General features: G+C 38.4%; 4 protein-coding genes across 4 annotated transcripts; 2 read left to right on the forward strand and 2 right to left on the reverse strand.

The window, feature by feature from the left end:
• Positions 1-1,420: 1,420 nt before the first annotated feature.
• On the reverse strand, positions 1,421-2,942 carry LOC107797818 (small ribosomal subunit protein cS23z). Its single transcript, XM_016620741.2, has 2 exons — positions 2,616-2,942; positions 1,421-1,870 (listed from the first exon to the last, which is right to left on the reverse strand). The coding sequence occupies exons 1-2, from the start codon at positions 2,859-2,861 to the stop codon at positions 1,589-1,591; spliced, it is 528 nt and encodes a 175-aa protein (XP_016476227.2). The 5' UTR covers positions 2,862-2,942; the 3' UTR covers positions 1,421-1,588.
• Positions 2,943-14,903: 11,961 nt separating this feature from the next.
• On the forward strand, positions 14,904-21,745 carry LOC107810831 (aluminum-activated malate transporter 9-like). Its single transcript, XM_016635661.2, has 8 exons — positions 14,904-15,007; positions 15,113-15,141; positions 17,519-17,887; positions 18,579-18,716; positions 19,067-19,336; positions 19,690-19,799; positions 20,028-20,174; positions 20,813-21,745. The coding sequence occupies exons 3-8, from the start codon at positions 17,554-17,556 to the stop codon at positions 21,437-21,439; spliced, it is 1,626 nt and encodes a 541-aa protein (XP_016491147.1). The 5' UTR covers positions 14,904-15,007; positions 15,113-15,141; positions 17,519-17,553; the 3' UTR covers positions 21,440-21,745.
• Positions 21,746-45,970: 24,225 nt separating this feature from the next.
• LOC142174203 (uncharacterized) lies at positions 45,971-47,244 on the reverse strand. The gene is made up of 2 exons (XM_075240000.1): positions 46,732-47,244; positions 45,971-45,982 (listed from the first exon to the last, which is right to left on the reverse strand). Exons 1-2 carry the CDS (start codon positions 47,242-47,244, stop codon positions 45,971-45,973), a joined length of 525 nt encoding a protein of 174 aa, XP_075096101.1.
• A 4,323-nt stretch (positions 47,245-51,567) lies between these two features.
• LOC107767339 (uncharacterized) lies at positions 51,568-58,971 on the forward strand. Its single transcript, XM_016586310.2, has 13 exons — positions 51,568-51,705; positions 51,889-52,302; positions 52,690-52,936; positions 53,193-53,305; positions 53,900-53,979; positions 54,839-54,980; positions 55,077-55,157; positions 55,709-55,813; positions 56,458-56,640; positions 56,986-57,078; positions 58,082-58,221; positions 58,299-58,365; positions 58,519-58,971. The coding sequence occupies exons 2-13, from the start codon at positions 51,910-51,912 to the stop codon at positions 58,636-58,638; spliced, it is 1,764 nt and encodes a 587-aa protein (XP_016441796.1). The 5' UTR covers positions 51,568-51,705; positions 51,889-51,909; the 3' UTR covers positions 58,639-58,971.
• Positions 58,972-72,089: the final 13,118 nt, after the last annotated feature.

A 72,089-nucleotide genomic window follows, 5' to 3' on the forward strand; every position in this document is an offset into this window, starting at 1 on the left:
CAAAAAAACTTCAGTTTATTTAGTGGTGAAGTTTTTATAAATGAACTAAATAACTTTAGCATCTTCTGCTGAAGTTTTTGAAAAAGCTTAATAACAGAACTAATGAATCCAGGACAAAAAAATTTCAGCTTATTTAGTGCAATTATAAACAAAAACTTCAGCAAATAGAGAACAAAACTTCAGCTACTATGCTTAAGTTCATCAATTATAAACAAAAAGTTCAGCAAATAGAGAACAAAACTTCAGCTACTATGCTTAAATTCAGCAATTACAAACAAAAATTTCAGCACACTTGGTTCAGGGGCATTTGCATCTATACCCGCTTTTTGTGTCACGTTTTAACTTATGCCCACTTTGCAAAAAAAAATTGCAAGCGTACCCGCTTTTTCGCATAACTTCAGCATACGGGGCTGAAGTAGCAAAGGCAATCACCCAAAACTTCAGCATTCTAGTAGACGGGCCTGAAGTAGCAAGTGTGATGAACCACCAAGTGTGCTGAAGTTTTTGTTTATGTACCTGGCGAACTTCAGCTCTAGAGCTGAAGTTTTTGTTTTGTAACTGTCGAACTTCAGCCCTAGAACTAGTGATGCTAAATCAACTAAGCCTATCAATCTAAAATCCAATGTGGTCAAAGCTGCTGACGAGAAAATCATGCTTAATTAACATTGCTTATCGATCTAAAATCCAATACAGTTCGAATCTGCTAATAAAAATCACTCCAGATTTTGCAGTAATATTTTGACTCAAATAGAAGAAAAAGAGAAGAAATCATGATATCACTGTCTAAAAGAAAATTAAAAGGCACTGGTAAGGAGATTAAGATTAAAAAGACTATGCGCACTATATGAGAATGTTAGTACTTTGCCCAAAAAAGAAAAAAATATTACCATATTTATGACAATCATCCCATGAACTGAAGTTCCAACAACAAAAGCAAGAAGAAGAAAAAGAAGAAGAAGAAGAAGAAAACGAAGGAGGAGGAGAAAGGGAGCTGAAGTTATTTAAAAAGTGGGTACAAGTTAAAAGTTTTTTAAAAAAAGGGTATAGGTTAAATGGGGGCGACCAAATAGGGCGCCCCGTGCAATTTTTACCTTGGTTCAGCACACTTGCTACTTGAGGCCCGTCTACTAGAATGCTGAAGTTTTGCGTGATTGTCTTTGCTACTTCAGCCCTGTATGCTGAAGTTACGCGAAAAAGTGGGTACGCTTGCAATTTTTTTTGCAAAGCGAGCACAAGTTAAAACGTGACCCAAAAAGCGGGTATAGATGCAAATGCCCCTATAATATATGTCTTCTATAACAGTATTTTACTACAATAACCAAAAAACGTCGGAACAAATAAAGTTATTATAAAGAAGTTTGACCGTAAATATTTCCTATATGAACCGTGCATAAAACTTATCCCGGCTGTCATATGCTCCTTTTTCTCCCAGTCTGTCTCAAATTAAAAAGTAATCTTGAAATAAAAATGACAGTTCCTTTTTCCAAATTTTCTCCTTCACTATAGTACACTTAAAAAGAAGAGGACTTGCCCCAAACAAAACTGAACAGAATGCAAAATTTTAGCCTAAGATAAAAACCAAATGCAATTAGGACAAATTGCCACCACTTTGCTGCCACAAATTGATGATATCAGTTGCTTGATTAAGCAAAATAATCATCTGTTTCTGTGATATCCATGGCTTGCTCTCTAGTGTTGTTTTCAGCTCCTCCCATGCATCTTTCCTTGGCCAAAAGAAATATGGACTCAAAGGAACAGAACCATGTCCTGGTAACACTTGATCAAGACCAAGTCCTATGTTCTTCTCCATCCATATGAACTTTAACACCAGCCTTGGCTTCTCAATTACCTTTTTCTTAGAATCATTCTTCTGCAAAAATCAAGAATTCAACCATAAAATCCTATCCTTTTGGCTCATTGTCATAGGCGAAACTACGATGGATTATGTGAGTTCAACTGAATCTATTATTTTTGTTTGAACTATATATGCATAGATGTAGAGCAAGTTCAAAAATATTGTAATGAAAGGAACATAGGTGTTTGTTGCTAGTATTTGACTAAATAGGATTGTCCAGTTCCTGTAGAACGTATCACTAAAATACCCCAAGAGGGGGATAAGGCTAAGCGGAGCAAAAAGAATTTTTCATGACATGGAAAATGAAAACTATTTTTTCCCACACGAAATTTGTGAATAGGTGATTAACTGATAATGAGCAAGGAATATCCGTCTTTCTGCTTATACTAAGTATTTGATGTGTTCAACACGTCAATTGAACCATAATTGTAGACACAAAGCAAAAATAATACACGTGAAAATATACTAAAACGTCAACATATATTAAATTCCGAACCCATAATATCAAAAATGCAATTGATTCAATCATAAGATATTAAAAATTAAATTTATCAACTTCAAATTCTGAATCCGCCTCTCTCTATATATATAGACGTAAAATATTTAAAATTTACTCTCATATATAATAAGATTGCATTCATGTTGAAATATCATTTTCGGCTCGAATTATAAAAACATGCTGGAAAAAACATTAAAATGGATTTGCCTGTAGTCATTCTAATAGATTTTAAATTGTGAAATTCAAAGGGTTGATATTTACCTCTATTTCTTGAACAACAGAGTCTGAAATCTCAGCTGTAACTGGTTCTGTTTCAGTGGCAGCTGAAGCAAAAAGCTTATGGATACTTCTTGTTGGTTTGGTTTTGTAACTAAGAATGGAAGATGAAACTGTGTTGTTTACAGAGAAGGAAGAACATCTGAAGGATTTAACAGAGGGATTGTGGGAAGGTAAAGAAGGGATAGTAACACTGGTTTTCAAGCTAGATTGAACTGACATTGTTAACATGCTTTCTTCTGTGAGAGAAATGGGAAATGGGAAAATGGTGGCCTTAGAACTGTGTAGACTTGAGATGATAACAGAATGGATAAGGTAGTAGAAGAACTGAAAGAATGAATAAAGGAAGAAGTTGAAATGGGCTAGAGGCCCAAAGGGAACCGGTTTGGGCTGTGAAATTTATGGGATTTCGGCCCAAAGGAAGTAATGTTACTATTTCGAGAAATTTTCATAAACCACTATCTTTTAGTAGTAATTAGTCATCTATAGATATCATTTGCCATATTACGAATTATAGATACTTTTTTGGGGGTTATAAGATGTATTTGATGTATTTAAGCTATTGTATTCATGAATACAATAGCAAAAATAAGCGTGAATCAGGGAAGTCCAGCTAATCAGTTGTTGTATTCGAGTGTATTCGACTGTATTCATGGAGTGAAATATGGGGTTACAGCTGGAAGATTATTGTATTCGACTATATTCGACTGTATTCACGGGGTGAAAAAGGGGATTACACTATTTTTAAAACGGAAAGTGAATCAATTAACATAATAGACTCCTAATACAACTCAACAAACTCAATTATAACACACAAATTTTGTATTTTCAGTTATAAAAAAGATTCTCAACCGAAAATACCCCAAAAATATAGCAATTTTCAGAGAAATTATATAATACATTTGAATACATAAATTATATTAATTTAAAAAAACATAAAAAATTCCTACTATTTTACATACTTTTAGTGGTCGTTTGGTAAGAGGGATTAGGTGGGATGAGAGGTGGGATAAAATTTATACCTTGTTTGGTTGGAGGTATAAATTAATTCCAGGATAAAATTATACCTCCAACCAAACAAGGTATAAATTTAATCCCACCAATTATCCTATCTATCCCATCTTATGCCATCAAATGTGGTATTATTTTATACCATATCTCAAGTGGTATAAATTAGTATCGGGATTATAATCCCAGGATTATAATTCCGGTACTATTTTGTCCGCGTACCAAACGCCCCGTTAGGGGCTGTTTTGGTTACGGGGATTAGGGGTTACCCCAGTATACAATTTAGGTTTTTTTTTTGGGTAGAAATGGCATCAGATAGCCACTCTAAAGGGCTGTTATTTAGGAATTAACTAGTGTATCCTGAATTTTGGTTTGGCATTTTAATTTTGTAGGACAAAAATGTCTTGAATTGTCCTGAAGTTAAGATTTTTAATTTAAAATTTCAGGACAAAATAAATATTGGCTAATATCTAAATAGCATACCTGAGAACGACTATCTGTACAATTGCCCCTAATTTTTTTAGTACTTGATAGAGAGTATCAGCTAAAGCCAGTATAAGATTTATACAAAATTATGGGATTATCTATGGCCTTGTTACTATCATGGATTATAATCCTAGGACTATAATCTTGGGATAACCTTGCTTTGAACCAAACGACCCCTTGATACTTGCCATATTTAGCAACATTATGGTGTCCAGGCCAGTTCCTGTGCGCATCGACTATTTTATTGGATATCTGCTACCTCCTATTAGCATAGGTATTAGGTTACTCTGCCACTATTCTTAGGTTCGTCGATGGGAAGAAATTACTTAACATTTTTTGTCAATACTGGAATTTAGTAACGTTAAGTTGACTGATCAAATTATCAAATTGATCAATATTTGATTACAAAAGATGTCGTGTGATTTTGATGCAATAAAATGAACGTTGAGTGGCTATCCATAAAATTAACTCCTAATTTTAACAAAATAATAGCAAAGAACAATTGAAAGAACAAATATTTGAGTGGCTTCTTTCGTATCGATGTTTGTAATAACAATTGAAAAAAGTAGCAAAGAGGCATGAATTTATCTATAAAAACCTGAAAATGAAGTTCATAATAAAGACTATTCTTCTAATGTCATTTTCTTCATTAGTAAGAGACGACTTCTAATGTATGTCCATGCGCACAACTCATTCCAATTCTTGAAAAACCATCAATTGAGTTTCTCACGATTTTGACAAAATCACATAATAATAAATAATATTAGTAAGATTATCAAAGAGAAAATGAGTACAAATATGGAGACAACCAATTCAATCCACCTCAATCCATACTCATCTTGCCCTTTGCTTACACAAAAGTATATATTTATCAGATGACGCTTGGTTTTAATTTCCCAAAATTAAGGGCTATCTAGGTCTTGTCAAATGAATTGATGTGCTATAGGTTTATTTTCTCAACCATTCCATGCTATGTTATGCTACTATTTATTTTAAGTTATATTTTGTAATTAAGGAGAATCGTGATAAACGTTTTCCTTTTAGGAAATCGATTTCTGGATTATTTTCCAGTGTTTGGTAGTATATATAAAATTAAAGCAACATACATATGTAATGGTACATGATGTGGAAAAATGTATGCGGACTGTTTGACTCAAAAGATATTAAAATCTTTTTGAGCAATCAATCAAAAATGAAGGGGTAAATCTTAGTCAAACTTAGTTAATTCCAGATCGAAAGATTTGATAATGAAAATCGCGCAAGTGATGAAAAAAATATCAACAATCTTATTAAGATTCAACATCACTCGATGAGAAAAAAGAATTACAATTGTTTTTTCTCTTAGGATAGAGGAATGGAGCTTTTCTTTTGATCTCCCTTCTGAGGGAATCCAGAAGCCTCCTTCTGAGGGAATCCAGAAGCCTCTTCTATCGAAAGCCTTCCTTGGCTATATATAGTCGAAATCCCTTTACCCTCAATGTGACTTGACGCGTTTTGGTCAATGGTGCATTCTGGTCGTAGCTTTAGGCGTTGCTCTTTTCGATTTGTCGGGTATTTCAGAGGAGAAATGGAGTGGACTCTGTTGACTTTCACTACCCGATTACTGAAAAGGGGGTCGTGGGAAACCTGGTCGTGGTGGTCAAATTTTGACCAATACAATTAGTCCCTCCGTCTGTCGGGGTCGTCCTTTGTCGGGCTCGACAGACAAATCGTGTTTGTAGCGAAGTCGATAAAAATCTAACCTCCAACTTTCCACTCCTTAGTCGCATTCTATGGACTTTTTTTGGCGGAGTGGAGGTGTTCTTTCGATACTCGTGGACCATTGTGATGGTTTCGGAATCGAAATGCCGGTTTGCACTGAGGTCATTGGTTCGTGGTTGCCACCATTATGACACACGTTTCTGGGAAACTGAAATATTTCGTGCCCTATCAGATTCAAATGGCGATTATTGGGTTTCGTGCTCGGGGAAGTTATGTCCCTTATAAATAGGGGAATTTGTTATTTGATTGATTCACTTCATCATTTTTGTGAGAGAATTCTTCAGATATTGCCTTTTCTGATACCTCGAATTTCTACTTACCTTCTTGCTCTCTGAAACCTTTCGTCTCTTCTTCTTATTACTTCTCTTGGCGAGTTTTATGCTAAAAATGGCCGGCGATTCTTCTCGCGATGATCTTCCTGCCGCTAATCTGTTACCAGAGAGCCCTGTTCAGATCACCGAAGAGGTAGATGCGGTGGAGGATGAGGAGGTTCCCTCGGTGGATGAGATTCTGCCTCGCCCCGGGAGGGATGCGACTGAAATTAGTTTCGGCGGTGGAGCGGAGCCGGAACCCGTCGCTTCCATTGTTAGAGAAAGTAGGATTGTAGATTTTAGGGAACGGTGGGGAATCCCCAACTACGTCGATATACGGCCGGCGGAGAGGGACGACAGAGTTCACTTTGATCGTCCCGGGTATCACGCGTTCTACGCCTACCCCTTCATTGTAGGGTACACACTTCCTCTTCCCATGTTGGTGGTAGATTTTTGCCGTTACTACGAAGTGTGCCCCGCTCAGCTTTCGCCTTATTTGTACAAGTTGTTTCTTATGCTGCTCAAGTATGCGGAACTTGCCAGTCGTGAGGTCACTTTGGGCCATATGCTCAGCATTTTTGCTCCTCAACGGATTCGTAGTACGATGATTCACGCGCGTCCTCAGGGGGTCGAGGGGTCTGGTGGTGAAGATGGACGATAGAACCAATCGTTGTTTCTATGAGAATTACTTTTATGTGCGGATCAAGCACATTGTGGCGGACCCGACGGGATTCCCCGTGAGATGGAACTTCGCACGTAAGTTTGTGTCTTTAATTAATGAAATGTTTGACCATTTTCTGCGGATGCTAAACCGTCTCATCTTTTGCAGTTGAGAGATTGCCCCCACCTATCAAAGGGATTCGTGAATGGGTAGAGGCCATTCTTCCCCATACAGTGGGAGTTCACACATGGTCGACCTTTCACGAGAGGTTCGGACGCAGGCCTCTTATGGGTGAGATGATGCCTTCATCTACAGTTCTCTCTTTTTTCTTTTGTTGTTTAGTCTCTTATGCATCGTTCGTCGTTACCAGGGAGGGTGCGGAGAGCAAGGGCCCCTCAGCTAGCTTTTCGTCAGCCGGCCGCATCCGCTCGCCTTGTCGCCGTATCCACCGTATGACCTTCGTCGAGGGCTGCTTCAGTTGAATCTGCGGCTTTGGTTACTCCAGTGAGGGCTACTTTTCAGGATGAGGTCCCGACCAGTGTTGTCCGTCTTACGAACGAGTCACCGTCGACTGGAGAGGAAGATGGTCCGTCGAAGAGACGGAGAGTAGAGTTTGAGATGGCGCCCCCGACAGTGATTCACCTGGACGACTCTCCCCCGACGGGCTCTGGAGAAGGTGTTGTTATGGCTCCTCCCGTAGAGGCGGAGCAAACTGTTGAAGTTGTTGGTTCCCGTGATCAACGATCAGAAACTCTAGTCGCTGTCTTGGCTTAACCAGAAGTCCCTGTTGTAACTGATGATCAGCACATTGTCGTGGTAGAGAACCAGACCTTTGGCGTTGTTGTTGTGACTTCAGACGTGCCCTCATCTTCCGCAGCGGATCGTGCTCCTCCTTCAGTAGTGAAAATGGGAAAAGGTGTGGTGGTTGACGAGTATGAATCTGAGTCAGACCTGGATCCTGATGATGTTGGGATGTTCGAGGAGGGCCTTACTCATTCGGTGGTTCATGCGGGGGGCTCGACCCGTATTCTTCAGATCCCTTCAGGCGTTAATCTCTTGGCGGAAGGGGAGGATATGTTGCCGCAGTTCAGCCTGTTATGTTCAGAAGCTGAGAATGACTCCCTTCGGGATACCCCTGATGCCGAGTTGAGGGATGAGGTGGTCGTCATGGGCTTGAGGGTACGTTGCATTTGGTTCTCGCTTTAAGCTTTCCCCTTGTTTGAAAGCCTTAGTTTAACCCCGTTTTTATGAGTTTTCAGACTTACATGGTGGAAGTGGAAAGCATTCGTAGGGCTAACGTCCGGGTAGGGATTTTCTTGAAGATGCTGGAGAAGTACCGTCGCTACCATGACAGATGTCGCGAGATGCACGAGCGGCTGAGAACGAATCCTCGCAACCGGGCTCTTGGCAAGGAGTTGGAAAAAAGGGATCAGGAATTAATGCAGACAATCCGTAGCAAGAGCGAACTCAAGGAGAAACTCCGCATCAAGGACGAGGAGCTTGAGTTGGGTAGGGGAATTGCGGCGGAGTGTGAGCATTTGTAGGGCAGGTTGAGGTTGATGCAGTCAAAGATGGATCAGAACTAGGTTAGGGTCGAGGCGATGAGCACGGAATGGATGAAGAAATTGACTGCGATGGAGAGCAAAGTCGCCGGTTTGGAGAACATTGAGAGAGCTTGGTCTGAGGCTTTGGCTAGGGCAGCGGCCTTGGAGGACACCATCTGCGTACTCCAATCTGAACAGGAGTCAGGGAGAGCGACAACTACCCTTAAGGAGGCGAAGCTCGAGGAGCGCATTGGAACGATTGATCAGGAGGCATCAATTCTGGGAGATCGGGTCGCGGCCTTGGATACGGAAAATGCACGACTACAGGCCCAGGTTGAGTCATCTTCTGCTGCCGTTCCTTGACAGATACATGATCTCTAGGTTTATGCTGAAGCCCAGCAGGACATATAAGAGTTTGTGGGAAGCGGGCACCGTGGACGAGGCTGCTTACGAAGAGGCACGAACGAAGGCTCGTGAGGCACACATCAACTGTGGATACGACGCGGCGATGCCCGAAGCCAATGGGGGTGTGGATGATGATAATAGTGAACCTCGTGGAGACGGTGATGGTAGTGGTGATGAAGACGGCGATGATGACGCCGAATGAAGAATGATGTCCTTTGTTTTTACTTTTATTTCATTTGTTGATTGTCGTCTGTTCGTTCCTTCTTCTTCTTTTTTATTGGTTGACTTGGGCCGTATATAAGCTGTGATAGCCTGCGTTGTGACATTGCAATAATAAAAGTTTTCTTCTTCGCTATTTGCCTCGTACTTCACTTTTTATTCCAACTGTTCATGGCTTTGGTGCAAGATAGAGGCTCGCCCGACGAGTCCCAGTTTTTCTTTTCTTCTAGTGGTTGTCGACCCTTAACGATGTCGTATCGAATTTATCGAAATGTCGGCCTATGGTTGTTCAATTGAGGCTAAGACCTCTTTTTTTTACGAAGGCCCTTGGGCTTAAAGGGTGTTATTTCGAACTTATCAAAATAACAGCTCGTCGTCGATCGAGCAAGGCCAAACCTTTCTTTTGTTTGATAGCGAAGGCCCTTGGCCTTAAAGGGTGTTATTTTGAACTTATCGAAATGACAACCCGTCGTCGTTCGAGCGAGGTCGAACTTTTCTTTTATTTGATGATGAAGCCCCTTGGCCTTAAAGGGTATTATTTCGAACTTATCGAAATAACAGCCAGTCGTTGTTCGAGCGAGGTCGAACCTTTCTTTATTTGATAGCGAAGGCCCTTGGCCTTAAAGGGTGTTATTTCGAACTTATCAAAATAACAGCCCGTTGTCGTTCGAGCGAGGTCGAACCTTTCTTTTATTTGATGGCGAAGGCCCTTCGCCTTAAAGGGTGTTATTTTGAACTTATCGAAATAACAACCCGTCGTTGTTCGAGCAAGGTCGAACCTTTCTTTTATTTGATGGTGAAGGCCCTTAGCCTTAAAAGGTGTTATTTCGAACTTATCGAAATAACAGCCCGTCGTTGTTCGAGCAAGGTCGAACCTTTCTTTCATTTGATGGCGAAGGCCCTTGGCCTTAAAGGGTGTTATTTCTAACTTATCAAAATAACAAGCCGTCGTTGTTCGAGCGAGGTCGAACCTTTCTTTTATTTGATGGCGAAGGCCCTTGGTCTTAAAGGCTGTTATTTCAAACTTATCAAAATAATAGCCCGTCGTTGTTCGAGCGAGGCCGAACCTTTCTTGTATTTGATGGCGAAGGCCCTTGGCCTTAAAGGGTATTATTTCGACTTATCAAAATAAGAGCCCCTCGTTGTTCGAGCGAGGTCGAACCTTTCTTCTGTTTGATGGCGAAGGCCCTTGGCCTTAGAGTGTTTTATTTCGAACTTATAGAAATAACAACCCGTCGTTGTTCGAGTGAGGTCGAACCTTTCTTTCATTTGATGGCGAAGGCCCTTGGCCTTAAAGGGTGTTATTTCAAACTTATCGAAATAACAGCCCGTTGTTGATCGAGCGAGGTCGAACCTTTCTTTTATTTGATGGCGAAGGCCCTTGGCTTTAAAGGGTGTTATTTCAAACTTATCGAAATAACAGCCCGTAATCGTTCGAGTAGGGCCAAACCTTTCTTTTATTTGATGGCGAAGGCCCTTGGCCTTAAAGGGTGTTATTTCGAACTTATCGAAATAACAGCCCGTCGTTGTTCGAGCGAGGTCGAACCTTTCTTCTGTTTTATGGCGAAGGCCATTGGCCTTAAAGGGTGTTATTTCGAACTTATCGAAATAACAGCCCATCGTTGTTCGAGCGAGGTCGAACCTTTCTTTTATTTGATGGCGAAGGCCCTTCGCCTTAAAGGGTGTTATTTCGAACTTATCGAAATAACACCCCGTCGTTTTTCGAGCGAGGTCGAACCTTTCGTTTATTTGATGGCAAAGGCCCTTGCCCTTAAAGAGTGTTATTTCAAACTTATCGAAATAACAACCCGTCGGTGTTCGAGCAAGGTTGAACCTTTCTTTTATTTGATGGCGAAGGTCCTTGGCCTTAAAGGGTGTTATTTCGAACTTATCAAAATAACAACTCGTCGTTGTTCGAGCAAGGTCGAACATTTCTTTTATTTGATGGCGAAGGCCCTTGGCCTTAAAGGGTGTTATTTTGAACTTATCGAAATAACAGCCCGTCGTTGTTCGAGCGAGGTCGAACCTTTCTTTCATGTGATGGCGAAGGCCCTTGGCCTTAAAGGGTGTTATTTCGAACTTATCGAAATAACAACCCGTCGTTGTTCGAGCGAGGTCGAACCTTTCTTTTATTTGATGGCGAAGGCCCCTGGCCATAAAGGGTGTTATTTCGAACTTATCGAAATAACAGCCCGTCGTTGTTCGAGCGAGGTCGAACTTTTCTTTTATTTGATAGCGAAGGCCCTTGGCCTTAAAGGGTGTTATTTCGAACTTATCGAAATAACAACCCGTCGTTGTTCGAGCGAGGTCGAACCTTTCTTTTATTTGATGGCGAAGGCCCTTGGCCATAAAGGGTGTTATTTCGAACTTATCGAAATAACAGCCCGTCGTTGTTCCTAGTTTTTGGAGAGTTGGGCATCTTCCGTGGGAGTCCCAGTTTGTTTGGTATTGCTTGCACCAGATGGTTCACCGCTGGTGGACATGAGCCGTGAATGTTTCGCACAAGCTCGTGCTGGGCGCACGTTGTACTTTTCTTGTGTGACTCCGGCCGCACAGCTCGGAGTTGCTGCCGGCAAGGAGGGTTTCGGCTGTATCGAAGTTGTTGTTATTCTTCAATCTAGATGTCCTTGCGTACGTTCGTCCACACGGATCTTATGTGCTTTCCCTGACAAAGTATGGGAGGTGAGGGCGAGATGTTCTTCGCTCTCGTTCGGTGGTTTGTTGGGGGAGAGCCGGATTGTAGCACCGTTTGCCATGTTTTAGGATATTTGTAACTGATGGGGTGAGGAATTCCAGGTTTCGCAAATCCACTTGGCTCTCCTTCCATTAACGCGTTGTTCTCATGTCTCGCGTGAGTTAGATTCTCCCTTCGTGTTTCTTTCAGTGAGTGATTGTGTTTCTCAACTTCGATCTGGGAAATACCAGGAGTTTTCACTAGGAAATCTCCACAGACGGCGCCAAATTGTTTGACTCAAAAGATATTAAAATCTTTTTGAGCAAATCTATCAAAGATGAAGGAGTAAATCTTAGCCAAACTTAGTTAATTCCAGATTGAAAGATTTGATAATGACGATCGCGTAAGTGATGAAAGAAATATCAACAATCTTATTAAGATTCAACATCACTCGATGAGAAAAAAAATTACAATTGTTTTTTCTTTTAGGATATAGGAATGGAGCTTTTCTTTTGATCTCCCTTCTGAGGGAATCTAGAAGCCCCCTTCTGAGGGAATCCATAAGCCTCCTTCTGAGGGAATCCAGAAGCCTCCTCTATCGAAAGCCTTCCTTGGCTATATATAGTCGAAATTCCTTTACCCTAAATGTGACTTGACGCGTTTTGGTCAATGGTGCATTCTGCTCGTAGCTTTAGGCGTTGCTCTTTTCGATTTATCGGGTATCTCAGAGGAGAAATGGAGTGGACTTTGTTGACCTTCCTACCCGATTGCTGAAAAGGGGGTCGTGATGGTCAGATTTTGACCAATACACAGACAATGTCTTAATTTGTTGAAACTGATTGATAATAATGTTTAACTGTTAATTGGAATAACGGAAATTCTATAAGAAATTCTCAAGGGTCTTCAAGAAGCCCAGGATAGGGAGTGGCATCGAATTGCCTTGAAAATAATAATTCTAGTGTGGTTCATGTATTGCGGTGTGTAGGGTCAGTGCCTCATCGGAATGGTGATGTTATCAACCACCTTCGTCATCTCTTGGCTAAGAACTGTATGTTCTCTAGTGCTCATATCGGGAGAAATTCAAAAATAGCCAGATTTACAACTGGTCGTTCAAAAATTGCCCAACTTCAAAAGTAATCAAAATTTAACCACTTTTCATGTTAAGATAAATTTGAGCGAAAACACTGTTCAAAACCCGAAAATACGCCAATATATTATGCTGGAGTTTTAGCATAAGTATACTTGAACTCCAGCATATTATACTGGAGTTCCAGGATAAGTATGTTGGAACTCAGTTCCGGCATAATATGATGGAGTTCCAGCATAAGTACACCAGAACTCCAGCATAATATACTGGAGTTCCAGCAAGTATATCGGTCCAGCATAATATACTGGAGTTTGGAGCACTGGTGCTCCAGTCTCCAGTATATTATACTGGAGCCAGCAAAGTATACCGGTCCAGTAATATGCTGGAGTTCATACACAGGTGCACCGAACTCCAGTATATTATGATGGACCGGTCTCTATTGCAGCAAAATAATGGCTATTTTTCATTGACTTGGTAAACGCTGACTATTTTTAAATGACCAATCAAAAAACTGGCTATACCGTGCTATTTTTACGCTCATATCCACAGGAAGGCTAATTCGGTACATGATGATTTAGCTAATTTGACCTTTCGTCAAGACTCCGATTTTAAATGATATATATGTTCTTGTGACTTTCTAGCATTTTTTCGAGTGTTGTACGAGATGTTATTAATTGAAGTTTTATTCCCTCGCTTGATTTTTAGTTTTTTTTTTTTTTTTTTTTTTTTTTTGCGCTGTTTATCTTTCGGGAGAAAAAGAGACAAGAGGTAAAGTAAGTCCGTCCAAAAAAAAAAAGAGCTAGAATTCTATATGTTGATGGTGAGAAAAATATTTGCACAATAAGATTACTCGAAAAGTAATTATAAATATCTGTTTTCAATAAATATTGATTGTTAATCTAAAATAAATGATAGTAACCTGCTATAGTAAGTAAATTACATTAATAGTGTATGAAACTTAAATTTTATTAACAATATGTATATATCTTTAATAGGTTCACACCACTTAAAAAATGTATAAAGTATTTATATCAATTTAGTACCCCGAAATAAAATTTTAATACCACCACAATCATAGACCCAAACTCATGAACGCTTATGCAAAATCATAACTCCTAACTAAGTCACCGACCCCAGAAAATTGTATATTTCAGATGTATTAGTTTATCTCGCGCCTCTTTTCATCCTTGTTTACATTTTTTTTCTTATTAAAATTCAATTAGCTAATGATTTTGCTAGCAAAATATTTGTTCGTGTTAAGTTGAATTCCTTTTCTCCCATAAGTTTATTTCTTTATAGGGAGATGTGGAGGTCGAGTATTAGGGTTGTAGGTTAGGAGGTAGTTTGAGTTTTTCCTTACTTTGTACCATTGCGAGACCATTTTGGTAGGGTTTTTGTTTAAGATAGTGGTAATGTTGTGTCTTACTATTTCACTTTTCAGCGCAGGAACTATTTACTAGCTATCGTTTTTGCTTTGCATCTTTCTTCTGAATTTCATGTTATTCCGGTTTTTCATATGAATTCTTTAATGATACTAATATTGTCTCCTTTTGTCCTTTTGTTTTCTTGAGCCGAGGATCTTTCGGAAACAGCCTCTCTACTCCTTTGAGGTAAGGGTAAGATTTGCGTACACACTACCCTCTTCAGACCCCAGTAGTGAGATTTTATTGGGTCGTTGTTGTTTATTAGAAGGAATTAAACTCGCTCACTAAAACATGTTTACATGATCTAATAGTTGAAAATGGAAGTGGCTGAAATTGACAGAACGCTTCCACGTTTGAGTTGTAGAAATTAAATCTTCCTTTTCTATTCATATTTTTCCAAAATCTTTCAGAAATATTTTTAAAAATAAACTTTCAACTGAGAAAATAAACGCAAACTCTTCAAACTGCGAGAGATCATAAGAAAGAAAATAGCCAAAAAATTGCCTAGCACTACAAATTTGTTCCTTTTGCTATATTGAAAGGTCATTCAGCTCTGTAGAGTTGAAATTTACGCAACATTTCAAGAGAAAGTTGGAAAACACACCCAAAAAAAATAAAAATAAAAATAAAAATTGTGAATTAGTCTTCAAGTAGATGCTTGTTCTACATTCTTATATAGCTTAGCATCAATTACTCAATTCATATCCTTTCCCATCAACCTTCATTTAGAACATATTATCGTTTTCTTCTGACTCTTTAGCTACTTATTCCTATCTCTTTCTTATAACATATTTCTGGTAATTTTCCCAACATTTTTCTACGTACCACTTTTGTTTCTTTGGTTCTTCAATTTACAAAATCCCAATAACGGAAATTTCTTTAATCTCCAAATGAATTTTCAGGTCTAAAGAGCAATCCACTGTTATTATTGGTAAGTCACACAAGACTCAATCTGATCCATTACGTTAATTTCTTTTCTTTTCGGAAATAACATCTCTGTCCTTCCGGGTAGGGGTAGAGGTAAGGCTCTTACCTCCCCGATCCCACTTGTGGAAAACTACTGGATTTTTTGTTGTTGTTTAGCTAATTTTCTGTTACGCGGGAGAAATACTATGTCATTTTTCAAGAATCTGTGGTTCCTTAATTTTTTTATTTTATTAGTCGTCTAGTAGAATTAGCGAAAAATAAAATATATAATAGAAGAAAAATGTACATAAACTACGCATTAATTAACTTGTTAGAATTAGCTATTAAGGGTTAATTAGTCATGATAGTAAGCTAGCATTGGGTCCATTGTTTGTTAGGAGTCTGTTTAAATTTGTTAGAAATCTATAAATCTATATATCGGTCGATTATTTTCGCGCGAAAATGCAATTAAAGAATACAAATAAAATAAAAGAAAGTCGTAAACCAAAATGTACTAATGGTCTAGTGGTAGAATAGTATTTTTAATTGCATAATTAAAAATATCGACCGACTTCGGTCGGTTTTTTCGGCAGATTTTTTCTTTTTGGGTCGTTTGTGAAATTTAATTGACCGACCGAAATCAGTCGAAAATTGCAACCGACTTCGATAGCTGTTTATTACCGACTAGCCTAATTTCGATGGATTAAAGTCATCGGTTGAAAATCAGTCGGTTTTTCTAGTTTTCCGATCGATTTCGGTCGGTATTTCTAGACGATTTTAGGCAATTTTCTAATAGCGAGAGAAACTATTTTTTTTAATATTAGAGATGGAAACATGTTCAAATAGAATTAATATCTCGCTTAGCTTGAAATTGAGTTGTAATTGTTGTTGTTTTGGCTTTACTCGTACTGTGTTTCCTGAAGTATAGTATAATTGTGGTACCAATAATATATAGAGGGAAGGAAGCTTCTTTTCTTTGTTTTCACCACCGTACTGTAACCACATTCTGATGTTAGGGAATTGACTGATCCAACCAAAGTGGCACACCAAAAACTCTTCACTTTCATGCACGTCTGTTCTTTCTTCTTTATTACTCTTCATCAGGGACGGCGCTAGAAGTTCGTATTCGAGTTCGGTCGAACCTAGTAACTTTTGTTCATCAATATATTTGCATTAAAAAGTTCATTAAATATATGTAAATATTGAATTTAGAACCCAGCTAGTTGTACTTGAAGCCGTCGTTTTAAAATTTAGAACTCATAAAGTTAAAACCCTAGCTCCGCCTCTACTCTTCACGTACATAAAACCAAAAAGAAATACAAGCTTGGCAATAACAGGTGTTGCTGTTAAAAAGTACCAAGATATTAGGTTGTGATTAATTATTTTAGTCATGTTCGGGCATCGTGAATAAGTAAATGAACTAACACATATTTTTTATTTTTTATTTTTTAATTGGAATTTGTGAAAGAACTGCTTCAAAAGAAGAAAAGAAGTATATATATTTTTTTTGATTGATTTCTTTTTGAAAGAAAGACTTGTAAAAATTCATTTTCGTTTGATTTGAACTTTGAGAATTTCAAAAGTAAAAGGAAGATATTTTTTTTCTGAATTTTCATTTGCTTTTTTTCTTATTCTAAAGAAAAAAGATTTTTTCGGTTTTACTATATATTATCTTGTTGTGGTTATTATTTCTTTGACTTTTTCACTACTGCATATCTTTTGTATATAATGTTGTGATTATGCATGTTTGTTTTGAGCCAAAGATCTATCTGAAATAACCTCTCTACCTGCATAAGGTAGGGATAAGGTTGCACAGGGCCGAAGGTATATAACCCTAAGTGAGGTCAACTGACCACCATTCGTTGAAAAATTAGACGGTATATATAGGTAAAATATAAGATTTTAATGGTATATAACATATATTGAACACCCTTTATCGAGGATTGTTTTTTTACTTATTTCAAGTTTGAATACCCTAAATGAAATTCCTGTCTTAGCCACTGGCTGCATACTCTATAATGTCCCACACTCTACTTGTGGATTATACTATATATATATTGTTATTATTATTATTGTTGCATAGATTAATTATATATATATGCCACTGAAATACCGAGAACGTCTAGTTAGTACTTTTTACTTTTATTTTGTATAATATTGAATGAGAAAAGTGCTTAAATAAAGCGACTTAATATATAAGGACTCATATAACCTATAATAACTTGCTTGGATATATTGTGGCATAGTTGATTGTTCCATTATTTCATTTTTTTCTTACTGTGAAATTTTCTTTCTTTTTGATAAGTTTTCTCCCATTTCTTTTTTCCTTACAAGAGAGTTCCATACAACTTGTAGAATAAAAATAACACTTTGATCATCTTCTTTTTCCTTTTTTTTTTCAGAGTCTATATATAATCAGAGAAAAAGATAGCAAGAAATGGTGACCATAAAGAATTTTTTCAAGAAGGCTTCTTCAGATGAAAACAAAGAAAAACTGCTGCCAAATGATTATGATGAAAGAAAAGGCTGCTGCAATTGTTTCAGTCCATTGAATGATAAGTTTACAAGTTTTTTCAACAATTTACAAGATTTTGCTAAGAAAGCAATCGAGATGGGTCGCAACGATCCTCGAAAAATTATTTTTTCCTTGAAAATGGGATTTGCTTTATCTTTTGTGTCTCTTCTCATTTTTTGGAAGAAACCTAATGATATTGCTCAGTTCGCAATTTGGGCAATCTTAACAGTTCTTGTTATGTTTGAGTTCAGCATAGGTAAAAACTTTTAGCATCCCTCTCTTGTTTTTGCTTGCTTCTTTAATTTAATTACCGTGATTAATTTAGTCACTCGTTTAATTATATGATGGTGTTTGACTGGGTACAAAGTTTAAGAAATAAAAAAAGACTTTTGAAGCTTGTAATTTCTAATGAGCCATAGATATTTGTGTAGTTATAAATCATCTTATTAAAGGTAAATCAACATTTTAAAGTTAAATTATCACTAAATATAGAAAATAATTAATATTCTTTTTGGGATGGATTAAAAAGGAAAAAGTCACATATATATACATTGACAATAGAATGAATTTTTTACACCATCATTGTGATTTGATCTATTAGTAATAGGTTAATTACCATGTATCTTAGATTATTAATGAATAATACTAAATAAAGTTATTTGATAGTGTAAAATTTTTCACACCATTAGTAGATAGAATTTTAACTAATTTACTATGAGTTTATGTTTTCTGCGCATTAAAAGGGTAAAAGTTTCATATGCATAGGTAAATATTTATACAAATATTAATTGATAATCTAGTAAAAATGGTGTATATATATATATATAACCTGCTATAAAATGTTAAGTTACACGAATAACATAAAAAATCTTTACATCGTTTTACTGTAGCCAATAAGTATTAATTTGCTGATATAGTTACCCTTTTCACCCTTTTGTTTTGTGCAGGAGCAACCTTAATTAAAGGATTTAATCGTGGTTTGGGGACATTTTGTGCTGGGATGCTTGCCTTCATCTTTGCTCAATTAGCATTGTGGGCTGGAGAAAGGGAAAGAGTTGTAATTGTTGTGAGCATTTTTATCGTAGGTAACTTTCTATTACCATAAAATCCTCACATTCCAAATTTTGTCTTAAAATCCGTCCGAATTTATGTGATAGCAGTTCGGATTTCAAGAGTCAAACTTTTTCATTTTGACTACGTATTTAGATATGAGAACTTTAAGTTTTTTGAAATAAAATTTACATATTTGAAAACTACAGTAAAAGTTATTATAAGTCATAATAATTAGTAGTTCAAAAATACTCAAAAGGCATATGAAAAAATTACGATCAAAGAAAAAACTTATTTGACTCTTGATATTTGAATAGCGTCATATAAATTGGGATAGAGGATAACGTAATTCGTCTCATCTATTATTTTCTTGTTTTCCTGACAGCATTTTTTGGATCATACTTGAAGCTATACCCAACAATGGCACCATATGAATATGGATATCGAGTGTTTATCTTGACGTATTGTATCCTAATTGTGGCTGGAAACAGGACTAGAGAGTACAATGTGGCAATTTGTACTCGTTTGGCACTGATTGCTCTTGGTGCTGGTATTTGCTTGTTGATTAATATAAGTATTTACCCCATCTGGTCTGGTGAAGATTTGCATCGTTTGGTGGTTAAGAATTTCATGGATCTTGCAAATTCTTTGGAAGGTGAGACAATATTTAAGCGTATTTTCGTACTTCGTATGGTTCATATATTATATTTTTATGGTCTTGCACGTCTCGTTAAAGAGACATTTATACAGTCTAATCATAAAAGTATTTGTCTAAAATATTCTTTACCTTTCTCTTATTCATCTCAGTCGATTGGCCGTACTTTCATTAATTGAAACAGTAAGGGTAGATTTGGAAAAATATATAAATAACTTGTTATTTTTCCAAAATGTTAAATATTTTGGACCACAGAAAGCATTTAAGGTGGACAACTTACATTTATATTTCTCTAATTTTTGACCAATAAAATTGCTAATTATAACAAGTTGAATCCATGAAATTTTGAACAGGTTGTATCAATGGGTACTTAAGTTGTGTTGAGCATGATAGAGATGCAAATGACTCAGAATATAACGGTTACAAATCTGTCATAGAATCCACAGGACGAGAACAAACATTGGTACGTAGATATTATGTTGTAACGTTTATGTATCTACTCATTTATGTTGCTTGGGCTCTCGAAAAATGTTGTCGCACTCGTATGAAATCCTCCAGAAATACACTAATGTTAGAAGATCCGGCACTCACTCCATTGCCGTTTTAAAGAGTCCGAGAAATATAACTTGTTGCTCATGAATTTACTTAGAAGAAATCGTGACATTTTGCACTTGATCAATATTTTGAACAGCTTGGATTTGCTATTTGGGAGCCACCTCATGGGCGTTATAGAATGCACAAGAATCTGTGGAGAGACTTTGTTAAATTAAGCAGTGCATTGAGGCATTGTGCATTCATGGTTATGGCATTGCATGGATGTATCCAATCAGAAATCCAGGTTTTAACTGAAATAATGTTTATGCTATTTTACCATGTTAAAAACAAATTGTTTACTTCATTGTTTAGGTTCTCAAATTAGGTTTATTATAGATGGTTATTTATTGTTATAAGTCATCTTAACCTAATAATCTAACTTTTTTTGTGTACATCGTGAGTATACAGAAGTTAAACTCTTAACATTTTGATTTAACTTATATATACACATAATCTAGACTTATAGGGGATCCTTAGCGTAACTGGTAAAATTGCTGCTATGACCAGGAGGTCACGAGTTCGAGCCGTGAAAATAGACTCTTGCAGAAATGCAGGGTAAGGCTGCGTACGATAAACCCTTGTGGTTCGGACGGCCTTCCCCGGACCCCGCGCATAGCGGGAGCTTAGTACACCAAACTGCCCTATACACATCATCTAAACAACTTTTACACTATCCTTGTATTTTAACAAGTTATCGCAGGTTATTAACCTATATGCAAGTACAATTTAAATAATTTTTACACTATCAGTATATTTTAACAAGTTATTTACTGTAATATTGTTTAGGTTATATCAGATTAGAATTACTATATATAGTCAGTTACCTATTGTTGTAGGTCATCCTAATCTGATCGTACAGATATTAAATTCTCATTTTTGCAGTCGCCACCAGAGAAGAGGAAAGTATTCCGTAATGAGCTAAAGAGGGTTGGTGCAAATGCTGCAAAAGTTTTACGTGAGCTAGGAACAAAGTTAGAAAAATTGGAAATGCTAGATAGTCATGGAAATATTCTAAAAGAAGTGCACGAGACAGCTCAACAACTACAGAAGAAAATAGACCATAAATCATATATTTTGGTCAATTCAAAGAGTTGGGAAATTGGAAAACCAAACATTAATCATGAAGATTCTTCAAGTGAAAATGGTAGTGAAAATTTGCCATTAAGTTCTCGATCTCGATCACTAAGTGAAACAGCCATTGACATAAGTTCATTACAAGCAAATTGGCCACAATTGGCAAAAGAATCGTCTGAATTTAGAAACTCATCATTTAGAAAGCAAAATCAATGGCCTTCACGTCTTTCACTTGCTGATGGTGATATTGCTGATACATGTGAAATGGAAACTTACTTAAGTGCGAGTTCTTTGTCTTTGGCTACTTTTGCTTCACTACTTATTGAATTTGTTGCAAGGCTTCAGAATGTGGTTGATAACTTTGAAGAATTAAGTCAAAGGGCAGAGTTCAAAGAGCCAGATGTTATCATCCCACCTAGTGCAATAAAGAGTTAAAGAATTAATTATTAATCATGTCAATGTGATCTAATTCAAGTTGTGAGTTTTTTGAAGATTCAATTTGTGTGAAATGAAAAGGTAAGAGATAGTCATTTGTTTGTTGTGTGAGGAGGAAAGGAAATAGAAAAATGAACATTTGTATATTGGTGTATGGAGTATCTCTTGCATCATGAATAGATAGGGGTGTTCGTCGGTCAAGGAACAGTACAATATTTAGATATTTTGGTTCGATATTTTCGGTATTCGATTTCTTAAAATCTATACCAATATCGTATCTAATTAAATTCAGTATAGTTCGACTTTTATTCTTCTGGTTTTGGTTTATTCGGTCTGGTAACTTCGATTTGTTCGGCTCGATTATTAACTAGTGCATAAAGCCATATATTATAATTGTCTACCTGTAAAATAGTACAGTTGAATTTATACGTGGTTTATAGATAAGAGAATTGATTTGATCCCAAAATGATAAATAAATTAAATAAAATGCAAGACTTCGCGTTGAAAATTGAGATGAGATAGCAGATAGCTTGGTTCTGGGAACAGAGCTTTCGAAGACAGTAGTAATAACAATAAGCGAGAATAAAATATTATTGAGCTTAGAATAATGTGTATAGCATAAGTTTTTTAGAAAATTCATATCCCTCCAGTGGTTGTTGGAATACCTATTTATAGTGGCACATAGGGAATAAGATCCTAGGATCAAGCCCCTTTTAAATAATAATTATGGGGGCCATTGAAGAATGTGCAACGACAGACTATGAATGCTATATTCTCTATAACAAACCATGTACTTAATACTGTAGAATATTCTTCATTAAATGTCACCGGGTGACAGACATTCATTTGTCTTTATGATTAACATTCTCTTCGGGGGCTTTCCTGTGCGAGCTGAGACTGCTTCCCCCGGTTTTGACTTCACCTGTCTCGCTTTCCATTTATCTCTGGTTCTATGTGTCGCTCTATTATACGAGCATTTAATATGAATCGATTTTACCCTGTACAGATAGTCTCCCAACTTTCCGGTTGCACATCCTTGTATTATCGGGAAGTTGGTAAATATACCTTTCCTGGCGGAAAATTTACTGACTCCCTCTGAAAAGTTTTTGACGCTTGATTAGATGCACGTCTCTCCGCATTTAATGTCCCGAATATGCGATTTACTGACTCCCTCTGAAAAGTTTTTGATGCTTGAGTAAATGCACGTCTCTCCGCATTTAATGTCCCGAATATGCGTCATCCCACAATTCAGTAATACTTTTGCCGGTTCTCGAGGTAATCATGCCCACGATTTTAGCTGCCTATTCCTTTACTTATACGCTTCAGTCTTCTTCTCTTACACTTTATAATTTTTTCGAACTCTCTCAAACTTTCTTTACTCAACTCACTCTCTTTTTTAACCTCCTTCTTCAGAGAAAACCCATATTTCCTTTTGTTAACTATGGTCTCCTCTTCCAAAAATTTAAGTTCTTCAAAGAACAAAGAAAACACTAATGATGCTCCTCCTACAGTGAGCACTATTATCCCCAAAAAGCTTACCACGGCTAAGGACTTCGAAGAGAAGTTCCCTTCTGCTAACTCTTGCATATGGGTTGTTGGTGTATACGCTTCTTCCATCCGTCCTACTGGCATCCCTTCTGTGAAGAAAGAGTGTAGTTGCCATGATTTGAGCATCATCTCTCCTCACCTACTAGAGCGGGTGACTTTCCCTAAGAAGGGTTTTACGTACATTTACATGTATCCCTTTACTTTGGGCCCGTTTTCATTGAGCAGGTATTTGACTCTGTAATCTTGGAGTTTTACCTCGGTTATCATGTCTTCTTGGCACAGGTGAGCCCTTATGTGTGGAGGACGGGAGCCTGTCTTCGGTGGTTATGCCAAGATAAGGGGGACGAGCTCTCCCTGGCTCGATTGATGAACCTTTATTCCCCCAAGATTTTTCGTGGGGGAATAATAAACTTCAGCAAACGTGGTCATCATGCTTTTCTCACCAGCATGGATGACGATAACGACCATGGCTGGATGGAGCGGTTTGTTGTAGTTGCTACAAGGGATTTATCCCGGCACAACTCCTTCCTTTCCTGAATCATGGAATCGTACACGTAAGTTCAACGTTCATCCTTTCTTTCGGTTAAAGGTTGTCGCATGCTATCACTGATCCTTCTTTTCCTATTATTTCAGTAACTCAGTGTACGCCACCAAGGGTTAAAGGCTTCCAGAAAAATCTTGTATGTTACCACGCTTAAGACCCATTGGTGGAAAAAACTGGCCTTCAAATATGGGTGGAAGTTCAAAAATTGTGGTAAGTTGATTCTTGAGTTTATTTTGTTTTTTATCTTACATACAAGAAAACTAGCTAACTTCTCCTTCAATTGAATTCAGATCTTCCGCAAGGCTCTATTACTGTCATCGAGGAGGACGTTTTGGATGATCCCGCAGATGCGGCGAGGTTGTTGTAGGAGGCATTCGCTCTAACGGGTGTCGTCGGACCTGCTTCCAGTATAGGTGCTTCCTCTCGGAGTCTTCGGCCCGAGAACATGTAACTAAAAAGGCGACGCTCATCTATGACCAAGGGAAAGAATAAAAAGATAAAGAGCGTCGCGCCTGAGCCAGTCGCAAATACTGTGGTGATTGATGATGATGGAGGAGCTAGTGATGAAGGGGCTACTCTACATAGAAGATGACCACCTTCATCAGTTCCACAGACTGCTAGATCTGTTAAGTTAGTTACATCAACTGAGGACGAAGTCCAAGCGCTTTGGAGAGAGTGTGATAGAGTGAAAGATGCCAACTCTCGCTTCGGGCCCTAGTTGTTATTCCCGGTACCATGAAGCTGGGTTCCAGGTCTTTTCCGTCTTCAGTTGGCGAACAACCAATAACTAGCACTGCTTCTCAACCTACAACGCCATCAATTTCTTCTCTTTTTTTGCCAATCATGCCTTCCCCACCAGCAACTTCTACATCATCTCCATCGGCCCCAAACCCGAGAGGAGGACGTCCCTCCTCCCCAGTCCCCAGTCCATGGGAATTTAAGGCATAACTATTCGCCTGCCCCCCTCCAAAGATCCTTAGAAGATGAGGAACGTTTCCCCCTCGGTCTCTACCGAGTGTCATCTACTGTCCTAGCTAGTGGAACTTGCTAATTGCGTGAAGCCTCTGGCTTCAGAGAAAGATAGGAATAAAATACAGTCTCTCTCGGGAGAGTGCATGGTAAACAATGTCATGCACAACGTAACAACAGTATGATATTTGTTACCTTTGATGTTCCTTGTATCTTTGATACGACAACAATTTTAATTTGAACTTTTTCTTTGCAGGATAACTGCCTTGCTTCCGAGGGCCTTCAAAGGTTGATCCTTGATAAAGAAAACTTCACATCTTAGTGGGATCAACTGTTGGCCGAGCGGGATCAAATTGTTGCTTGCCTCCTTACATTGGAAGCACAAGCTGTTGAGACCGTTGAGTTGGAGGCTCGGTTGTAGCAAAGCGAGCAAGAGGTGGTGACCCTCAGCTAAGAGGCTGCCCTGTTAAGGGTACAATTTGAAGAGGCCAAGGCAAAGTGGGTCGAGGTCTAAAATGTTATTCTTGCTGCTGCCGATTGCGAGGCTGCCTCTACTGAAAAACTAAATAATTTGGAGGTAGCCTTGAACTCCAAAGCTGAAGAAGCTACTGCTGCGGAAAAGCATGCCCGGTTGGAAGAGAGGTATAGAAAGGTTATAGAGCATAATAAAGTTTATAAATCCACTATCTGTGACCTTGATGTTAGCCTCCAGGCCGCTAGATCTGAGCGGAATAACCTTTCGACCGAGGTTGACCAGCTTAAGGAAGAATCTCGGCGCCGAGCGGCTTCTTTCATTGTTGAAAAAACATATTCTATGTATAGCATGAGGAGAAAAACCTTGGAAGAGGCCAAAGCAGACGTCATTGACTTTGATACCGAAATCGCCAAGGCCCTGTCATACCTCCTTTTTCACCTGCGCCCCGCAGGGACGTAGAGGGTGTTTTTCCAATTAAAGGACAATCGAAACGGGATTTTATTTAAAGATTCAGAATCGCCACTTGAGAGATTTATGGTGTCCCAAGTCACCGGTTGAATCCCGAATCGAGGAAAAGAAATGACTCTGTATTACAGTCCGCGAACCAGAAATCCGGATAAGGAATTCTGTTAACCCGGGAGAAGCTGTTAGGCATTCCCGAATTCCGTGGTTCTAGTACGGTCGCTCAAATGTCATATTCGGCTTATTCATCTGATTTAATACATGTTGAACTTATGTGCAAATTTTAATTTTTTACCGCTTTTATTATTTATTTTTTTAATGAGAATTGCAACGTCGTGAAAACACATCTCGAACCACGTCACATCAATGCACCCGTGGTTATTGACACATTTCAACTCCGTTGAGATTTGGATTTGGGTCACATAAATGTGCACTCGAGTTTAAGAAAGTACTTTATTAAAAGCGCGCCTAAAGTGGCTAGCGCGTTATTATTTTTGAGGAGAGCCGTGAAATTCATTAGACGGTCCGTCCCGAAATCTAAAGTATTTTAACGCAATATTTACTGAGGGCCCCGCAACTTCTGCGTTTTATTTGGCGGGGCTCGTCTCATTTGTTTTAAAAGGATATCCTAAAGCAAGCTATAATTTTCTACTTAACTTGTCTCTAATAATAAAAATAAAACCTAACTAATTGTTATTTTTTAAGGAGTACTACATCTAGACCTACAAACTCCAAACAGTCTGCGTGAGGGAATCATAGTTCAGGCCCAAACGGATATGCATGTCAGACCCGGGCCATTTATTTCGGCCCTAAAACTTACACTTTATGCAAAAGGGCTGTCGAGCCCCAGCCATCGAATTAATCAATGCTTCAGTTTAATGGTGCACAAATGTTCATCGAAAGTTTTTAAACTATCAAGTTTAATGAACTAACTCATCTTAACGAACAATTATTCGGATTTTTTTTTACCCCAGCCCTTATATATGCTAACCAAAATTACCAACTCGAGTTCATGTGTTTACCAGATTTAGAGTCGTTGTTCATGCTAGGAATTAACACGGGCAATCAAGGAAAAACTTTACTTTTGGAGGTGATTAGCTACTTTGCCATATTATTCGCGCAATTAGTCATGTATAATTTTATACTCGTTTGTGATCCCAGCACCCTAAATATGGAAACTATAGTAATTGGCTACTAACAGTTAACTAAATTAACTATAGCAAATCCGGGCAGCTCATACAGTCCAGTACAGATTCAAAGTCATATAATCAATGATCCACAGTCTTTTTAGTTTAATTACAAGACGAGTTTCAGAAATTCTAATTAATGCGTATTTGAAATCTATAACTACAAGCTATACTAATAATGAAATACATAAGCAAATTCATGTGATAGCAGTGCCTCGTCATTTGATTTCATAATCGTTCAGATACATCGAATGAAACTTCAAGGCATTAGAGACAACAAGGTACCTGGAAATATAATCGAGTAGAATGAGGAGTTAGCAACAGAAGAGCAAACAACAGCAACCAGGAATTCCAACAGCATCCATCACAGCTCAAGACCAACTTTTACCCAGAATCAACTTGACCACAGCCCAAAACAAGTTGCACAAAAACAATAGCAACAACAAATACCAAACGAACAGACTCAATAGAGTTTGAATTAAACCAAAACTTAAACAGTAGACTATTGAACCACTTCAGCAATGAGAATCGCTATCCAGAATTGACTTACACCTATGAATGCAATGAAACAATATATTTTGGTTTTTTGTTCTTAAACTTTCCAGAGCTAAAAAAAAACTGAATGCCCTCAAGAAAAACCCAGACCCGACCTGAATGGAACAGTAGAACCTAAGTGTGTATGCCTATATTCTCAGCCTGTTTGCAGCCTCAAAGACACTGTTAACAATGCTCTCACCATACTCTCCATAAAAATCTCTTTGCCCAAAAGAAAAACCAAGACCCAGGACTAAGACTAAAATAAAAGGACCCCCCTGACTCTGTCCCAAAATCCCTCTATTTATCTGCAAACTACAACCCCTTTTACAGCTCTTAGGAGCACTTAGACCCATAAATTAAGCATTTTTCTCATGATCTTCTCTAGAACCCCACTAGAGTATGTTTTGTTCCCCACTAAACTTCTTTTTTATTTATTAATCCCACGCGGGTATGGGCAGCCTATTTTTCTATTCAAATCCCTTAAACCTTGTGAAATGGTGCCCATGATCCCTTAAACAGTCATCAACCCCCCACTACTGTTTAAACTATTTCATTAGTTTAATGGTACTTTAGTACCCTACTGTCAGACCATTCAACTTAAACCATTTTCAAACCTTTTAAATCCCAAAATACCCTCATATAGTCCCTGAAATTACTGTTCTACCCAATCCCTTTTAATCTGTATTAAACCTTTCAACTCTGACCTATTCAAACCTACCAACTAACTAAGCTGAATCCTAATTAACCAACAAACTACAATAGCTATAATCAATTCAACTTATCAAATCAGTCAGTAATTCAAGATAGAAACTCATATCAAATCAAATGGCATGAAGACTAAGGGTTCAGGGCAGCACATATTGAACTAACTACATTGGGGAACCAATCATATTTAGCTCAGAAATAATGAACTAAAATCAACTAGACGAGCATACGCTTAATTAAATTGGAATACAAAAGAAGAAACAGTCAGAAGAGCTTTAAGGGGATTGACAGATTCAGGATAACAAATGACCAATAAATTCAGTTCAATGTGATGAACTGAATATACCAACAGGTTCAGTTCTAAGTTCAAACATACCAACAGGCTCATTTCAACACAAAATTTAGAACATAAACGAAGCAGGAGGGGAAACAGACTGGTATGAACTATGAAATCCAAACCAAAATTAAACTACTATTGTGTTAAACTAACACTCAAACCTACCGGACTAATCGACGAAACTTATTCAGTTGATTAAACAATTTATAACATGTGTTAATTAACAGAAGGAAAACTGGACCAAGAAAAAGGTCCGAAAGAAAAGGAAGAACTATTTGACAAAAATGACGAACTACTCAGTCAAAATAAAACAAACAACAGAAGGAAAAGGAAAACAAAAGGAAATACCTCGAAACTTCAGACCAAACCCCATCCGTTTCAGTTTGAACTTCGTCTTGAGACATTGAAGCCGAAACGGACCTTAATCGAGTGTTCTCGACTGAGAACACTTGACTAAAAACGGTTAAGACCTCAAATCTTTACCTTTACTCGGACAGGTCCCAGGTTTTGGCTCTCTAGGGTTCTTCCATAGATTTAAGATTCGACCAGTTCTAGCAAGGTTCGAGACAAAGTAGGGGTGGTTTGGGAACGACGGGGTCAGGTGGAGCTGGGTTGTGAACTTGGGACTGGTTGGGTAGGTTTAGGGTTTTGCTCGAATCTTCGATTGAAGATTCGAGACAAACCGGGATGATTCGAGGTTAAAGGGGTAGGGATCTGTGTTGAGGGTGGTTAGGAGGTTCAGTGGTGTGAATTTCGTGGTCAACGGCATCGTTGCCGCCGACTTTCAGGCGAAAGGGTATGAGGGCGGCTAGGGTTTCAGGGGTCGTTTGGTCTCTGGTTCTTGGAGACGAAAGGGAGGGGTTTGGCTTGGGGCGGGCGGGTAAGGGATTAGGTTTATATACCAGAGGGGGAAACGAATCCTGGCCGTTTGATCTGATGAGATCAATGGCCTGGATTGATCATTTAAGTGGAACGGCGCCGTTTAGGCACTCCTGAGACCGGATCCATCTCCGGTAAATGGGTCGGGTTGGGGGAATGGGTAAAGGAGAGATGATCCTGGTCGTTGGATTGATTCAATCCAATGACACTGATTGAAAGTGACATAAACGACGTCGTTTGGGACGTCTGAGTGGGCTGATCAGTTGGACCGGGTTAGACATAAAATTTGGGCTGGATTTGGTCAAAATTAACATGGCCCAGTCCGATTTCTCTTCTATTTTTCATTTTTGATTTCTTTTCTTCCTAAATTATTTTCTAAAATTATAAACTAAGTTAACTTATTAAAAATACTAATTATCTTCTAATAACATTTATCACATATAATTAAATGCCAATTAACAATAAAATCACACAATTCAACATTAAATGCTAAAAATGCAAAGTACATTATGTTTTATGATTTTCATTTTCGTAAAACAAATCACTGGTTAATTAATCCTAAATTGTAAACGCAAATGCAACACATATATTTTTGTATTTTTCAGTAGTAAAAATAGAATAAACATGCACAGACAAATACAAATAAATCACAAGCAACACACAACTATTTTATTTTGAATTTTTGTGGGAGTAGTTCTTGTAGGGCAAAAATCATGTGCTCACAGCTGCCCCTCTTTGTCCGGAAACACGAAGAGTTTTCGTGCAAAGATAAAGTGAGCTGATACGAGCAATTTTTGCACGTTCGGCTACTCCGTGTGAAGCATTTTTTGAAAGATTTGACCGAACCTCTGCTTCGAAGGTTTCCTACATATCCTTGGCTAAAAGGGAATCAGGTCAATGTAGTTCGGGAGTTTCGATAGCTGGGACTACCATGAAGCTGTAGTTTTGTTGTTACTGCTATTGCTGCTGCTTCTACCTACTTATTGACCTCCTTGTTACACCTTGATAAAAATAAAGAAGTTATATTAAGCTATGGTCTATGAATTACAAAGATTTATTCTCAAACTTGGTCATGTGACTGTCGTTGCCTTGTTGTCTTGCTGTCTTGCTGCCTTGTGTTTCCTCTGATGTTTCTTTGCTTCTGACTTGACTTGTATTGTCTCTTGATTGCCGAATTTGAACTGCTTATTTCCTTCTTGTGAGCTTCGAATTATTTTTCCTTCGAAGCTTGAACTGCCTTCTTCTGACTAGTGTTGCCTTCCTTCCGACTTCTGAATTTTAACTTATGCTGGGGATTTTTGTTGTAACCCTCCGCTTTACTGACTTCAAACTTCAATGTATTCCTCTGTTATATGGGCGGGCTCCCAACTTCAAAACTTGAAATGTAAAGACTGAAATGCATTCCTCTGTTATATGGGCGGGCTCCCAACTTCAAGACTTAAAAATAAAACGCCATTCCTCTTTTCAGGCGGGCTCCTGACTTCAACAACAACTTTGAAAATGAAACGCCATTCCTCTCTTCAGGCAGGCTCCTGACTTCAACAACAACTTCGAAAATAAAACGTCATTCCTATCTTCAGGCGGGCTCCTAACTTCAATAACATCTTAGAAAAATAAAACGTCATTCCTTTCTTCAGGCGGGCTCCTGACTTCAACAACAACTTCGAAAAATAAAAACGACATTCCTTTCTTCAGGCGGGCTCCTGACTTCAACAATATCTTAGAAAAATAAAACGCCATTCCTTTCTTCAGGCGGGCTCCTGACTTCAACAACATCTTCGAAAAAATAAAAACGTCATTCCTTTCTTCAGGCGGGCTCCTGACTTCAACAACAACTTCGAAAAATAAAACGTCATTCCTTTGTTCAGGCGGGCTCCTACCCTCAACAACAACTTCGAAAAATAAAACGCCATTCCTTTCTTCTGGCGGGCTCCTGACTTCAACAACATCTTCGAAAAATAAAAACGCCATTCCTTTCTTCAGGTGGCCTCTTGACTTCAACAACATCTTCGAAAAAATAAAAGCGTCATTCCTTTCTTCAGGCGGGCTCCTGACTTTAACAACAACTTCGAAAAATAAAACGTCATTCCTTTCTTTAGGCGGGCTCCTAACCTCAACAACAACTTCGAAAATAAAAACGTCATTCCTTTCTTCAGGCGGGCTCCTGACCTCAACAACAACTTCGAAAAATAAAACGCCATTCCTTTCTTCAGGTGGGCTCCTGACCTCAACAACAACTTCAAAAATAAAAATGCCATTGTTTCCCCTTGCCTCCTGAACCATTTTCCTTCTAACTTGAATTATCTTTCTTCAAAACTACTTCCCTCAAAACTTGTACTATCTTCTTTCTTCAGAACTACTTCCCTCAAAACTAGTGTTTCATTTCTCTGCGAACTGCTGAGGATAACACTTTTTTCAAAAATATGTTATCTTACTCCTTCAAAGACTACTTCCCTTAAGACTGGTGTTTCATTCCTCTGCATTCCTTTTGCAAAATTGGTCTTCCTCTTTTTTCTTTTTCTTTTTTTTTGTTATCTTCTTCCTTCAAAGACTACCTCCCTTAAAACTTGTGTTATCTTCCTCCTGACATTGCTTTCTTTAAAACTTGTTTTGCCTTCTCCCGAAAATTGCTGGGGATACCGCTTTTCACCAAACTTGTGTTAGACTTCCCGAAAATTTTCGAAATGAAAGAAAATTTTCTGCCCCAGTTTGACAATCTTTCTTGTGGCACATCTTTCCTTCATCAATAACATTCCCTGTCTCTGCTTCAAATCAAAGAAAATTTGGTCAGTTTAAAACGTGGTGGTTGGTTGTGATACTCCTACTGGGGGTGCTATCAACCATTTTCCCATCTATGCGTTGTCTGACCATCTTGAAGCTTGGCTGATACCTTCCGACCTTCTTGATGGTTCCTTATTCACAAACCTCTTAACCATTTTTCCAGTCTCCTTATCTGACCCCATGTATTTTCATGACAGCTGATTTCACTTGAAGATCTTGCATGTTCATTGATTAACCACTTCCTCCATCGTCTGTGCTACTGAAATACCTTTTTCCGGTACAGACCCAATATCTTCTTTTGTGGTACTGTCCGTGAACTGGCATTTCCCCAACCTTTGAGTCTCCTATGAATTTCCCAATTATGTCCATTGCTTTCCGCGTTGTTCTTTCTTGATTTTTCCGCTAGCCTTGGCCTTATAACCCTCGATTTCTACTGGGGATATCATTCTTGACACTGGTCCACCCTTTTGTCAATCTCATCATCGAATATACCTTTGGTTCACTCCCCCTGGCCCTCCTTTTGTTGCACTGTCCCTGAATTGATAAGGACCAATCTTGGGTATTTTGCGTGAACCTCAAAGCAGGTTGACTTATACCACTTTGATGTACTAGTCAGATCTCGTTTTGCACAACTGGAAAGCTGATGGCAAATTTTGAAGTCATTTCTCGCTCGTTCTGACCAAAGAGACTCAAGAAGAGGAAATGACAAAGGTAAAAGGAACGGAGTAAAAGGCAAAAGAAAGAGACGACTCCTAACAAGAAAACTACAAAGTAAAACCTATCAGATGTGGATATCGACTCTATTGGCTATGACATGCACACGTGGCCCGTCCTCCGTCGTTAATTGCCTTTCACAATCTTCGTTTGGTGCTTTCCTATCTAATTCTCAATCTTTATTCGACTTGTAGTGCCCGAAGGGTTTTCACTGTCAAGCCTCTCTCATTTGGTTTTTCTCTCAACTTATAGCCGCCTCAAGGCGCCTGTGAAGGTTTTCACCGATAAGACTCTCTCATTTTATTACTTTTCTGTCGGGGATCAGAGTGTTATTCTCGACTTCCATTTGCCTAACCTGGCATCTTTCGAAGACACGTCAAAAGGTCTTTCTTTGGACCGTAATGTGGGATTTTGGATAGGGCTAGAAAAAAGTATTAGCAGCTCAAAGCGAATCAATTTGGGTTCAAACTTTACAACCTTCGGAACCAGATTTCTTTACATCAAACACAACTCCTGCCCCAGTTTCTTGCTTGGGGATTTTTGATGATTTTTTTTTGTTACACTATGACCGAGCCGTGAAGTTCCTACGTATCCTCTTTGAGGAATCAGGTCAGACGTAGTTCCCACTTTCTTTTTTTTTCCTTTTCACTTATTTATTATTTTCTTTTCTTTTTCTTTCTCATTTCTCCTTTCTCCTTTGTTGTTTTGTTGTTTCTATTGTTTTCTTTTCCTTTTTTTTCTTTTTCTTTATCTTCCATGCTTGTGTTTTCTAGTCTTTGCTACTGATTCCGAATGAGGGGTATGAAAGAAAACCAATAAGGCTCAAAGGGTTAACGAAGGATAAAGTGTTTAGATAGCAGAATAAAATGCCTTCGTCATTCCAATCTTCAGAATATGCCAAGCACAAATGACACAATTAAACATTCGCCACATCTTCTGATTGTGCCAGACTTGATAACCATATCCATACATTCGCCTTTTCATTTGTCATTTTTAAAGCACCGTTGGGCAACACTCTCACTTCCGTTACCATGAACGACCCCCTTGTCAATATGGCTAACTTGCTTTTATGGTTTTCTTTATATTTTACCTGCCCCAGTTTCACGTGGCTCGGGCTTCAAATGATCTCAAGCTGTTCCCATTTTCCTTAAGTGTCCCGATCATCTCCCAATGGCTTTATAATTAACTTTTAAGATTAGGCCCAAACTGTACGCGCATGTCATGTCACTAGAATCGGCGTTGAACAAAGACAAAACTAAAGGATAAAAAGAACTAAACAAAGAAGATGACTGGAAGTAACATAAGACCGGAATTTGTATTAGACAAGCGGTGAAACGGTTCGTATAACAAAACAAGCAAAACAACTGGGGTACAACCTTAGAACAAACCTAAAACAAACCTAGACATCACTAAACAAACCACTATGACAAAAATGGAAGGATAAGAGGGTTTGACTCAAGACAATGTCCGGATTACAACCCTGCAAATAACTCGAACAATAGAAATGACAACAAAATGAACCATCAAAACTCCGCTCCGGCTGACCAAGAAAGGGAGCATCTTCCCAATCACCAAGCACAACACCTTAGCCACTGAGCTTCGTATCAAGACCACTATCTGCTTCAACATCTTCAACTTTTGTCAATATCCTAAGAGGGTTCACATGCTCTTTATTACTGTCGTCGATCACAATCACTCCTTCGTGAATCATTTTTTTTATTTCCCTTTTTAACGAATGACAACTCTCAATGCTATGCCCTGGGACATTAGAGTGGTATGCGCATCATGTAGTAGGATCAAAGCTTCTTGCACGTGGATCTGGAGTATATCGGGGAGCGGCTTAATCAGGCCAGCATGCTTTAGTCTTTCAAACAGACTTGCATAAGATTCTCCGATAGGGGTGAGAGCCTTTCCTCGTTTCAGCAACCTCTCATTCCTAAATGCCTGATTTGGCCTAAAACCTGATCCAAGGGGGTTCTGGTGTGCTCGTGGGGATGGATAGGCATTTTGTGGAGCTGGGCACTTGGAAAGTGAAGCATGTCTTTGGGAGTCTCGTGGAGAGAAGTAGCATTGGGGAGGGGAGTAGCGTTGGAAAAATATAGTTGGACGATGAGTGATGGAGCTATTCGAGTGGCTGGGAAAACTGTCATGAGTGGGTAGATATGGAGGATCGTCCGTTATTGTGTTAGGTGTTTGGGTAAGGATAGAGTTCAGGAAGCTAGGCGGTGGCGGGGGGTGGTGCTTTCCCAGTCATCCATGCCCGATACATGTCTGCCACATGCTGTCTCAACATTATTACCTCTTCTACCAACCCGTAGTTCTGTTCAACCAACTACTTTCGGGCATCAGTACCAACCCATTCAGTTCTGTTGTTCTCTGCCATTGTCTTTTTGCTTTTGTGTTGCAAGGAAGTGTTACTTAGAATCACAACTAACCACCTTTCTGATTATTGAAAGAGGACAAAATGGAAGCAACCTGTTAGCGTTAGAGTTTTCAACAGATAAGAAAACACACATAGAGGATGCAATGCAACTAGGCAATTAACCCTTTCTATCATGCATTTTCTTCAGTTACGTGCGTCATTCCGGCTTCAGTTATATATTTTTTCGTTTTGATGGTGGTCGAATCTTATGTGGATTGCCTATGTATCATGTCCCCGCTTGAATCAGACCGTGCGTAGTTTTGACCACAAGTGCGAAAAACAAAGACACCATTTTGGATTTTTCAATCTTCATTAGCAAAACGATCTATTACAAGGCAAAACACTTTTAAAAGGAAATTGACGGACTTGACAAAGACTACAGACTTTATGCAAAAGGGAAATTACAAACTCCCATGGACAACAGACTCTGAAGACAAAGAACATACAGACTTCAAACTGTGAATGTCTCAGAGTTTTTAATTCTGGTGCCCGCGGGGCGTCGTTCGGCCTCGCCGCGGGCTTTGGTGCAAGGACCCTCTGCAGATCTTTTAAATCTTCCATGATCTGGTAGACGTAAATCATTATTGAAGCAAAAAAGGTGGTACGGGACATAACCTCACAAACTAGGCACTTTATGGTGATGTAGTGCCCGATATCGTCGATTCTTCCCTTGATTCTGTCCCTTTCCATAAGGGATCACTCTATTTGTTGATTCCGCATCCCCAGCACTTGAGCGTTATAGAAGAGTTGATCTTGAAACTCATTCATCTATTTCTTCATTCGGGCCATCAGATCATAGCAGCGCTTCCGATCTGTTCTGGCATCTCGGGCCTGTCTAAAGATCCACTCTTGGATATTATTTCTCTCAATATAGCGATGTTCCCTTCGTAGTCCCTCTTTATTTGCCACATAGGCTTTGCTCGCACTTCTGTACCCCTCGAAGAAATCGGCCTCGGCTTTACAAGCTGTGAGAGCTCGGTATATCTCGGATATCATCATAGGGGTAAGCGTGATTTTATTGTTGGCAATCAGGGTTTTGACGACTCCCGCCACCTTTAAATCAATATTTCTGTCTTTCCGGGAAACACCACAATGCCCCAGAATGCTACCATGAAGGCGAACCGCTTATGTTCATCCCATTTTGTCTGATTCCCTTTGCTGCAAACCCCGCTTTTTAGATTGTCGAACCCTCCTATATGCCCATGAACTGCAGAGTAGAAAAACTTTATCCGACTCAGCATACGGGACTCCCTTGCTTATCTTCAGTAGATCTATGAACTGGCGCGTATTGACGGCTCTTGGAGCAATTAGATATTTGTGCCTTAGCCCCTCAGTAATGTCCATATAACCTGCTACCTCTTCTAAGGTTGGGGTGAGTTCAAAATCTGAGAAGTGGAATACATTGTGGGCCGTGTTCCAAAAAAATGTAACACGGAGCCTTTATGATATCCCTCTAGGATTAATCTTCAGCCACCCAGTGAGGCCTCCCAAGTATAGCTTGACCGTGTCGCGCCCTGATTCGCCCAAATCATCCCACCACATGTGCAACTCCAAAGGGATCTTGTTCACTATTATTACATGTAAATTCTGACTTGTGCTCATTCTGCACATTTATTAGGGTGTTTAAAATTTAAGATTTATTTGACTCAAAATAAAATTAACACACATTTTTTCCAAAAATTAAAATAAAAACCCAATTTTGCAAATACGGCCTTTCAGCACTTCGAGAACGAAGATTTTAAGGTTGTATGGATTAACTGATCGAAATCTTAAAACGACCAAAGGTGGCTATTTATGAAAAATCGGCCTTCCGTCGTTCCTTTTGGGGACATTCGGCTATTTTTGACAAAAACGGCATCACCCGATTTATTTATGTTGACCATTAAAATTTGACATTTTTTGGCTATTTTTGCAAAAGGGGAGGTTAGACCCGATGAGGGTTTCCTACGTATCTCACATCCGGTGAGAATCAAACCGGCGTAGTTTGGGCCGATAAAATAACTTCTTTTGAAAACCAGACTCTTTTCATTGGCAAACAACACTATATATATATATATATATTTTTCTTTTCCTTTTCTAAAAGAATTGGCAGAGTTTCGACATTGTTTGGACATTGGTTTTTTAAAATAGGCGATTAACTCTCTTTAACCCTCGTACCTCTATCTCAAAAATATTCAAAAGTCGGTCAGCATGCAAGTCCGAAGCAAACAAATGCACAAGTAGCAAATAAGATGCATCAGGATGGTCTTTTCCATTTCAGGTTGCTTGTCCTAGACGGACCCCACCCCTGTGTTGAGTCCCCAAAGTCAAATGCACATGATGCAAACAAACGTGCCTACTAGGGATCTGACATGAGGCTATGTTATTCTAGGTTTAAAAACCTGGGTGTATTGTTCTAGACATGGCTTACCCGAGCGGACGGCTCGAGCCGGGGGGGGGGAGCGTACCAGGAATACAGAAGCTTCCCCGGCTTTGCAACTTGTCTGAACCTCGTTCTAACTTTGAAATATGACTCTAACAGAAAAGAAGTCACACGAAGTGCACACTTCTTCATGATTTAGAAGACTCAGAGAGAAGAGGGATTTCGCAACAATTTATATACAGTTCACGGAATATCAAAGCGGTAAAAGCAATCAATTAGCACTTTAGGTCCGGATCATGTAACAAAATCAAATACTGGGTAAAGCCAACTATAACAATTATTCTAAGCTCGAATTCTTGAACCCTGAACCATAGATTCTGGGTTCGATCCCCAGCAGAGTCGCCAGAGCTGTCACACCTCCTTTTTCACTTGCGTCCCGCATGGGCGTAGAAGGAGTTTTTCCAATTAAAGGACAATCGAAACAAGATTTTATTTAAAGATTCAGAGTCGCCACTTGAGAGATTTATGGTGTCCCAAGTCACCGGTGGAATCCCAAATCGAGGAAAAGAAATGACTCTGTATTACAGTCCGCGAACCAGAAATCCGGATAAGGAATTCTATTAACCCGGGAGAAGGTGTTAGGCATTCCCGAATTCCGTGGTTCTAGTACGATCGCTCAAATGTCATATTCGGCTTATTCATCTGATTTAATATATGTTGAACCTATGTGCAAATTTTAACTTTTTACCGCTTTTATTATTATTATTTTTTAATGAGAATTACAACGCCGTGAAAACACATCTCGAACCACGTCACATCAATGCACCCGTAGTTATTGACACATTCCGACTCCGTTGAGATTTGAATTTGGGTCACATAAATGTGCACCTAAGTTTAAGAAAGTACTTTATTAAAAGCGCGCCTAAAGTGGCTAGCGCATTATTATTTTTGAGGAGAGCCGTGAAATTCATTAGACGGTCCGTCCCGAAATCTAAAGTATTTTAACGCAATATTTACTGAGGGCCCTGCAACTTCTGTATTTTATTTGGCGGGGCTTGTCTCATTTGTTTTAAAAGGATATCCTAAAGCAAGCTATAATTTTCTACTTAACTTGTCTCTAATAATAAAAATAAAACCTAACTAATTGTTATTTTTTAAGGAGTACTACATCTAGACCTACAAACTCCAAACAGTTTGCGTGAGGGAATCATAGTTCAGGCCCAAACGGATATGCATGTCAGACCCGGGCCATTTATTTCGGCCCTGAAGCTTACACTTTATGCAAAAGGGCTGTCGAGCCCCAGCCATCGAATTAATCAATGCTTCAATTTAATGGTGCACAAATGTTCACCGAAAGTTTTTAAACTATCAAGTTTAATGAACTAACTCATCTTAACGAACAATTATTCGGATTTTTTTTACCCCAACCCTTATGCTAACCAAAATTACCAACTCGAGTTCATGTGTTTACCAGATTTAGAATCGTTGTTCATGCTAGGAATTAATACGGGCAATAAAGGAAAAACTTAACTTGTGGAGGTGATTAGCTACTGTGCCATATTATTCGCGCAATTAGTCATGTATAATTTTATACCCGTTTGTGATCCCAGCACCCTAAATATGGAAACTATAGTAATTGGCTACTAACAGTTAACTAAATTAACTATAGCAAATCCGGGCAGCTCATACAGTCCAGTACAGATTCAAAGTCATATAATCAATGATCCACAGTCTTTTTAGTTTAATTACAAGACGAGTTTCAGAAATTCTAATTAATGCGTATTTGAAATCTATAACTACAAGCTATACTAATAATGAAATACAGAAGCAAATTCATGTGATAGCAGTGCCTCGTCATTTGATTTCATAATCGTTCAGATACATCGAATGAAACTTCAAGGCATTAGAGACAACAAGGTACCTGAAAATATAATCGAGTAGAATGAGGAGTTAGCAACAGAAGAGCAAACAGCAGCAACCAGGAATTCCAACAGCAACCATCATATCTCAAGACCAACTTTTACCCAGAATCAACTCGACCACAACCCAGAACATGTTGCACAAAAACAATAGCAACAACAAATACTAAACGAACAGACTCAATAGAGTTTGAATTAAACCAAAACTTAAACAGTAGACTACTGAACCACTTCAGCAATGAGAATCGCTATCCAGAATTGACTTACACCTATGAATGCAATGAAACAATATATTTTGATTTTCTGTTCTTAAACTTTCCAGAGCTAAAAAAAACTGAATGCCCTCAAGAAAAACCCAGACCCGACCTGAATGGAACAGTAGAACCTAAGTGTGTATGCCTATATTCTCAGCCTGTTTGCAGCCTCAAAGACACTGTTAACAATGCTCTCACCATACTCTCCATAAAAATCTCTTTGCCCAAAAGAAAAATCAAGACCCAGGACTAAAATAAAAGGACCCCCCTGACTCTGTCCCAAAATCCCTCTATTTATCTGCAAACTACAACCCCTTTTACAGCTCTTAGGAGCACTTAGACCCATAAATTAAGCATTTTCCCCATGATCTTCTCTAGAACCCCACTAGAGTATGTTTTGTTCCCCACTAAACTTCTTTTCTATTTATTAATCCCACGCGGGTATGGGCAGCCTATTTTTCTATTCAAATCCCTTAAACCTTGTGAAATGGTGCCCATGATCCCTTAAACAGTCATCAACCCCCCACTACTGTTTAAACTATTTCATTAGTTTAATGGTACTTTAGTACCCTACTGTCAGACCATTCAACTTAAACCATTTTCAAACCTTTTAAATCCCAAATACCCTCCTATAGTCCCTGAAATTACTGTCCTACCCAATCCCTTTTAATCTGTATTAAACCTTTCAACTCTGACCTATTCAAACCTACCAACTAACTAAGCTGAATCCTAATTAACCAACAAACTACAATAGCTATAATCAATTCAACTTATCAAATCAGTCAGTAATTCAAGATAGAAACTCATATCAAATCAAATGGCATGAAGACTAAGGGTTCAGGGCAGCACATATTGAACTAACTACATTGGGGAACCAATCATATTTAGCTCAGAAATAATGAACTAAAATCAACTAGACGAGCATACGCTTAATTAAATTGGAATACAAAAGAAGAAACAGTCAGAAGAGCTTTAAGGGGATTGACAGATTCAGGATAACAAATGACCAATAAATTCAGTTCAATGTGATGAACTGAATATACCAACAGGTTCAGTTCTAAGTTCAAACATACCAACAGGCTCATTTCAACACAAAATTTAGAACATAAACAAAGCAGGAGGGGTAACAGACTGGAATGAACTATGAAATCCAAATCAAAATTAAACTACTATTGTGTTAAACTAACACTCAAACCTACCGGACTAATCGACGAAACTTATTCAGTTGATTAAACAATTTATAACATGTGTTATTAACAGAAGGAAAACTGGACCAAGAAAAAGGCCCGAAAGAAAAGGAAGAATTATTTGACAAAAATGATGAACTACTCAGTCAAAATAAAACAAACAACAGAAGGAAAAGGAAAACAAAAGGAAATACCTCAAAACTTCAGACTAAACCCCATTCGTTTCAGTTTGAACTTCGTCTTGAGACTTTGAAGCCGAAACAGACCTTAATCGAGTGTTCTCGATTGAGAACACTTGACTAAAGTCGGTTAAGACCTCAAATCTTTACCTTTACTCGGACATGTTCCAAGTTTTGGCTCTCTAGAGTTCTTCCATAGATTTAAGATTCGACCAGTTCTAGCAAGGTTCGAGACAAAGTAGGGGTGGTTTGGGAACGAGGGGGGTCACGTGGAGCTGGGGTGTGAACTTGGGACTGGTTGGGTAGGTTTAGGGTTTTGCTCAAATCTTCGATTGAAGATTCGAGACAAACCGGGATGATTCGAGGTTAAAGGGGTAGGGATCTGTGTTGAGGGTGGTTAGGAGGTTCAGTGGTGTGAATTTCGTGGTCAACGGCATCGTTGCCGCCGGCTTTCAGGTGAAGGGGTATGAGGGCGGCTAGGGTTTCAGGGGTCGTTTGTTCTCTGGTTCTTGGAGACGAAGGGGAGGGGTTTGGCTTGGGGGGGGGGGACGGGTAAGGGATTAGGTTTATATACCAGAGGGGGAAACTAATCCTAGCCGTTTGATCTGATGAGATCAACAGCCTGAATTGATCATTTAAGTGGAACGGCGCCGTTTAGGCACTCCTGAGACCGGATCCATCTTCGGTAAATGGGTCGGGTTTGGGGAATGGGTAAAGGAGAGATGATCCTGGTCGTTGGATTGATTCAATCCAACGACACTGATTGAAAGTGACATAAACGACGTCATTTGGGACGTTTGAGTGGGCTGATCAGTTGGACCGGGTTAGACACAAAATTTGGGCTGGATTTGGTCAAAATTAACATGGCCCAGTCCGATTTCTCTTCTATTTTTCATTTTTGATTTCTTTTCTTCCTAAATTATTTTCTAAAATTATAAACTAAGTTAACTTATTAAAAATACTAATTATCTTCTAATAACATTTATCACATATAATTAAATGCCAATTAATAATAAAATCACACAATTCAACATTAAATGCTAAAAATGCAAAGTACATTATTTTTTATGATTTTCATTTTCGTAAAACAAATCACTGGTTAATTAATCCTAAATTGTAAACACAAATGCAACACATATATTTTTGTATTTTTCAGTAGTAAAAATAGAATAAACATGCACGGACAAATACAAATAAATCACAAGCAACACACAACTATTTTATTTTGAATTTTTGTGGGAGTAGTTCTTGTAGGGCAAAAATCACGTGCTCACAGGCCCAATGAGCTGGAGTCAACTGCCCGAATGGGTCTCCCGGTCCAACCTGATGCGACTGACTCTTTTTGTTCCGATTTGGGTTCTCGGGAATTGAAGAAGAACCTGAAGGGGATGATAATGAAGGCTAAGATCTTGAGCCGGCGACAGATCTACCTACTTCTCTGGGGGCGCAGATGCTTCTCTTCCCTCAAATTCTGGGGATGCATTAGTTTAGCTTTTTGCTTTCTTTTCACTTTGCTTTTCTTTTCCATACTTTTGTACTTGTGCTGCTTGGCATGTTTGTTGTTTATAAAAGTGTTTTTTTGTTTAAGCATTGCGTATATTTTACTTTTTTGCGTCGAGTTATGCAAGGCTTCGAGTATATTTTTTCCCGATTGAATTTGAATTTCGGGCATAGGATCTTCTGGAATCAACCTTACTGTGAGGGTTTCCTGTTATGTTTGCGGTGCTCTTATGTTTCCTGTTATGTTTTCTGTTATATAAGAGGGCCCTCTTATGTTTGCGGTGCTCTTGAAGAAGACGTCTCCTGTTCATTACAGCACTAACATTTGTAGTACTTGATTAGCGTTTCCTGTTCATTACGATACTAACATTTGTAGTACTTGATTAACTTTCAAATGATAAAATTAATTCATCGTTCAGACAAGAAACAAGATAAAAATAAAAGGACTTTATTTATTCCTTCCATTTTCAAAAGCACATAAGCATTTGTTGTGGTGAAAAAAAATTTGCCAGTACTCGTGGCTCATTTGTACAACTTGTTTCTGCAGGGCCGATTGCATAGTCCCCCGTCCCGATGATACATATTTGTTCTCGGATTTTGTAGTCCCAATGTATGTGGCAGTCATATTGAGGTATTCTCATATCTTCCCCCTCCCTTCCAGTGTTCGAATGCGAAGAATGTGAATTTGAACACGGGAAGTCTTGCTCCTTTGAAGATCCCACTAGTGAATGGTTAGATAATCTTTGGTCCGATAGTAAGCTTTCATTTCCTGTTAGGAACTTTGCTATAGAGCCAAAGACTATCTAACTCCCCCTCCCCCAGTGGCTTGCACTCGTGAGTGGTCGGGTAACCTTTAACCCGATAACAAACTTTACTACCAAGCAAAAGATTATCTAACCATCCCATAGTAGTTCATTGCTTCCATGCCTTGTGATTTAAAGGTCTTACTTCTACTGACGGTGTTTCCTTCGTAGTATACTTTCTGTTGCTGCCTCGTTAAAAACCTTGCCAAAAAAACCCAATTAGGATAAAAAACTGGATGAAGGAAAAAGAGTGCAACACAACTTTCAGTATAGGCGGTGCTTCATCAATAATAATATCTTTTGTAGTGTGACACATTCCAGTTGCTCGGCAATTTTACTCCGTCTTAATTTCCCAATTCGTATGATCTTTTTCCCGGTGACAGCTGAAATCCGGTAGGGGCCTTCCCACGTTGGACCCAGCTTTCCTGTGTTGATCTTTCGGGTATTTTGAGTCACTCTTCTTAAAACAAAGTGTCCCACTTTGAAAAAACAGAGATTGGCTCTTCGGTTGTAATATCTTTCAATCCTTTATTTTTGGGCCGCCATCCTTATATGTGCCAAGTCCTTGCATTCGTCAAGTAGCTCCAATCTGACCATTAATGCTTCGTTGTTTGCTTCTTCGTTCCCCCGGAAGTATCTCACGGTGGGTTCTCCTACTTCTACCGAAATCAAGGCTCCTGCTTCGTATACGAGAGAAAAGGTGTCTCCCCCGTGCTTGATTTAGCCGTAGTGCAATATGAACATAACACTCCTGGTATCTATTCGGGCCATTTCTCTTTGGTTGCTTCCAATCACTTTTTGAGATTTTGAATAATTACTTTGTTCGTCGATTCCGCATGTCCGTTTGTGCTCGGATAGTACGGCAATGATGTGATTCTTTTGATTTTCAAGTCTTTAATGAATTTTATTGACCTTTGCACCTATAAATCGTGGCATGTTGCTGTATGCTATCTCTTTTGATATTCTGAACCTGCAAATTATGTCCTCGCACAGGAAATCACCTACTTCGTGCTTACCGATTTTCTGGTACAGACCTGCTTCAATCACTTAGAAAGTAGTCAATTAAAATCAAAAGAAATCTTACCTTACCAAGAGCTGGCGGCAACAGACCGACTATATCCATCCCTCATTTCATGAATGGCTAGGGCGACAAAACTGAGTACAATAGCTCTGCTAGTTGACGCACCAACGGTACGTGGCGTTGACACTTACGCATTTCTAAACATAAGCCTTAACATCTTGTTCCATCCTGGGCCAGTAGTATCCTGCCCTAATTAGCTTTAATACCAAGAAATCCGTGCCCGAGTGTTTTTTGCAGATCCCTTCGTGAACTTCTCTCACAAAGTAGTTAGCTTTGGAGGCTCCCAAACATCGGGCCAACGGGCCTTAGAAAGATCTTCTATACATTGACCTCCCTTGAAACAGTATCGAGCTGCTTTAGTGCGCATCGCCCGGGATGCCTTGGGATCATCGGGGAGTTTTCCATGCTCGAGATAGTCAATGATCTCATTCTTCAAGTCCCAAACCAAATTGGTCACATTTACTTCATAATAGTCGTCCATATCCAATACCGAATGCATAAGCTACACGACCGTACAAGAGTTTGGCCCCTTCAATTTCGTGGAAAAGGATAGATTGGCTAGCGCATCTGCTTCCATGTTTTCCTCCCTCGGAATATGGGTTATTGACCATTCCCCGAATTGTGCAAGCAGACACTGTACTTTCATAACATATTGCTGCATGCGTTCCTCTTTGGCATCGAAGATTCCACAGACCTAATTTACTACCAACTGGGAATTACATTTGATTTCCATGACCTCAGAGTCCAGTCCCCGGCCAACTCGAGTCCTGCAATCAAAGCCTCATACTCTACTTCATTGTTAGTTAAGAGAATAGTTCTTATGGCATGCCTCAGGGTTTCTCCCAAAGGCATGATTAATACTACACCGAGCCCGGACCCTTTTACATTGGAAGCTCCATATGTGAAAAAAGTCCAGACTCCTTATGTCGATTCCGACACCATCACCGCTTTTTTAGTGGCCAAAGGCAGCAATCTGTGACTGAAATTAGCCATAAAGTCGCAAAAACTTGTGACTTTATCGCAGTCCTAGGTTTATAATATATGTTAAATTCACTCATTTAAACTTCCCACTTGGCCAGCCGACCAGAAAGTTCATGTTTGTGAAGGATTTCTGTAGGGGAATGGTTGTCACCATGGCTATCGGGTGATATTGCAAATAAGGCATAAGTTTTCGAGAAGCAATTATGAGAGCTAAGGCCAATTTTTCAAGGTGTGTGTAGCAAGTTTCCGCTTCCATTAAAAGTTTGCTAACATAATAAATAGGATGTTACGTATACGAGACCACTAAGTAAATTAGCAGTTGTTCGCCTTCCTCAGGTTTGGATCGTAATGGAGGGCTCGATAAATACCTTTTCAAATCTTTCATATCTTGTTGTCATTCTGAAGTCCATTCGAAGTTATTCTTCTTCTTCAGAAGTGAGAAGAAGTTATGGCACTTCTCTGAATACCGGGAAGTAAACCTGCTTAGAGCAGTCAGTCTTCCTATCAACCTCTGGACCTCTTTCACATTTGATAACAAGTCAGGAATGTCTTCGATGGCTTTAATTTTATTGGGATTGACTTCGATCCCCCTTTGTGATACCAGGAACCCTAAAAACTTACCGAAGCTGACTCCGAATGTACATTTCTCGGGGTTAAGCTTCATGTTGTGCTTTCTTAGGATGTCAAAGGTTTTTTGGAGGTGTTTCAGATGATCACCTGCATTTAAAGACTTAATTAGCATATCATCTATATAAACCTCTATCATTTTCCGTATTTTCTTTTAAAACATTTTGTTTACGAGCCTCTGATAAGTGGCTCCGACGTTCTTAAACCCGATGACATCATATTATAGCAATATGTGCCAAATTTTGTTATGAACGAAGTTTTTTCCTGATCCTTCGGGTTCATTTTGATTTGGTTGTACGCATAATAGGTATCGAGGAAACTCATCAACTCGTGCCCGGCCATCGCATCAATCATTTGATTAATGTTTGGCAATGGAAACGAGTCTTTTGAGCACGCCTTATGCATATCCTTATAATCTACGCGCATGCGAAACTTATTGTTCCTTTTTAGAACTACTGCTACGTTAGCTAGCCAATCAGGATACTTTACCTCCCAGATTGAACCAATATCAAGCAATCAAGTTACCTCTTCTTTGGAGAATTTGTTTCTGACCTCGGCGTGCCTTTCTTCTGCCTTACCTGAGGGATATTAGGATCCAGATTTAACTTGTGCACGACCAATTTTGGCGGAATACCTATCATATCCGCATGCAACCATGCAAAACAGTCAACATTAAACTTAAGAAATTCAATAAATCCTGACCTAAGCTCGGGGTTTAGTCCTATCCCCAAATAGAACTTCCTTTCCAAGAATTTCTCAAACAATGCGACTTGCTCAAGTTCTTCCGCTGTAAATTTGGTTGCGTCTATCTCTTCTGGCACCTAAAAATATCTTGGTACCTGGTAGGATTCTGACGATTCCCCCATGCTGACTTTTTTCGGCTCAGGAGTAAGAGCTGGCTCATGTAGTTCATATGTTGCATGCTCCTTTCCTTTGCTACTAGAAACAGAGATCACGTTCATCTCCCTTACTGCCGATTGATCTCCTCTTATTTGTTTAATTCCCTCCGGAGTTTGGAATTTTAGAAGTTGATGATATGTTGACAACACAACCTTTATCTCGTGGGTGCAGCCATGGTCTTTCAAAAATGATATTATAACCATATCACTGTCTACTACTTCAAAAAGGGTCATCTTCATTACCCCTTCAACGTTCATGTGCAGCAGGATTTCCCTTCGAGTTGTTACACTTGCTAAATTGAACCCAGCGAGGAGATTTGTGGCATGAATAATGCTCCCGATTAGCTTGGCTTGTTCCAGTACTCTCATTTGGATAATGTTGGCTGAACTCTCTGGGTCCGCCAAAACACATTTAATCTTAAAATCTAAAGCATTAAGAGAGATTACTTGCATCGTTGTGCGAGAGTAGGAGTCTATCTCCGTCTTCCTCCATGAAGGTGATGTCTTCCTCAGTGACTTCCTGGAGTCTCTTGCTATGAGTCATAGAATACATTCGTCTTTTCCGCTGCTAAAAAAGTTCCACCACTAATCTCGTTCCCCATGAAAATCATGTTGATCGTCAGACGAGGGGGATCTTCTCCTGCTTTCGGGTGTTTCGCATTATTTCGATTGCGACCATAGTTGTTTTTAGCCCAGTCACTTAAGAACTCTTTGAGATGTCCGTTTTCAGCAATGTTTCAATCTCCTCGTGCAGATGTCGACAATCCCCATTTCGATGGTCGTTGGTCCCATGGTACTCGCACTATAAATTAGGATCCCTCTGACTGGGATCAGATCTCATCAGCCTCAGGAACCGAGCTTCTTTAATGTTTTTCATTACCGAAACTAGTTCCACTACTCTAATATTGAAATTGTATTCGGACAGCCTGGGTAGGTAAAGTCCTGGGGGCCCGATACCTCTTTATCTTGCAATGACCTGTTATTCTGCCGTGATCAGCTCTTCTGTTGGTAGCGAATCTATCTGCCGACCGAAAACTTCTGCCACATTATTTGGCCCTCTTGTCGGGCAAAAACCGACCTTTGGAAGACCGTCGGTCTGTGTCGAAATCATCCTTTAACTTTTACTTATTCTTCTCTCGGTCCCAGCCCTTTGTTGATGTCGGGAAACAAATATAGTCATCCTCAATTCTTATCTTTGACTCATAACGGCTGTGAACATCTGCCCAAGTTATTGCCTGAAACTCGAGCAGACTTTCTTTTCACTTCTGTGAAGCGTCAGAACTCCTCGGATTCAACCCCTTAGTAAATGCCTTCGCTTTCCATTCGTCCAGCAGAGTCGGAAGCATCATCCTCTCCTTCTGAAATCTGATCACGAACTAATTCAGAATCTCCTTGTGCAATTGTAAACATGTCGGCCTTTTGGGCATGTACCTTCTTGGCTCCGTCATGGGCCTTGATAAAAGAATCCGCAAGCATCTTGAAGGAATCTATTGAATGCTCGGGCAGAAGTGAATACCATGTCAGGGCCCCTTTTGTGAGAGTCTCCCCGAACTTCTTCAACAATACCGATTCAATCTCGTGCGGAGCCAAGTCATTTCCTTTCACCGCCATTGTATAGGTGGTGATGTGCTCCTGAGGATCTGAAGTCCCATAATATTTCGGCACATCTGCAATTTTGAACCTCTTTGGGATCAATTCTAGTTCCGCACTTGGTTTGAACGACAACTGGTGTAATTCTTTGAGTCCGATCTTTTCAACACCATCGATGCGCTTGGGATTTGATCCATTCAGACGTTTATTTTCCTCATAAACAACATGAGTTCGATTTTAAAGAGACCATTCTCATTGTTGTTATCGGGTCCACTTCCATTCTCCCCGGCCCTGTAGAAGCCGACCTCACCCCTGGGTATTGTTATCAACCCTTTGTGTTGTTTGGTTTATGGGAGCACCAGGAGGAACTGGACCTCTTTTATTCACGTTGTTAGAAGTACCTGACAACGCTTTCTTCAACTCCATCATGACCTAGTCCTGCTGTGAGAGATGGACCATAATAGCCCTTTGTTGCTCCCTTAAGATTTTTGCTGTTTCCACAACGTGCTCGTCTTCAGCATCATCAGGAGATGCCTCTCGAACATGCTGTCGATACAATCCACCTGGACCGACATGGCTACGCCCTCCTCATTGCAGGTATCACTGATTGAATCTTTATATTGAGGCTGATTTACTTGGGACTCAATGTTGTGCGTGTTGTTGACACTGTTATTTGCCGTTTTTTAAATGATTTTTCACTAAGAGATAAAGAATTTAAACATGTTAGTAATAGATGCAAGGATCAACCCAATTATGCAATTGTCTAAATCCCACGGTGGGCACCAAATTGTTTACTCGTAAAATAGTACAACTAAATTTATACATGGTTTATAGACAAGCGAATCGATTTGATCCCAAAATAATAAATAAATTAAATAAAATGCAAGACTTAGCATTGAAATTGAGATGAGATAGCAGATATCTTAGTTCCAGGAGCAGAGCTTCCAAAGACAATAGTAATAACAATATGCGAGAAATGAAATATTATTGAGCTTAGAATAATGTGTATAACATAAGTTTGTCACAAAATTCCTATCCCTCCAATGGTTGTTGGAATCCCTATTTATAGTGGCACATATGGAACAAAGGTTCTAGGATCAAGCTCCTCTTAAATGATAATTATGAGAGCCATTGAAGAATGTGTAATGGTAGACTATGAATGCCATATCCTCTATAGCGAACTATGAACTTAATACTGCAAAATATTCTTCACTGAATGTTGTCAGGTGACATGAATTCATCTGTCTTTATGAGCAACATTCCCTTCGGGGCTTCCCACTGCTGCCTTCGGTCTTGACTTCACCTGTCTCACTTTCCATCTGTCTTTGGTTCCACGTATCATTCTATTATATGAGCATTTAATATGAATCGATTTTACTTTATACAATAATATTTTTAAGTAAGGTGCTCACAAATACAAAAATAAAAATCTTATAATATAGTAAAAAAAAGATGAAAATCAAAGATGTTAAACCTAGACAGGGGAAAGGTTGAAATGTAAGTAAGCAACCAAAGAAAAGGAGAAAGATAAGCATAGTGGAAAAAATGTGGTAAAAGTTAAAGAAAATTATAAAATAACGGAAAGTAAAATTTAGAACTTTAATATTTATGTTATATAGTTAATAATATGGGTATTATGTAACTTAATATATATTTCGGTACAATATTCATATTTCGATATTTTATTTTTAAATATCGAATATCATACCTAACACCATTTTTTTTAAAACTTAAATCAAATACCACAATATCGAATACCAAATAACAAACTTTTTGGTTTCTATACAGTAATTTAGTATTTTTTTTAATACGCAAGGCCAAAAATGTTACTATCAAATTGCTCAACTCTGTCAACCATTTTATGATTTGTTTCCTCATTCTACAACAATTAATGCAGAAAGAGACATGGTTAATTAATAACTGTGCAATTCAGAATATAGCAAGGTGGTTCTTTTTGTACGGTTGTAATGCAAGATCGACGATAACCTTAAAGGTAATTAAAAGTAACTAGGTAAAGCGGAACAAGTAACTTGAAAGATAAAGCAATTAAACTTCTACAAAACATATTACTCCTACGTTGCATTGTACTATCTTGTTGTTTTTATTCTGCTTTTATATGGCTTTTTGGTACCGTCCCTTCTTGTCTATATTTTCATTAATGGGGTGCTTATGCTTTCCTGAGCCGATGGTCTATTGGAAACAACTTCTCTATCCTCATAAGGTAGGGATAAGATTTGCCTATACACTATCCTTCCCAGACCCCCACGGTATGAGATAATACTGGATTTGAGTCTACTCTATAAAAAGCGTTTAATTTGTTTATAATATATGCAATGCTATATAGTTGTAAGTTGTAACTTTAGTTTCTACATTTATCTTGCAATGTCATCTATCATTTGCCACTAATTGAACACTCATTTAGTTTACTATCATTTATTCTCCTCAAATTGCTGTTTTCAAACCTTTTCATTTTGTGGACGGTGCTTCCGACTTTTGCAAATTTAGGATTATACGCTTGTGGATTTCTATATGATCTCAAATAAATATACAATAATAATTAGTCAAATGAATTAGATTCCAAGCTAAATATTCTTATAAAATTAATAAACTTTTTATACAAAAATAACAAAAATTATTGGATTCACGTGAACCCATACCTATTGCACAAGATCCCTTCCCGTTCTTTGCTTGACATTACAATTATCTCGTGACATTGGCATAGGCATGCTACGGCCTACATCGTGCCATAGTGGCCTGCCACACCTCGTACCATTATCATAGGTATGCCACGACCGACCTCGGGCCATAGTGGTCTGGTACAACCTATCTGTGCCATTGACATAGGCATGCCACCTCCTTATGGTGTTGTATGCTTTCTTGATAACCTTTGAGTCTAAAGTTGGCTATGTCAAAATCTAGTTCTATATCTGAAGGTTTGAAGTTCTAAAAGTTAATATTCAAATTTAGACCTAGGAGTTGTGGTTCTGCCAAATATAAACACTTCAGACCCGTGATTATCAACTTTAGACCCACATTTCTTAAGTTGATTAAGAGACGGCTAAATTTTAAAAACTTTGTTAATATTGGCTATTCTTTAAATACGGATCTTAAAATGGCTATTTATGCACTTCGCCCTTAGCCATCTTCAAGCCCGAGGTATCTTCTTGGGCCTAAATTAAACCAACCCATCCAAACACTACAATCTCATTTCGTCCATAGCCAAATATCTCCCTTTCACCCTCTCTCTCTCTCCCTCTCTCTCTCTAGAGTTCGACGAAATCCAACCGTCGAATCTCAGGCAACAGGCGGCAGCTCATTTCACCGGTAACTCTCTCTTCCTCCGCCTCTCCGTCCATTTTGTTATCATATTCCTTAATAAACAGAAAAAATATGCTTGAAAGTTTCAATATTTCTTCAGATCTAAGTGTTAGAGGTTTAATATTTGTTTATTTTTTTTAGATCTGCGTGTTTTAGATAAATTTATGATTTTTTCGGATCTATTTGCAGCTGTAACAAAAATTCGAGAGAATGGCAATGGTAGATGAGCCATTGTACCCCATAGCCGTGTTAATAGATGAACTTAAGAACGATGATATACAATTACGGTTGAATTCAATTAGGAGGTTATCGACTATTGCACGTGCCCTTGGTGAGGAAAGAACTCGAAAGGAATTGATCCCTTTTTTGAGTGAAAACAATGATGATGATGATGAGGTGTTATTGGCAATGGCTGAAGAGCTTGGTGTGTTTATCCCTTATGTTGGAGGTGTAGAGCATGCTCATGTTTTGCTCCCGCCGTTGGAGACGCTTTGTACTGTTGAGGAGACCTGTGTGAGGGATAAAGCTGTTGAATCGTTGTGTAGGATTGGATCTCAGATGAGGGAGAGTGATTTGGTTGATTGGTTCGTCCCTCTTGTGAAGGTTTGGCTATGACTTTTACTATTGTTTGCTTCATATTATTCATGGATTTAAGTTATATGCAATGACATTGTAATTTCTTTTACACCATCAGTATAATAACCTGTTATATCCGGTTATTTACCATTTATTTATGGTTATCAATCAATGCTTATTTACGTTGTAACTTAAACTCATAAGTAGTATTTATCATGATGAAATGTAATATTCAAGTTATTCGATATTGTTGGACTAGCATAAGGAGAACCCCTAATATGTTTCTAACTTGTGAAACTCTTAACATTGCTCATAAATATATATCTTTTACTTAACTTTGTGATTCTTGATTTAGTAAAATGTTTAGATTGATTTTGTTGTTTATATCTCTTCCTATTCTTTTCCAATCACTAGAGGCTGGCAGCTGGTGAATGGTTCACAGCTAGAGTTTCTGCCTGTGGACTCTTTCATATTGCTTACTCAAGTGCCCCAGAGATGTTGAAGGCAGAACTTCGGTCTATTTACAGTCAATTGTGTCAAGACGACATGCCTATGGTGCGAAGATCAGCTGCCACAAACTTGGGGAAGTTTGCTGCTACTGTTGAATCTACTTACCTCAAGAGTGACATCATGTCAATATTTGATGATCTTACACAGGATGGTAATATTCTCACTTATGTTTTGCAACTTGTGACTAGAGAGAACTGATCTAAGTTTCTCCCTTATAAAGATTTCTAATTAGTGCTACTTCATATAGCCCATTGCTTATAACAATAAAATGGTTACTTTTTCGTTAAATCTGAAGCCGTAGGATGCATTTGAGTGGAATGAATTGTTTGTTAACTTATCTAGTGCCTTTTTCTCAAAAAGAAAAAATAATTTTTTTTGTTGGCTTATCTAATGTCTTTTGATTTCAGATCAGGATTCTGTACGCTTATTAGCTGTTGAGGGCTGTGCTGCACTTGGCAAGCTGTTGGAGCCCCAGGATTGTGTTGCACACATCCTGCCTGTCATTGTCAACTTCTCTCAGGTACACTTTAGATCGTGTTTGCAGTTGTCCTGGCTCATATAGATCCTTGAAATTTTGCATCTTGTTATAGGGGAATGGGAAACATGGACGAATGGCTTGAGTAGGCATGTTTAGGTGAAGCCTTTATTGCTAAATCTTGGTGGTAGGAAAGACTATTTATCAAGTTAAAGTGACGTTATTCCAAAATAAGCTTTACAGGATAGATGTTATGATGGATCATTATTACAGTTCTTAGCCATTTTCACTTGGTTTGCATTATGAAAGGGTACAAACAAGTCTCAACATATTAACATTCGTCTAGATGAGTTTCAAAAGCTTTTGGTACACTAGTGCACTTGCCTACACTTGCTAGTGGAAATTACAGTAGTTATAGGAGTAAGATTTAGGTAAAATATGCATGTAATGGAAAGATTAAACCTTTGAAAAGATTCATTATATTGGTTTAACATTGGTAAATAACCTGCAGTAGGTATTTAATATCAAAGTCTTCTCAAAATATTAGGTGCTACTATTATCCTCTCTGTCTCGATGATTTTACCTTCTTTGGATGAAATTTTCATTTGTTTTGTGCACGCTTTTTCCACTAATAACCAGGACAAGTCTTGGCGCGTCCGCTACATGGTTGCTAACCAGTTGTACGAACTATGTGAAGCTGTAGGGCCTGAGCCCACTAGGTATTTTTCTCAACTTATATATGTGACACTTTGTGAATATTTACCTATGTGATGTCTATCTATGGAGTACATTCTGTTTTACTGTAATTCTTATCATTTTTTGGTTGTTTTTAGTAATTTTATCTTTAAATTGGCAATTGTTTTGTTGCCAGTGTAATTCATAACTATAACATATGTTGAACCTTCTACATACTTGGATTCACAAATACTTTTATACGTTTGTTATGCACTATTCATTGACCTTCCTTCTCTGATGCGGATTTGGTGGAATGAAATGATGTGCTATTGCTGACTCGTTTTGAACTACTTCTATTGTGGTATGAGTCACGTTTAGATTCTTGTTGTCATAACTCAAAATTTTGGCTACCAACTTGGTTGACAAGTTCTGTATTTCAGAGAATGTGGACACATCCCCCACAAAAAAAAGAAAAAGAAAAAACAACTGCTTGCAGATTTTTTTGTTTGCCTAGTGGGTCTAGTAAGAACCGTCTTGTCCTGAAGGCTCCTTTCCAGGGCTTTATTGCTAGCCTGTTTGATAGCGTTTTGTTGATGAATAACAGGGAGGGCAATTGACTGAGGAGCTCCATGAAAGAAATTAGTGGTAGTTTGGGAATGTATGCATATTTGTTTCGACCATGGATTTTTCTGAAACTAATGTGTCGTCACCGTATTAAAGTAAAAGAATTAATTTTGAAAACATGGAATGTATTGTCGCAAGTGTTTAATCAGTAGCGGGACATACTTTTCATACTTATCTATGTTTTCTGCCAAGGAATTATGTTCTCTTCCACCAAATTTTTTGTTACGGAACTAAAAATCCTTGTTGTCGGATGTCTGATTGTATCTAACCATGATTTAGGACGGATTTGGTGCCTGCCTATGTCCGTTTGCTTCGAGATAATGAAGCTGAAGTTCGCATAGCTGCTGCAGGGAAAGTCACCAAATTCTGTCGGATTCTTAGTCCCGAGCTTGCTATTCAGCATATTCTTCCCTGTGTGAAGGTATATGCTCGGTAGATTTCCTGTTAGGAGCTTCATTTTTCGTTTTGAGTTCCTATTGGTCCTCTAATATATATTTGGGTTTGATAAAATTTATAGGAATTATCATCAGACTCTTCACAGCATGTCAGATCTGCTTTGGCTTCTGTTATAATGGGGATGGCTCCTGTTTTGGGAAAGGTGAGGTGCATTGGCTTCTAGATGAGGAAAATATTGATCATGCTTTTATTTACGGTACAGATAGTAGTTGCATTGTTGGAAAGGTCTGTAATTTACTGTGATATCTCTCATATACGAATGCTACGGGGAACAACTTTGCATTGGCTTTTAAACTATGTATAAATTGTGGTTTGTGAATCCTTTAATAATCCTCAATTTTTGGAGAAAACGTTTACATTTTTAAACTTATTAATAGAATAATAATAAAAACTTAAATGCTTCGATGACTCCTAAGTGGCTGGAGTTGCACAAACTTGCCCAATCTGCCTTGACATGTACTTGTTTATCCTAGTTATGAATGATTTCATCAATAGTATACAGGATTGGGTTTGATGATGCATTCTAGTTGCGGATGATATTGTATTAATTGATGAAACTAGCCAGAGAATCAACCTAACTATGAAGCTAGCATAGGGAACTTTTCATATCATGCAACTTGCATCCGTGTTCGATTGAAGCATTAAAGATTTACCTATAAAATAACATGACTTCTGTTTGTGCATTTTATGCAGGATGCAACCATTGAGCATCTTCTTCCAATATTTCTTTCCCTTCTGAAGGACGAGTTTCCTGATGTGCGCCTGAACATCATTAGCAAGCTTGATCAAGTCAATCAGGTTGGTTAATGATGCACACATTTTTCTTGTGGTGTGCAATTACTTGTGAGCCTAGTGAACTGTTTGCTTCTTCATTTTTTAAATTGGTATGCCATATGTTGTGATATGTATTTTGTGATGCATGAACTCCTAAATAAAAAAGGCAATCAAAATCCTTTAACATCTTGAACTCTATTTGGTTTGCGGATATTTTTGTTCCCTATGATTTATTATCTCCTTTGAGTTCTGGGATATAGATGTTTAGGTGCAACTTTGGCTTTGGTGTTGATAAGAGCTAGTTAGGAATCGATTGTGCTGGAGTTGTGGATGAGATGTGTTTTAATATCATTTTCTCCACTTGCTCTAGATTTGTTTTTGCAAGCAATTGTTGCACGGGGATCTTCAGTTAATAAGTGATTACTCCTTTTACAGGGATATTAAGACATTGAATATTGTTTAGGTTCTGTTTTATGTAATTTCAGCTTCACGTTCTGTGCCTTTTTGAAAAATCCAACATCAAGCTTCTCTTTGTTTAGTCATCGTCTTTTAGCTGCTTGAACTTTGTATTGTTTCGTTGTGCTCTGCAACTCTTGGATCTTTTTGTTTGTTATTAGTATTGGTTTAGTTCACTTCTTCTCTAACTCTTAATTCTCTAAATGTTACAGGTGATTGGAATTGATTTATTATCCCAATCTTTGTTGCCAGCTATTGTTGAGCTAGCAGAGGACAGGCATTGGCGAGTCCGTCTTGCAATAATAGAATACATACCTCTATTGGCAAGTCAATTGGGCATAGGATTTTTTGATGATAAGCTTGGTGCCCTTTGTATGCAATGGTTACAGGACAAGGTTGGTACACGATAAGCTGGCTGTTAGATACTCATATATAACTGAAGAAGCACAAAACCTTGATCTTTGGTACATGAGCATCTTCGTTGAAAACTTTGGTGATAAAACTATCTATATGGTGGTTATTTTTGTCTTTCTCAGCCATCTCTCTTCACTTTCTTTCTCATTTTCAAGTGGAAAATGAGTCGGGGAATTTCCTTTTTGGAACTACCATCAACTCTTCTGTGATAATTACCTTGTGTTTTTCTGTTATCTATTGATGAATACGAAAAGGCAATAGCTTTTATCAATCAGCTGATGGGAGAATATCTCTGCCTCTGATATCTTGCTGATTTTGTGATGCAGGTTTATTCAATCAGAGATGCTGCTGCTAATAACCTAAAGCGTCTTGCAGAAGAATTTGGTCCAGAGTGGGCAATGCAGCATATAATTCCTCAGGTTTGCTTGGCGTCTGCAAATTGGAATTGCTAATTCTCATGCATGATATCTTTTCAAGAAAACAAAACTAGTTCAGGTAGTCATGAGATATATCTTCTCTTCATGAAGATGATGGGACCCAAGGCTCAGTGTAGTGGGGGCAGAAGGGTGGAATTGATCTCTATTTTGATAGTCTTGAAGCTTATGCATCTTTGCCCCAAAGTTCTTGTAAAAATCTCAAATCTGCATGCTCTCCCCTGACCTTGAGGCCTGGATTTATCATGGCAGATCTAGTCAATCATAAGCTGGTCAACTATACATATTGCTTGGTATTGTAGTTCCAAGTAGGTTGATTGCTATCTTCAATCCTTTAAAACAGTGAAGTTGCCATAAGGTTATTCAAACTATCTGTATTGCCCTGCCCAACACTCAAGGCCTTCCATGGTTGATTTAGTTGGTTAAATTACTTGGTCATCAGCTGATTATCTGTAAAGTGCAACGTAGGTGTCGTGATATCTCCAATCCCATGAATCTTGGGAATTTCAGGTTTTTATACCATACACAAAACAACAGAGATATTTCTTCTAATCGGGTAGTCAGCATATCCATATTAGTCCTCAAGTTGCTAATTCTTCATTGTCTCTCTAAATTGTGATTAGTCTACTTTAAGCTTGATATCCTTCAGCACTTTATTGACGTGAAGCTCTCATCCACTCCCAATTATGAACACCCTACTCTGACCCTTGAAAAGATGGAAAAAGATGATTATTTTTTTAAGGGGTTAGATACTAGATACTGCAACACTGGGCTGGAGGTATGTCTTGCAGTTTCCATTTTACTCTTGCTATCTGGAGAGGTGAAGTTCAGGAAAGGCCCCCCCCCAACCCCAAACCCTCTGGGAATTTACCTCTCAGGCTGAGAAATTAGTTCACCATGGACTCTCAGAGTTTCTAGGCTCCAGCTTTTGCCATGATCAATATCAGCTTTGTTCTGTTTCCTCAGTTAAAAATGTCTTATTTTGCAGGTCTTGGATATGACTACCAGTCCACATTATTTGTATAGAATGACAATTCTTAGAGCAATTTCATTGCTTGCACCTGTAATGGGCTCTGAAATAACTTGTTCTAAATTGCTGCCTGTGGTTATTACTGCAACAAAGGATAGGTAATTTGTTTTCCTAGCGTTTAAATGATTTTGTACCTCAAGTCCTTGTGCTAACCGAAAGTTTTATCTGATGCTAGAGTGCCCAACATTAAATTTAATGTGGCAAAGGTGTTGCAATCCCTTATACCTATTGTTGACCACTCGGTGAGAACCATTGCTTCCTTTCTAGTTTCTTGGTTGCATGTACTTGCTTTATTTATGGAAAATGAGTGGGCTACTCTACAAAGTTTGGTGTGAAAAACAGCTTCATTGATCGTTTTCCTATTATCTGACTGTCCGTTAATTCCTATTGTCTAGGTGGTGGAGAAAACCATTCGCCCTAGTTTAGTAGAGCTAGCTGAAGACCCTGATGTTGATGTTCGCTTTTATGCCAATCAAGCACTTCAGTCAATTGATAACGTCATGATGTCAGGCTAGAGAATATAACTTTGGTGAGAGTACTAGAAATCTCTCCTCAAATCCCTCTTTGATAGTCTTGGGATTTTGCTCTCACACGAAGACACAAGGGAAAATGTGCAAGCAAAATGCATTCTGTTGAGCTTGGAGTCGTATATTGTTACTAATTCTTTTGTAGGATTTGACATTCAAGATGCTGTGACACTAATGAACACCGAGTGTTTTTTCATGTAAAGTTACTGCCGTACTATTTAGATCTGCTAAGCTCATGTATTTGCTTTTGTTAGTGTACTTTTTTGGTGTTTGAACTTACAACTTTTTACCTGCGTTATTCTAGCAGATTTGTTGCGTTTACATTAGCGTTTGCGTTTCTTCCTAGCCGATGTTATGTTTGAGCAGTGCCCCCGCCACCCTCTCTTTTTCTCAGGTCTTATGCTTTCTATGTGTTTTTTCATGCCGATAGAATGTATGTGGAACTTTTAGTACTTATTATTTTTTATGTTGTATTTGTTGGCTTGAGATGAACAAAAGAAAAAAAAAGGAAGTTTGTGATAATGTCTTTTGTAACAATCTCTAAAATGAGCCTTTTTTTGGTTTGGAAATGACACGATTTTTGACCTTTCAAAAGCATGGCCAAACAGGCTTAGATTCTTTAACCTTTCAATGTCCGATAGAAGTGGAATGATCCAGATAGTAGTTGAATTTAACACAATACATTAAAGTATTTCCACTATATAATCACGTAACTGTTTAATTTCCGTATTATAATTCTGTCACTATAATTCCGGAATAACTTGTTTTCTGACCAAACGACCCTTCAAGAAGATGCACTATCCCTCTCTCTCTTGTTAGGTAGGTTACATAGTCCACCCTTCCAAATATTCATGTCATGTCATATTTCTTTGGCCTAAAATTTTCAGATTTTTGGGACCTTGTGGTTGGCATAAAGAATATGGACTGCTTGGTGCGGACTGCGGAGTAAATGTTCTTATTTTCTCCTTTCTTTTTTAGGTAAGTAATCAGGTACTGCCAAAATGGTCCATTCTTACGTCCAAATAGTTTTAGAAATTGCTTCAGCAAAACTACATACCCAGCATGAATAATCGATTTACAATTTTCTTTTCCAGTTTTCTTCTTTAGTTAAAAAAAGAATTCTATGATATTTTTTTTCTTGTTCATTTTACCTACCACCGATTTGGTGGTTTCAACTTTGTCAATGCAATCTTCTTTAGGGGGCAAATTCAAGATTTTAAACATTATGAATTCAAGGTCAGAATTTTACAGTAACACATTTGATTATCTGGTTCGATCTTATGTCCTTGTGCTGTGTGAATAACTCACATATTTATTTTATGAGCATCAAATTAGACAACAAAAGAAAGGAAGAGAAGGATCGTATTTAATCTTTTTCTAGGGTTTTATAGTGCTAAAGTATACAAACCTAATTATTTTTTCAATTCTACGTCTAATTGACCTAGTTAACACTAGTAAACACAATCAGGTTGTTTACTTAGAATGTTGGTTTCAATAACTATATATCATCATGCCCAAAATGTTGCGAAATGCCAACTCCTCACTGTGTTCTTATTTTAATTTAATCCATCATTATTTGATTTATGACCCGCTGTGTTCTTACGCATCCAGTACAAATCTTAATAACAACTCCTTTTTTTATGTTTACGGTATCCGAAACTTATTTGTCCCCACTTTCGTGCCGGATACATAAGCTTACTAAGGGGATAAAACGTTCCTTAACAAGAAGTTCTATATTCTCAGGTCTCATATCCAAGACCTTTAGCTAAGGGTAGAACAATCCCAACAATTCACTCGGGATACTGACAGAGGGTGAAACGCTATCTGCTTGCTGGATGAGAGCTGTATGAGAGATAACGTCCACGTATGGGCCCAGAAACGGATCTAGAATTTGAAGGTTGCGGGTGTCATATTATTTTGTACGTAGACGTATTATTATTTATACGGTCCAAAAAGGGTAAATGTTCAGTTTGATCAACTTTGGGTTTGGATTCAGTTTATACAGACAAATATATCGAACGAAATTTTTTTTGACAACTTAGCGCACATCATAAAATTTCCAGCAGTATTACCAATATCATAAAGTTTTTTCTACACGAAAAAATAAAAGACAACCACTTCTTTCATCTACTGGCACTTGAAAATATCTTTCAATTAACAAAATACTACCATAATCAGTTTGGGACAGCAACACTGTAGCTGGGGAGGATTTTGGGTGTGAAATGATTTTAGGGAAATAAGGGAGCTTTGTTATTTTAATGTACACAAAGGAAAACACAATAAATAAGTCAAATAAGATTAAATAAATAAAAAGGAAAAAAAAGAATTAATAAAGTAAACAAAGAATAAATGAAAAAGAAAATAAGTGAACATCTCACAACTCACATTAATTGTCCAAAAGTACTAACCAAAGTTACAAAACATATACATAGTGTGGGGCCAGAATCGAACTCCTTGGAGAAATTTTCTAACCTTTACCATTGGCACCCAGTGGCAGTTTTGTTCTCTAGGGTGCCATTTTATTATATGTAAGATATTTCATCTACATATATAGATATATACACAGAGTTTCGACCGAGGACTGCGGGTGGCGGCGCACCCCCTCGGCTCTGCGTAGATCCGCCCCTGCGTATGGCTCCGTGAGAACGCAGTGGAGAGAAATGACCTTGTTATACCTCACTCTTGCCTTCAATAGGGTCTGCTCTTTCTTTTTTGGTAGAGTATGCCAATATGATCTTAATGAGGTGCGGGCTAAAGTGCAAAATAGAATTGATCTGCACATTCCTCTATTCCAATAGAAAATATTAGCCTTCATCTATGAGATCGGAGTATCACTATCAGTTAAAGGATGGCATATTTATCTAATGGAGTAATTAAAAATGTTAATTAATGTGGTTTGATTCAACTCAGCAATTAATCTCATAAACCAATTTGGAATTTAGCATCTTTAGTTTAGTGATAGCTTCACTTGTTTCCTAGTCTTAGGCCTCAAGTTATGTTCTTAAACGATAGGATGAATAATATTGTCTCTTTCTTTATAACAAAAGAATTTATAATCGTCTTAAGTGATCCATCTATAACTTCAAAGTTTTTTTTAAGACCCCATTCCACTTAGAAAAATCTAACAACGTTCATACTTACTCTCCACGAGCTATATATAACTTCAAATTTTAGAGTTCAATCTTTAGACCTTTTGGCCTAGAGTATTAAAAAAAATAATTTTGGTGAAATTCGAGGCAAAGCTAGGATTTGAAGCTTATAGGTTCGGGATTCTAATTAAATTTTTTAAGTTATTGAGTTCTAAATTAATAGTTTATACATAGTTAATGAATTTCTAAAGATAAATATATGGTTTGGATCAAAGCTACTGGGTTCAGCCGAACCCGTAGCTTCTACTCTCCCTCCGCCCCTGGGAGAAACTATCCACTATTCGAAATTCACATGTCCGACTAATTTAGATTCGCACCATATAGGACACATCAAAGAAGAGAAATACTCTCTATCATAAGATTCTCCATTTTCGAGATGACTTGAAGCCGAAATCTATCATAAGTTTCTCCATTCTCGAGACGACTTGAACCCGAGATCTATCGTAAAAGGAGTGAAGAATCCTAACCCATGAGTTTGACTGTTTACATATGGTGGTTGAGACATAGTTACTTTAGAAAGGTGGCTGTCGTGCCTATAAGCCTTCAACCACCAAATTAAAACTACTCAGTTTTGAGGAGACATGTGTTCATAACATTCTTGTATTTTCACTATAAATAAGAGCTTTAGTTCAATACATTTCCCATTGAAAGCTAGCCATCTTAGAAATATATTCCATTAGTTATGCCTCTTCTCAATATTCATATTGTGTCTCATTTTTTGAAAGCCAATAAATTAGATGGAGTAATGAGAAACACAAGGATCAAGACTTTCCGAAGCAATTTTCTGGTATAGTTAATTATGCGATTTCACTCTTATAATAATAAAGTTTAGTTATTTTAATATGACAAAAGTAGTCTTATGATGATTTTGTATGATAGTGGGTAAAATTCAGTGATTATACGTGAAATTAACCCTCCTAATTTTACCTGCAAAGTTCAAACTTGTAACCCAACTTCGTTTTCGTCCTTCTTCTGTAGTTAATGTACTTGTTATTTCTTTTCTTTTATTATTTTTTGGGTTCTTAGGGGTAATGATATCTATTTATGCTCTTTGGATTAAGCTAATATTTACTCATAATTTGCTCGTCATGCTCATATATGAACGATGAAAACAGTTTGGAAAGGGACAAAATAAAAAAAAAATCACTTTTTTTTTCGGATTTTTTTTTTCTTTTTCTTGGAATTAGTGTTTGGCCATAAAAATTTCAAATTTTACTTGAAGTTGAATTTCGAAATTTTTCGAAAATTTGAGAAACTCCAAAAATTATTTTTCAAAATTTTTACTTCAAATCACTCACAAAAATTCAAAAACAACTCAAATTGTATTCATGCCTAATTTTCATTTATTATTTTCAAAAATTCAAATACATCTCCAATTTTCAATTATTATTTTCACTTGATGGTTTTTTTTAACGGAGATTTCACCAATTCTTATGTCCAAACGCCCACTTAATTTTCACAACCAACTTCGTAAGACGGTCTTTGCTTGCTTGTTAGGAATATGCGTTTATTTGCATATATTTCAATGCCAAAAGCTGATTATTTGTTTTTTTTAATATGTACGAACTTAGAGATATAAAATAAAAACTAGAGAAAAGGTTAACGTTCCATATTTTCTCTTTATTTTCTAGTGCTTGTGATTCAGTAGCTATGAATTAATCCTTGTAGTTTTTTTTCCTTCATAATATTCTTGGTTAACCCTTGTAATTTAAGCTTTTGAACTAAGAGTCTCTTCTTTTACTTTTCTTTTTTCAGGAGATAACACCGTAAACAATTCTGGAACACTCATTTGAGCAAGAAAATTGGAGCTAGTAATACGATGAAGATACGAGGATGATGTTGCTTTGGCCAACCTCAACCTCGGACCTTCATCTTTAAGGTCGATAATGGGCAATGGCGTTCGAATGGAACTTTTATCACCACTATTTCACATAATTTTCATTCAAGAATTTAAAGTATATTGTGCATGGCTCCAACCCAAGAGAGAAGACTCTAAACTGAGGCCTGTTGAAGTAATAATTATGTAATATACTCTGATAATTTTAGCGTTTAGACGAGATAGTCATACATTTTATTATGGTATGAGCGCAAACAGAAGTCTTGAGTTCAAGACTCAACGCCACTCATTATCAAAAAAGCATGTCCGCTAATTCATTGTTCCTCTAATTACTTGCTACTTTGTCATTTTTTTATACATACTCAGCTCTTTAGTTTAATAAAACAAGACAAAAGGCAGCTTTTTGATGCTTATTATCAGATCTACTTGTAATACGCGATTTAATTGTGCAAATATTTTTTACACCATCACTGTTATAACTATACTCTTAATATAAATTAAACTGAAATATTGTTGTTAATAACTAGATTTTATTATCCTTGGTTTTTAAGCCAGTGGTAATCAAACGAATCTGTTAAGTGCTGGTTGTTGCCAAATTGCTTGATTTGCTTTCTTTTGTTCTCTTTTTCACTTTGTTCGTTATTTTGTTTTCGGTTTTAAGATTTACCACATCATAGCTAGGCAACCATCTAGCTCACTTTTTCTTTTATTTTTATTTTCTCCTTTAATGAGTATATTTAGGTTTTAGGTAGAGATATTCACAACAACAATTCAATCTCAAAACGAAGTTAGTTGGAATCGAGTATATGGAGTACAGGACTATAACACTACTAGAAATTTGGTCAAAATCGACTGCGGCAAACCGACGGTCCGGGTTTAGGGTAGTGACAATATATATATATATATATATATATATATATATATATATATATATATATATATATATATATATATTTTACGAAACCGACCCACTTTGGTTGCGTTTTAGTGGCGCAAAAATACGGGAAACTATTTTTGCGTCCCGCGAAATTTATTTTTTAAGAAATAGACCAACTTTGATCGATTTTTGATAGAATTTAAGGGTCCACCAAACTATATAGAGAACCAGGTTCTCTATTAGTTCTCACAGAAACCACGCACACTGCAGTAGTAAATGACAAGAGGAATTTTACGTGGAAAATTCCCAGTTCAACGGGATTAAAAACCACGACCTACCCTTGTAGGATTTCAATTTCACTACTGAGCAACTTTCAGATTACAACTTATGTAACATATGAATTAACCTCTTAACCCTTCCCTAACTTGTAACACTCTATTACAAGCCACTTTGTAATAACTATATTACAAAGACTTTACAACTCGACTAACTCTAGCCAAGACACAAACACAATAGTTTATGATTTACAAAGAGTTTCCTATGCAATGCTTCTAAACAATTTAAGTAGGAATTACAATTGAAGAATTATTACAAAGTTGCAACTCAACTAAGGACATACAATGACTTGATATGGGGAACTGGTCCGTAGCAGTGTTGTTCTTTGTTCTTGATGCACTTGAGAATCATTTTATTAATGATCAATTATAGTGAGTATGCTTGAGTAAATTCTCTGAGTGTTCAAGTGATTTGTTTTACCTTCTTTGATGTTAATAATACATTTGTGACATCGCTTAGGATGATGTAAGCAAGGTAGGTAAAAGACACTCCCCATAAAGTTGACTGCTGCACTGTTTCTGCACTGTAGCGTGTGCAGGCAACAACTTTACAGCTGGTGTAGTTGACTTGTGTAGTTTCCTCGAGAAACAGTAGCTATATGTTCCCTCTGTTGTTCCTTTGACTCTAAAGAGTTGAATCATATCCCAAGATGGAAACATTTTGATCTTAAGGTGTTGAGAATGTGTAACAGGTTCCTTATCTAGTTCTTGATAGAAAGTTTGTTAGATCATCAAAATTGGACCAGCACCAATGCACCATCCACAATTAAAAAAAAAAGTACCGCAAACATCATCATAGACAACCATAAGAACGGACACTGAAAGATAAATTGGACACTAGGAGGGAATACTGGCTAAGGAACACTAAAATGGGGGGGGGGGGAGGGGGGGCTTGGAGGAAGAGGCAAGGATTTGGAGGACTAAATCCATTCAAGCGTTGGCTAAGGAGCACTAGAATGGGGGGCTCAACATTCTCTTTGGTCAGACGAGCAACCTCTTCACTTTGAGAGCTACTAGAACCAGGTGCCTCCTGCAGCTGACTTAACTGAGTCTCAAAAATAGCATTCCTTGCTTTCAACTGCCTTATCTCAGCAGTAGCACTGTTCTGAGCATTGATCAACTGAGATATGGTAGAAGTGCTTCCAACCCCTCCAACTTTCTCAATACACTCACATTCTTCAAGAGTAGCTTTGGAGAAAGTTTGCTTCTTGGTGCCTACTTTAGCTTGTCCCAGAGGAACCTTGAAATACTCAAAGATTTTTGTGAGAAGGAACCCATAAGGCAGCCCATGATTACCATCTTTAAAATCTGCCACTTTCTGCATGTGCTCTATCATAATCTCGGGCAGGTTAATGGTAGTGAAGTTGTCCAGTGCTTCCATGAGGAACAGGTCTGCACGAGAAGTGATAGATCTTCTCTCAGCACGAGGGAGCAAGACCATGTTCACCATCTCAAATAGCAGTTGGTACACTATAAGGAGGGCCTTCTTCTGTACCCGTTCCCCTTGCTAAACTGCTCTGTCCTTCATGATGGCATTTCTAAAATTTTGAGAACAAGATCCCTGAACACTAGACAACCCTTCAGCAGGCACACCCAGAATAGATCCCAACAAAGAAGAGTCCATTACCATATCAACTCCATTCACCAGCACGCAAATGTGATCGTCCTCAACTTTGAAGAGGTCGACATAGAAACTTTGAACTTCCTCCTCATACACCTTTGGAGCATCACTAGTGAACAAATGTGCCCACTATTGAAACTCACAAATTTCAACCAACTGTCTCATACTAACCTCCTCCAAAATGTCAGGGGCAAATGTGCGACCCTATAACACCTTTTGATTCCTCAACTTTTCTTTCCCAGCACTCCTTTGATCACCAACATTGGCCTTCTTGTAGGAACCAAGTTCCTCATCAGTATCAGCTTTTCTTTTAGCAGACTTACGAACATTCTTTCCTTTTTCATCAGACTTCACAGACTTTTCACCCAATTCTTTCATCACCCTGGCACCAGACTCTTCCACCAACTTAGCACCAAATTCTTCCACTATATTTTCACTAGAGACAAAATCATCAGACTTGTTCAGATTTTCAACAGACACAGAAGATCCCCTTTTTGGGTTGGGAGACCATGCTTCTGTGAGAGCTTTCTAGTCAAGGAACTAGGTTCCTCGTTTTCTTCCTCATCGACATTCACAACATGCACTAACTTCTCACTCACAACTTTCTTATCTTTCACCAATTTTCTTCTCCTTGACTTAGCTTGGCTGTTCTTAAGAGCAGACTCAAGAGCCTTCTTCTTTTGCAACTTTGTAGTGGGTCGCTTAAGAGTAGACTCTTGAGCAACCATTGGTCTACGCCTAGTCAAGCTAGTGATTGACATATCATCAGAATCCTCTTCACTATCCCCCTTTTCTTCTCTAGACACAGATCTTCCCTCAGGTACCACTACACACAAAGGCTCAACATCAAAATGAGGAGATGAAGCAAGGTCAATACTAACCTGGGACTCTTGAGAGGACCCCTGAGTTGGATCCTCTGAGGAGGGATCAAGTCCTTCATGAGGAACCCCAATAGTATTATCCTGTGCCGATTGAGCAACAGACACAATCGCTCCACTCTCTACCACGGTCCTAGACTCTTCCACCTAAGGATCAGACCCATCCTTACTTTCTTCAGCAATAACCACTTCACTAGCTATGGACAACATGTTCTCTATTGCTTCTTTCTCTTGTACACCCATGGAAAACACAGGAGAGGAAGGAGTGTTACCTGTGGACATAAGATCAGGAACAATCTTTGTTAAGTCAACATTCTCGGAACCATCAGTTTGATCTGCCTTTGACCCTTCTTCCACAGGAGAACTTGAAATTTCTTGATTTTCTTCTTTGTCAACTGTACTCTTTTCACCCTTTTTTTCTGCGAAATAGAAGAAAGTCTCGTGGCTACAAACCTTTTGGGAGTTGAGATTTTGCGGTTTTGATGAGAAGCAGAACTCGATTGGGTAGAAGAGGAAACTGAGTGTGGGGGTGACTCTGCCCTAGAGTTTTAGCTAGTGGTAGTGTTGAGGGAGGAGTCTAATATCGGTGTTTGAACGGCTGAGGACTCAATGGGGCTATTACTTGGAACACTTGAGGTTTCGTGATTTTCAGCCATGGAGAGAAGTGATGAGTTGAAGAGAAGAGATGGGTAGTTTGAAGAGAGAAATAAAAAGAAATTTTTTTACGTTTGATGTGAGGAGTTTTGACAGTGATGGATGTATTTAAGATTGATGAGGGACCGGTTAAGAAAATGTGGTAGTTTTGGGAGTCAGGTCAAATACAAACGGGTGATGCGTTTGGGTTCAAAAGACGCAAAGAAAAGAAACTGACACACCGATGACATGGCACTGTTTTGACCGTTTAAAATTGTGCATGAGAGGATAAAGACACTACTAACTTGTGTTAGGAGAACCAGGTTCCCTGACAAATCTTGCATCTGTAAGCTTTGTCCTTTTTACCAGCGTGCACTGCATCAACTGCTTATTAGCTCTGTAATCATCATGCATTTCTACCTGTAACGATATAGAGGTGAGTTAGACTTTTCCAGAAAACACTTTTAGCTAATTTTACCTGTGCATTTCTTTCATAGCCAATCATTGGGGGACCAGGTTCTTAATTGGGTTTTATCAACCCAGTGCCAGGCAATATCTCTCAAAGTGTTCTCTGCTTAGGGCTTTGGTGAATATATCTGCAATCTGACTTTCTGTGCTGCAGAATTTCATGCATATGAGTCCCTTTTCAACATTGTCTCTGAGAAAATGATGGCGCACATCAATATGCTTGGTTCTCTTACGTTGGACTGGATTTTTAGCCATATTGAGTGCACTTGTATTATCGCACAAGAGAACCACACAATTTAAGAACACTCCAAAGTCTTCCAACCACTACTTTATCCACAGCAATTGAGTACAACAAGAAATAACTGCTACGTATTCTGCTTTAGCAGTTGAGAGTGCCACTGAGTTTTGCTTCCTCGTACCCCATGAGATTAGGCAAGAACCCAGGAAATGTGCCACTCCAGACGTGCTTTTCCCGTCCACGAGATATCATGCATAATCAGCATCAACATACCCAACAAGATCAAAGCTGTAACCTGAGGGATAGTAGAGAACCGAGTCCTGCGTTCTTTTGAGATATCTCAATATTCTCTTGGCAGCCTTCAGATGAGATTCCTTTAGATTAGATTGAAACCTTGCACAAAGACCCATGCTGAACACAATGTCTGGTCTGCTTGCAGTGAGATACAGGAGTGGCCCTATGATCCCTCTATACATGGTTTGATTTATAGGGGAACCAGGTTCATTCATGTCTAGACGAGTAGCTGTGGAAATATGAGTGTCAATAACTTTTGATGCTTCCATGTCAAACCTTTTCAGTAGTTCCTTGATGTACTTCTGTTGACTTATCAGTGTTCCCTTTTGAGATTGCTTTACTTAAAGTCCCATGAAGAAATTTAATTCTCTCATCATACTCATCTCGAACTCACTCCCCATGAGTTTTGAAAACTCTTCACAAAGAGAGTCAGCTGTGGCTCCAAAAATGATATCATTAACATAAACTTGAACAATGAGCAAGTTCCTCCCTCGTTTCTTTAGAAAGAGAGTGTTGCCAATTTTCCCTCTTGTAAAGCCATTTTCTAGAAGGAATTTTGATAACCTTTCATACCGAGCCCGGGGAGCCTGCTTTAGCCCATACAGTGCCTTGTCCAGTTTGAACACATGCTTAAGATGTTCGTGACTCTCAAACTTAGGAGGTTGCTTGTCATAAAATTCTTCTTTTAGGAAGCTATTCAGAAATGCACTTTTGACATCCATTTGGAACAATGTGAATTCCATATGTAATGCAAAGGTAATAAGGATTCTGATAGCTTCCGTTCGAGAAACTGGAGCAAAAGTTTCATCATAGTCAATCCTTTCTTCCTGTTTGTAGCCTTGAACTACAAGCCTTGCCTTATTTCTTATTGCGTTTCCAAACTCATCAAGTTTTTTCCCGAATATCCACCTGGTTCCTATAATAGTTCGATATGCATGTCGAGGAACCAGATGCCATACTTGGTTCCTTTCAAATTGATTCAACTCCTCTTGCATGTCATTGATCCGATTTGTATCTTTCAATGATTTTTTGATATTTTTGGGCTATATTTGAGAAAGGAAGGCTGAAAAGGAAAGTGAGTTTCTTGCTTTTGATCTGGTTTGAACTCCTGAGTCAAGACAGGTGATTATGTTGTCAAGAGGATGTGAACTTTTGTTCTTCCAATTTGGTACCTGAATCTTATTGGTAGAGGACCCAAGTATGTCTGACTGAGGTTCTTGGTCGCTTCTTACTTCAGTAAGTGGAGTGCCTTGGACTGCATCAACAACTCTATTTTCAACTTCAGTTGGTATGATCATTGGACCAGGTTCCTCTCCAATAGATGGAGGTGTAGTTGCATCATCTTCACTCGATTCCTTTACATGACTCATCATGTCTGCTTTACCATTTGCCATGTCAACAACTTCTCTTGGAATAGATAAAGGTTCTCCATCTTGATCATCATGTTTTTCCTTCTCACAGGAGAGGTGAGATTCATCAAAGATCACATGTATACTTTATTCAACACATTGAGCCTTTTGTTGTATGCTTTATAAGCTTTGCTTTGAGATGAGTATCCCAGAAAGATTCCTTCATTACTTTTGGCATTCAATTTTCCAAGAGTTTCCTTTCTATTGTTAAGAACAAAGCATTTACACCCAAAAGTCCTTAGATATGTTAGCATGAGCTTCCTTCCATTCAACAGTTCATATGGAGTCTTGTTCAGAAGGGACCTGATCATGCACCTATTCACCAAGTAGCAAGCAGTATTGACAGCTTCTGCCCAGAAATTCTTTGCAATCCCACTGTCAATCAACATTGTCCTTGCTATGTATTCAAGAGTTCTATTCTTCCTCTCCACAACATCATTTTGTTGAGGTGTTCTTGGAGCTGAAACATTGTGAGTGATACCATTTTCAGTGCAGAACTCATCAAATTTGGCATTGTCGAACTTTGTCCCATGATCAGACCTGAAGCAAGCTACATTATTACCCATCTTCACTTGTTTTTTGACAAAGGCAATAAACACTTCAAAGGTTTCATCCTTGGTTTTGAGAAATAGAGTCTAGGTGAATCTGGAGTAATTGTCAACTATAACGAAGATATATTTCTTTCCTCCCTTGCTTGCCACCCTCATAGGTCCACATAGATCCATGTGAAGAAGATCAAGTGGCATTGAGGTACTGACTTCCTTTTTGGGCTTGAATGAGGATATGCCTTGCTTTCCTTTTATACATACATCACATACTTTGTGATCCTTGAAGCTTGACTTGGGTAGACCACGAACCAGGTCCTTCCTGACCAATTTGTTCAGCAACGTGAATCTTGCATGACCCAGCCTCCTATGCCATAATTCAACATCATCATCAACAACACTTAGACAATTGAGATCACCATTCTACAAAGATTCAAAATTAGCAACATAGATATTTTTGTATCTTTTTGCTACTAGCACCACCTCACTAGTCACTAGGTTTGTGAATGTACATATTTTTGACACAAATTCCACCTTGTTTCCCTTGTCACAGATATGGAAAACACTTAGCAAGCTGTACTTCTACCAAAGGATACACTCCCTCCTTGCAGGGCCTTAAGTGAAAGGAAATCATTTGTGCTTCCAGTCATATGCTTTGAGCAGCTGCTATCCATGTAGCATTGTAGGCTGCTCCCTTTCATTGTTCCCCGCCCAAGAAAATCAGGAGTTAGACTTAGGAACCCAAACGAGTTTGGGTCCCTTGTAATGAAGAAAGGAGTGAATAAGGGATCTTCTGGTTAAAGCAGGCATCATGCGTTTTTTATATGAAGGACCAGGCTCTCTACCAGTAGTTACTTTTTCAGCAAAAAACTTTGTTTTTCTGCTGTGACCGAAATCTGGCCTTACAGTTTTCTTTAAAGTGCCTAGTGTTGCCACAGTGAGTGCAAAGCCAGTTATCAGGTATAGTAACGTACTTGCTATGAGGGTTGTAGGGAATCTTTTCCCTTTGGAACCCAATCCCCTGCCTGTTTCCCCCATTGTTGATGTATATGGTAGTGATGACATCAGAGGATCAGTTCCACTTGAGTGATTTTTCAAGGTCACTCTTCACTCTTCCTAGTTCTTTTTGAAGTTGTGTGTTTTTCTCAAGCTCAG

This window comes from Nicotiana tabacum, chromosome 20, assembly GCF_000715075.1.
Source record: "Nicotiana tabacum cultivar K326 chromosome 20, ASM71507v2, whole genome shotgun sequence".
In the NCBI taxonomy this organism is placed as follows: domain Eukaryota; kingdom Viridiplantae; phylum Streptophyta; class Magnoliopsida; order Solanales; family Solanaceae; genus Nicotiana; species Nicotiana tabacum.

Coding starts and splice junctions, on each gene's coding strand:
- LOC107767339 (XM_016586310.2), top strand. CDS start 51,910: ATGGCAATGGTAGATGAGCCATTGTACCCCATAGCCGTGTTAATAGAT. Junction 52,937..53,192: donor TGATGATCTTACACAGGATG/GTAATATTCTCA, acceptor TTTTGATTTCAG/ATCAGGATTCTGTACGCTTA. Junction 57,079..58,081: donor TGCAGCATATAATTCCTCAG/GTTTGCTTGGCG, acceptor CTTATTTTGCAG/GTCTTGGATATGACTACCAG.
- LOC107810831 (XM_016635661.2), top strand. CDS start 17,554: ATGGTGACCATAAAGAATTTTTTCAAGAAGGCTTCTTCAGATGAAAAC. Junction 17,888..18,578: donor TATGTTTGAGTTCAGCATAG/GTAAAAACTTTT, acceptor TGTTTTGTGCAG/GAGCAACCTTAATTAAAGGA. Junction 19,337..19,689: donor TCTTGCAAATTCTTTGGAAG/GTGAGACAATAT, acceptor AATTTTGAACAG/GTTGTATCAATGGGTACTTA.
- LOC107797818 (XM_016620741.2), bottom strand. CDS start 2,861: ATGTTAACAATGTCAGTTCAATCTAGCTTGAAAACCAGTGTTACTATC. Junction 1,871..2,615: donor CTGTTGTTCAAGAAATAGAG/GTAAATATCAAC, acceptor TGATTTTTGCAG/AAGAATGATTCTAAGAAAAA.
- LOC142174203 (XM_075240000.1), bottom strand. CDS start 47,244: ATGCAAGTAATCTCTCTTAATGCTTTAGATTTTAAGATTAAATGTGTT.